Genomic DNA, 71,035 nt, shown 5'->3' with positions numbered 1-71,035 from the left:
CCCCCCCCCCCCCCCCCCCCCCCCCCGTGTCACCTCTGCCTGACGCCAGCCAGCTCCGGCTGAGCCTGGAGAGCACGCCAGGAGAGTCGGACACTGGGGCTTATTCAGGCGCATGAACGCACACCAGGGGGCCCCATCCCCGGATTCGGTAGGTTGGAAGTGGTTCCCAGAATGTGCATTCCCAACAAGTTCCCAGTGAAGCCCATGTGGCTGGTCAAGGACCAGACCTGGAAAAGTACCGTAGCACAAGTTGCTAGCGCATCCCTTGGGAATGAGGATTCCAAGGTGAGGGCACGCGAAGGGGAAATAGGTTAGGAAGGAGACACAGTAAAAGTAATGCTAACACTAGCTGACACTGTTTACTCTAGTCCAGGCAGTATGTTAAGGGTTTAACCTTTATTTTCCCATTTAATCCCCAAATAATTAAACGAAGGAGGGATTAGCATCATTGCCATTTCACAGATGGAGACACTCACAGGGAGATGGAGAGCAGCTCGAGCAGGCGGTGGCTGGGGACGCTGCTTGCCTACAGGGCGCCCGCTGCTTGCCGGCACTCCCCAGCTCCCGTATCTGGGCTGGAAATCCCAGATTCTCAGTTTCCCAGTTGTGCCACATATCCTCCTGTGGGCCCTTTCAGATCCACTTTCCTTCTTTCTCTGCCTTGCCCTGGAAGGGCAGAGAAGCCCTACCTGTGTTCTTCCTGCTGGGGTCTGCTGAGGATGGGCCGTGCTGGAGACCCCAGCATAAGCGTGAGGCCAGAGCATCTGCTGACCCTTTTCCTTGGAGATCAGCCTGGTCGGGCTGTGCCTCTGCTCCTTGCTAGGTGGTCTCTCCTACATGATGCCCTCCTTTTGAGGTCCAGTTACTGCTCTGTCCCCTCATCCCTTTGGCCAAGTATGCTGATGCTCCAAAAGTACCAGCTGTGGGGTACTGCCCTAGCCTTTGTGGGTCCCCACTCCCACACCTCAGAAACTAGCTCTCTGTAAATAAACCGTTCTGAGATTATCCTAATTTGAGTGTGCCTCCTTCCTGTAAGGACCCTGACGGTTGCACAAGGCTCTCTTGCAGTTAGAGTTTGAGCATCTACCTGACTCTGTTCTATGAGATCTGATGGGAAGTCTGAAGACAGCTCCTGGGAAAGTCCTCCCTGATAAAAGCAAGGAATAACACAAAATGCCTCTCTTCTTTGGCCAATTACCATGAAAGAACAAATCTAAATATCAAGTCAAAATACAAGGATGGCAGAACCGGGGAAGGAGCTTGGATACCTGATGACACTGGTCACCTCTGGAACTGCCTACCTCCGGGCTTATTGACTTCTATGGCTAAGGACAGAGAGAGGGTCTTTCTTTTGAATCACTGGCCCACATCAAGCTCTTTTGTCTGTGAAAGGCACAGTGCTGAACTTCATGGTGATACCTGTTGTTTGATTTCCAGTAGAAGGTTAAGGACATAGATTCCTCTAGCGCATTGCTTTTTTTAAAGTTTTTTTTTTAATTTAAATTCCAGTGTACTTAACATAGAGTATTGTCTTAGTTTCAGATGTACAATAGACGGAGTCAACAATTCTATACATTCATGATAAGTGTGCTCTTTAGAGTGCATCACTTTTCACACCTGGGCTCTTAGCCACCCATGGCTGAACCTTAGTAGTCTTATCTGTAAAATGGGGACAAAACATGATTTTCTTGAAAGGGGCTCACCAGATGCTTTCACGAAAGTATAATCAGGAGCGCCTGGGTGGCTCAGTCAGTTGAGCGTCCAACTCTTAATTTCAGCTCAGGTCATGATCTCAGGGTCATGAGATCGAGCCGCCCATTGGGTTCCATGCTGAGCGTGGAGCCTGCTTGAGATTTTCTCTTTCTCTCCCCCTGCCCCTCCTTTCCCCCGACTCGTAAATGCTCTCTCTAAAATAAATTAATTAATCAAAAAAAAGGTCTAATCAGCTCTGAGAATAATGACAAGTTTATGTTGCTCATTCCTCCTTCAGAATCTAGCAACAATTTACAAATTGGCAGTCCCCAAAGTAAAGATTCACTCAATTAGCATTCAACAACTAAACTGGACAAAAAGACTGATTTATTATGGTAAAAACTAGCACAACCATACATACCTTATAACCCTACTCAAGCAGGCACATGCCTTAGAAAAAAAAAAAAAAACTAAGACCTTTTTTTATTACAAATAAAACAATTTCAACTTTCTTGTTTTAATTAAAGAAACAAAGTAGCACTAATAGTATACTTCTTGTATATTACTGACAGGTGAATAGATTCATGATTACTTAGAACCTTGAATCCAATTGTCTAAATTGCTCTTATCCAAATAGAAATCAATGCTTTGTATTTGGTGAATGCAACACAAGGTACCAACTGCACAGAGTTAAGATGAAAAACCCATAAAACAAGTGGGTGTGATATAAATGGATAGTCAATAAGCTATTAAAAATAGTTACTGAATATTTACTACATGCCAGAAAATACACAGAGGGGGAAAAGAAAGAGCTAATGAGTATATTTTAAGATGCTCAATCTTGTTAATAGGCAAAGAAATTAAAATATTTTTAAAAGCATGAGTAAGAATCTTAACAACTAAAAGCTCATTACTCTCTCCCACCCCCACTTTTATTTTTTTATTTGTTGTATTTAAGCCCAAGTTAGGGCAGCTACCCAGGATACACAATCTTCACAAAGAAGAGAGTGCTCCAGGAAAGGAAGATTTGGTGTAGGATTATATACATTTTTTTTTTACATTAAATAGTTACAAATCAAAACAAAGGACATTTCAGAAAGTGGCAGACCTTATCTTAAGCTTCTAGTATATGCAGGGCTGTATGACTTTAATCTTATGGAAACCAGGGAAGTTTCTTCCTTTTTCTTATCTTTTGTGTTCAGAATGCTTTTTGGTTGTTTTCTTTAACAAGCAGACCTATAATGTGTGGGCTTGGGGCAGAAATAGAGCCCATGCTTTGAGGTTTTGCCAAGTCATTCTGACCTTGGTAAACGTTAAAGAACAGCTTCCCTGGGAGCCCAGGAGCAGGGCCCACAGACATGAAAAGTTGAAAATTTCCTTTACCAACTACAAAGCTATAATCAAACAGACAAATAGACACATAGACCAATGGAAAGAATCAAGATCCCAGAAATAAACACCCTCATACACAGTCAACTAATATTTGACAAGGCAGCCAAGAAGACTCAATGGAGAAAGGATAGTCTCTTCAATAAACGATGTCAGGAAAATGGGTAACCACATGCAGATGAATGAGATTGGATCCTATCTTACAAAACTCACAAGAATGGTTTAAAGACTTAAAGAACTGATACCATAAAACTGGAAGAAAACAGGAAAAGCAACTTGACATTGGTCTTGGCAGAGATTTTTTGGATAAGACATCAAAAGCATAAGCCACAAAAGTAAAAATTAATAAGTGGGACTACATCAAACTAAGAAGTTTCTGCACAGCAAAAGAAACCATCAACACAAAGAAAGGCAACCTACTGAATGAGAGAAAATATCCATAAATCATATATCAGGTAAGGGTTGATATCCAAAACACATAAAGAACTCATTTAACTCAATAGCAAAATTACAAACAATCCAATTAAAAAATGGGCAGAGTTCTTTTTTTTATTATGTTATGTTAATCACCATACATTACATCATTAGTTTTTGATGTAGTGTTCCATGATTCATTATTTGCGTATAACACCCAGTGCTCCATGCAGAACATGCCCTCTTTAATATCCATCACCAGGGTGCCTGGGTGGCTCAGTTGGTTAAGCGACTGCCTTCGGCTCAGGTCATGATCTCAGGGTCCTGGGATGGAGCCCCGCATCGGGCTCCCTGCTCGGCGGGAAGTCTGCTTCTCCCTCTGCCAGTCCCCCTGCTTGTGTTCCCTCTCTTGCTGTCTCTCTCTCTGTCAAATAAATAAATAAAATCTTAAAAAAAAAAAAATACCCATCACCAGACTAACCCATCCTCCCACCCCCTCCCCTCCAGAACCCTCAGTTTGTTTTTCAGAGTCCATCGTCTCTCATGGTTCATCTCCCCCTCCGATTTCCCCCCCTTCATTCTTCCCCTCCTGCTATCTTCTTCTTCTTTTTTTTAACATATAATGTATTATTTCTTTCAGAGGTACAGATCTGTGATTCAACAGTCTTGCACAATTCACAGCACTCACCATAGCCCATACCCTCCCCAGTGTCTATCACCCAGCCACCCCATCCCTCCCACCCCACCCCCCACTCCAACAACCCTCAGTTTGTTTCCTGAGATTAAGAATTCCTCATATCAGTGAGGTCATATGATACATGTCTTTCTCTGATTGACTTATTTCGCTCAGCATAACACTCTCCAGTTCCATCCATGTCGTTTAAAAAATGGGCAGAGTTCTGAATGCTTCAGGAAACATATGACTGCATCCTTAATTTTGAATTAGTGTTTTTGTTTTCTACACCATATGATTTCACTCATATGTGAAATCTAAGAAACAAAGCAAGCAAACGAAAAATCAGAAACAGACTCATAAATACAGAGAACAAACTGGTGGTTGCAAGAAGGAAAGGGGGTGTGGGTGGGCAAAATAGGTGAAGGGGGTTAAGAGGCGCAAACTTTTCATTATAAAATAAATGAGTCACAGAGATGAAAAGTACAGCATAGGACATAGAGTCAATAATATTGTCATAACATTGTCTGGTGACTACACTTAACGTGGTGAGCATTGAGTAATATATAAAATTTTTCAATCACTGTTGCACACCTGAAACTAATATAACATTGTATGTCAACTATACTGCAAAAAATAAATAAATAATAAGTGTTGGCAAGGAAGTGGACAAAAGGGAACACTTATGAACTGTTGATAGGAATGTAAATTGGTACACAAAACAGTATGGAGGTTCCTCAAAAAAATGATACACTGAGGGCACTTGGCTGGCTCAGTTGGTGAAGCATGTGACTCTTGATCTTGGGATTGTGAGTTTGAGCCCCATGTTGGTTAAGAGATTATTTAAAAATTAAACCTTAAAAAATTAAACATTGAACTACCATATGATCCAGAAATTCCACTTCTAGATATAAATCCAAAGAAATTAAAATTAGTATGTCAAAGAGAAATCTGCACTCCCATGTTAATTGCAGCATTATTCAAAATAGCTAAGATATGGAAATAAACTGTCAGTCAACAAATGAATGGAATGAATGGATATATATATCACATCTTCTTATATATATTATATATATAATACATATAAAATAAATATATATATAAAATACACATTTTCTTTATATATTCCATTAATATATGTATATAATATACATATATAATATATATTTACATAATATATGATATATCATGTATAAATACATATGTAAATAAATATATTTTATGTTTCATATATATGTATCCATTTATCCCAAGTGGACTATTACTTAGCTATGAGAAAGAAGGAAATCCTGACATTTGCAACAACATGGATGGACCTTAAGGGCATTATGTTAAGTAAAACAAGTCAGGCAGAGAAAGACAAATACTTTATGATCTCACTTACATATGGAATCTAGAAAAGCTGAACCCATACAGAGAACAGAAAGATGGCTACCAGCGTGGGGGTGGGGGATGGAAAAGGGGAGATGTTGGTCAAAGGGTACAAACTTCTAGTTATGAGTAAGCTCCGGGTATAATGTACAATACGATGCTTACAGTTAACACTGTATTATATACTTGAAAGTGGCTGCAAGTAAATCTGACATGTGCTCACCACACAAGGATGGTAATCATGTGGTGTGCTAGAGGTCCTAGCTGACACTGTGGTGGTGATCGTACATCATCTACAGGTTGTACACTTTAAAGTTACACAATGTTACATGTCAAATACATCTCTCAATAAAACTGGAAGAAGAAAAGAAGTCGAGTCGGTCTGCTTAGAGACAGAGCAACAGAACGGTAAATGTCTGGGGTGCTGCATGACCCCAGAGGCCTCGGTTGGTCGCAGTGTCAATGCCAAATGAACAAACGTTTTAGAATTTCTTTTAAAAAAGGAAGAGAGGTTTATTCGAGCCCAAGTGGGGACAGCTGCCTGGGATACACAATCTTCACAAGAGGTAGAGAGCTCAGGAGAGGGAATGTGTTAACACAGGGTCCTAATGTGTTTTGTGACATCGAGACTTACAAATCATCATGAGGAAGGACATCCCAGAAAATTACAAACTTGTCTTATGCTTTTAGTATATGCAAGGTTGCAGGCTTGGGAGATATGGGAACTAAGGGAGATTTTTTACTCTTTCATTAGTTTGAAATGTTTCTTTTAGGTTATTGGCTATATGTACACAGATGTACAATGTGTGTTCAGCGCAGAAACGAGCCCATGCTTTGAAGTTTGGTGAAACCATTCTGACCTTGGTAAATGTTAAAGAACAGCTTCCCTGGAAGCCCAGGGACAAGGCCCATGGACAGTAAAGGTTGAAAATGTCCTTTATCAGTAGATGTGAGAAGACTTACATTAACTTGAGGAATGGTCAGCTGCTCAAACATGAGACCTAGAGACTGGCAGCAAAGGCAGTTCAGAAGCACCAGGAGGCAGAATTCTGGATTAGAGGGAAGAGAGGGTGTTCTTTTTTTTTTTTTAAAGATTTTATTTATTTATCTGAGACAGAGAGAATGAGAGAGAGAGCACATGAGAGGGGGGAGGGTCAGAGGGAGAAGCAGACTCCCTGCGGAGCAGGAAGCCCGATGCGGGACTCGATCCCAGGACCCTGGGATCATGACCTGAGCCGAAGGCAGACGCTTAACCGACTGAGCCACCCAGGTGTCCCAAGAGAGGGTGTTCTTGCAAACCACTCTCAAGTCAGAATCCAAAAAGCTTCTGAGTGTGTGGAGGGCAGCACAGAGACAGTGCAGCCTAGCAGGTGCAGGAAACACGGGGACATGATAGGACCACTCCTAAGCCAACACCTGGAAGAAAGAGGTTTCACGTGACCCTGCCTTTAAACTCAACCTGTTCTGTTTCTCATGGCTTCACCTCCATAGGTACCAAGAAAATCATAACTCACAGGCATAAACTCTCAGCTTCCAAATGTGTTGCCTGTAGGCTCACTTGAACCTTGGCCACCTCCAGCTGCTCTCCTGCACACACGGGCATGGGAGCCCTGTCCTCTTCTCACTCATTCCCCCTCCCTTGTTCCTGACCCTCAGGGCTCAGGGCTCTGGGTTCTAGCCCTGTTTGCCTCCTCTTCCCTCTAGAGACCCTCCTTGGTGATTTCCTTCCTCCTCCTTTTTCTACTTCCACCCGCTGCTGCTGACTCCCCAATGTCTGTCTCTTCCTAGCACCTGGTCCACAGACTCAACTCCACCCAACACTCCCTATGGATGTAATTCCCTAGAGACATTAAGCTTTGGAATATCCCAAAATGAACTAATCTTTACCCTCAAAATCTACTCCTCTTCTGTGTTCCCTATTTTACTGAATGACTGCACCATCTGAGTTGTCATCCAAGCCAGAAACCGGGGAGTCGGCCTGGACTCCTGCACCCCTTATTATCTTCATCCAGCCCCTCACACTGACTTAGACCCCCTTGCATTTGGTCCTTCTTGCCTCCTTACTGCCTCCCCTGCAGCTAAAACTCACATCGCCTCCAGCCCAGACTCCCATAGTAGTCTCCTACTTGGTATCCTTCTCTCCAGTCCTACCTCCTACAATACTTAATTTTTTTAACAATGATGTTAGAGTGATCTTTCTAAATATAAAATGTGATCCTTTATTGCTTAAAGACCTTCAATGAGCTACCTTATTTGACTCCATCCTTTCATTTTCCAGCACCACCAGCCGCCAGGGTCTGAAGACACATACATACACACACACACACACACACACACACCCCAACGCCACCTTCATCACCATCATCATCATCATCACCATCACTATCACCACCATCATCATGATCACCATCACCACCACCAACACCTCACCACCATCGCTACCATCACAATCACCACCACCACCACCACCATCATCACTGCCATGACCACCATCATCCCCATCACCATCACCATCATCACTGCCATGACCATCATCACCATCACCACCACCACCATGACCACCATCATCATCATCATGATCACCACCACCACCAATCTCTGCGCCAATGCCAGTCTACTTGCTCTTTCACTCACATGGTTCCCTCTACCTTGAATCACCACTCCCCTCATCGGAACTTAATGGTCAATAACTCACAAAGTTTATTTGGCCTTTCTGTCCCTTCTCCCCCATGGATAGTACTGAGTTCTGTGAGCTCATCTTTGTACTTTCCTTATACCATTTACAAATACTTACACCATAGCCTCATGATAAATTATTGCATTCATTACTTCTTAAAATATATTTAAATTGGAATTTAAATTTAAAATTAAAATTTAAAAATTTTAAATAAGCAATTTCCTACTCTATAAAATAATAACTGTAACCTACCATATAGGATCACATGGGAACTAAATGAATATAGGTTAAGTGTATAGAATAGTGTCTAGTATATGATAAGTGTTTAACAAGTGTTAGCATAATACTTATAGAAATTTATAGAAAATAATATAACTAATACTTACGAATCCACTATCTATATTAAACATACATTAAGATTTCAGAATATTTGCTTCATATTTTTTCAAAGAAATAAAACACTATACATACTACTAAAATATTAAAGCCACCTTGAGCATTCTCTTTTCCCCCTCCTCTTTTATTTATATTAATACTACCATGTATGTACTCTACTGAAACTTACTTTTTTCACCCAACATTGTTTTTGATATTTACTCATGTTGATGTATTTAGGTCTATTTCTTTTATCTGCTTTATAGTGTTCCATTTAAAGACGACAACCAGGACCATTACTACCCTACTCAGAAACCATGACGCTTTTTCTATTTTCTAATATCAGAGTTAATTGGTGAACATCAATAGATTAAATATTTAGATAGATAGATGGATAGATAGATAGATAAAAGACAGATAGACAGGACAAGATAGAGAACAAGAGAAAATGAGAAAGAGAAATCTCCTTAGGTACATGTACATGAGTTTCTTTAGGGTAAACAGGGTAAATCAATATAGACTAGGTTATGGTGCAATAACAAGTTAACCCTAATATCCACTGGCCTGATCTGACAAAGTTTATGTCTTACTCGTGTTCTATATCCAAAATGGTGGGCTCTGCTTAAGAACTAGGTACACAGAAGATCCAGGGTCCCAGTAGCCTCACTACCTGGAAGGAATACAAGTCTTTACAACTTCTACAGTAGGAATATCTCTTTCACAGTCCACATTCTGATTAACAAATCTCTTCGCTTACTTATTTCTTTGCATAAAACACAGTGCCATCCTCTCCAAGGGAGACAAATCCCACCCAGTCACTACATCCAGCTCAAAGTCCAAGATCCCTAAAGGATACACAGCGCTTTCTCCATCTGTTGTGAATCAGGATAATTGCAATAAATTTACAAATAGATATGCATAAAAGGGTGAGGACACACACACAGCAGTCCATGGTCTGTAGCATTTCTGAAGCCCTGCAGAGAAGACCTTGTAAGGGTCCCCTACCAAGGAGCAGGGTGAAGTCTGACTGCACTGGGACGGAGCTCTCGTTCATTGTCCTTGTCACTGGTTTGGCCCTCCTTTGTCCTCCTCGGGCACATCCAAAGTGGGCTTTGGGGAATATGTTCTCTTGGGGGATATACGGTTTCCTCAGCTTCCTTCCTGTTCCTCTTCAGGATGTTCAGGGGACTCAGGGCTGTTAAAGCTTTTGAGCAGCAATGGACTTAACTTACCTTGGGTTTCTGATTGCCTGTAATAGTCAAACTCCCTCAAAAACTCAGTGCACCTCCAATCCATTTGCTTCCATTCAGTTCCATGTGCCCATGGTTTGCTTAGTGTTGCTCTCAGATCTCTTTCCTTCCTCCTCCTCATGGCTCATCCCTAACTGTCCATTCAGACAGGAGGCTATGGGCTTTGGTAAAAAGGCCATACTTGTAATGTAATCTTTACTCTCAGACATATAATCTGGTTGTAGATTTTATTCTCATCTCTTGAATCTGTAAACTGAAATCAGTCAGCTTTTTCCACACTGAGAAGTCACATTTCTGATTCTCTGTATTCCCTTTTAATTCTTTTTACAAATAAGTTGATCTTTCCAGAGTTCACCCTTCTTGTCATGTGTTATCACAACTATCCCGCACTGGCTCAAACAAGTTCCACGGCCCTCATGGCCAGCAGGGCTGCAAGATTCTGGGAACGCACAGGTATTTGGTGAGCTTGTTGTCAAGTTACATCCCAAACAGTTTGTGTCAATTTACACTTGCTCTGGCAGTGGGTAAGAGTGTGCTTACCCACATCCTTGTATGCCTTTAGTTTTATCAGGCTTTCTTTTTTGTTGCTGGTATTCTTTTCACAAGTCTGTACAACAAGCTGTCAACTCCTTGAGGATTGGGGCCATGTCTCCATTCCATACTTCCAGCAAGTAGTGACTGTCTGAAATGTACCTGAATGTGGATCTAATGAATGTTGAATACATGAATGAGTGGTAGGATTACTTATATTGCTTTTAAATGAAAAATTTATCAGTCCAAAGAATTCACATAACAAAGTGCCTGCTACAAGAGTTTGATCTTGACAAGGTTTGGTTACAACCCATGTCATATCTCTTCAAAAACAGTGCTTTTGTGACAGCCAGAATAAAGACCAAACAACAAAAGGACCTTCCAGTCCCCAGCCCCCTCCCCAGCAAATCCACTCAGTCCTTAATGTCTAAAGTCCTCTTAAACAAAACAGCACACCCTTCTGCCTCTATATCCAGCCTCCTCTACTTTCTAATTGGATCAGCCCTGAATCTTGCCTCTTGAGTGAATGGCTGTCCCTTGCTTGGCAAGCAAGTAAATTCAGCTTTGATTGTTGGTCTGTTTCTTCTTACTTCTAATGGTCTTTATGTCACTGACGATGTATAAATGTGTTTCCCTATATCTTGACCAGTGATATATATAAATGACACAGCATAATGCAGTGGTAAAAGTTTAGGAATTGAGCAAACTAAATCTGGGATTGGATTCCTGCTCTATTTTTCACAGTGTAGTTTAAACAAATCAATTCACCCCTTCACATTTTCATTCTCTCCCCCATATAATGGGAAATAATGGTGCCTACTTAATAAGATTCTAGTGAACATAAATAACCAAGAGAAGGCAACTTGAACATTGAGAATTCAACAAACATTAATAAAGCCCAATTTATTTCTATATATGGTGAACATTTGCAGTTTCAGCTGCAACCATTTTATCTCTAAAAGCAGAATGAATCATTCCCCAGAGAGAGCTATTGAATTTAAACAGAGCTGTGATGAACACACCACCCTGACATTGGGCCCCTGGTCCATAGGAAGCAAACCCTGCTCATCTCTCTCTCTCTCTCTCCCTGACCTCAAACTGTACTCTCCCAGGTTAGGATCAAATCCCTCGTGTACTTCACCCTTACCTTTGATCCTTACCATAGCCCCGTATATGGATGTCCAAAGAAATTGGACTTGTATTTACTCTAAGTGCTCAGACCAGATTATAGGCAAAGTGGGCATTAAAAAATCCAAGTTACAATGTTGTCATGAAGATCACAATCTGTCAAGACACATGTGTTGCAAAGCACCAGGCCAGAGCTATAACGTTTCAGAGCACTGCATCACTTACAATCAGTAAAGATTATTTAGTTATGTGAATGTTAATTCTATGATTACTACATTTTATTAAATGTTTATATATAAACTTGCATTGGCAAATAAGAAACATATTTGATCTGTATTGTAGCAGTGCTGAATTTCTTATTCCTATCAAATAACTGAAAGTATTTTTCCTTGGAGAAAATTATGGAAGGAAAGCAGAAAATACCCTAAGAACTACTATTGTTATGAATATGTATACAAAAGTAAAACTAATCACATGCATACATGTATTTATTCCAATATCTTGAGTAGGATATATATACTATGTTAACTTTATTAGAGATTAAAACTGACAAAATGAGATGTATCTTCATTAATTTATACATCTGCAAACATTCGTGCTATGCACATGGTGGCTGTGAATTTTCATAGGTCATTTTCCAATCACTTGAGTTATGGTCTGTTTCCTTTAAGTTTACAAATTCTTTAATAAAATCCCAAAGGTTCCTTAAACACAACAAATGAACACAATAGATTAGACAAAAGTGTCTTAAGCATTAAGAGAAAATTTTAAAACAAGCATTTATTTTAGGACATATTTACTCAAAAACACAAAGTGAGACTTTGTAATCTTCCACTTCCATTTTAAAGGATTTTTGTAGCATTTTGGCCTTAAATGTAGCAAAGATTCTCCCTGTATATGGGCACAATCCCCTGGAGTATTTTCCAGACCAAGTATAGTGTGGCAGCAGAGGTAGATTTACTTTGAAGATAATGACGTTTAAACTTTAGGTCCATTCACTCTCATTGCCAGAACTATGGAAGGAGCCTTCCCAATTTTGTATTTGTAATTCTATATTCTTTTCTTTGAGGACACCCAACATAATATAATCCACCTGTGTGGTTCACTCAGCAACCATTCTAACACCTTTCTCCCATGACTTTCTCTACCATGTGAGCTGGGAAGTAGAGTGTGCTATTTCCTTGACTCCTTTGTGGCTAAGGACGGTCTTGGGACATGGTGCTTGGCAATGAGATATGGGTGTCCCTGGAAGCGCTTTGCCTTCTAAATAAAACAGAAAAACCTCCTGATGAGAAGCTCTTTGCCTTTTGCCCTCCCCTTCCCCCATTATTCCTCTATGGGATGCGGACCCATGCCTGAAGATAGCCATACTGAGGCCTCCAGGAGGAAAACCATACTCAAGGAAAACAGAGAAGAAAGATAGAAGAACATTGGTTCCTTGATATTATTATTGAACCACGTCTACCTACAACTAAATGTCTTTTTACTGTTGTTACAAGTTAGCACTTTTCATACTTAAACCAGCAATGGTTTTCTGTAGCTCCCAGCCTTATCAAATCCTAAAATTTGAACTGTAGTACCAATTCTAAGAAAATTAACTATATAAAGCTAAATTTATGTAATTGATAATATAAATCAGCCATTTCATTTTTAAATTAAAATTATCAGAGTAATACATGTACAGGGTTCTTCAAAAATTTAATATCACTAAAGCCATATAATTTGAGAAAAGAAAGCCACCACAGTCACCTGCCTCCCCACCTTGCTGATCTCTGCCCGTGAGAATTTACCCTCAATTCTTCAGTTCTTTCCAAAGAATTTATTTCTACATTGCTAAGTAATATATAGTGATTGAGATTTAAATCTTGGGCTCAGCATTGTTGAGCACAGGAAAGGATGTAACATGTATATTTAAAGTTAACACTCTTGTGAATATAAACATTTCAGAAGCACGGTCTTGTCTAATGCAGATTTGAGTGGACGGTTTTGAGAATAGCATGAGATTGTCCCACTTTTTTATCATGTCATCAATACTTACTGCTGCTCTTCCTCACTCATATTATTCTTCTCCATGGTCTGCTTCACCTGGTTTTCAATAACCTACCAAGAATCAAAATCCTTTGGTCATGTATAATGGCATGATACTGATCTTATATGATAATAAGATTGAGTCTAAATGGAATACTACTTCTAGAATCAGGTATAACATACTAATGTATACTGTATATAATACAGAGGCATATACATATCTAATTGAAACAGAATTACAATCTGTTAAGCAGCAAATTGTTAGTATGTATTTTGGAAGGGTATCCTGAAAGTCATTAGAGGAACCAGTTCATTATATCTCTTGTTACCAAATAAACTCATTACAACTCATTGTTACATGTGCAAGGGTTACAGAAATGGTCAATTCTGCTTGGCATATTCGACTTTAAAAAAGGATGTTTATTTTTTTCATTAATACATTAGCTTACACCTGTCCAGTTTTAAGCTAATGTCTGCATAGTGAGATATTCTCAGCATTACAGAAAGTTATCATTTAGAAAGATAATGCATATATTCTTATTTTACTTAGGACATGGTACAAGAAGCACACATCACTAAAGGAAATATTTCTATTGAAAAACATTGATTCACAAAAACTTACATGCATTTTCTTCTTTAAAATTCTATTTGCTGTTTCCAATTTTATAGCTTCAGTCTGAAGAAGAAATGGTTTTTAAAGTAAGATACTTGGTTAAGAATATTTGTTAAATGCTTTTCCCCATTTATGGAACAAAAAGAATTATGTAAATGATGCTATTCTGATTTCAAAAGTACCCAATAGCACACCATTTCAAAACACGAATAAACACAGCATGACTTGAAGGACATGTGGTAAAGATAGAAAGATCCTAGCCTTCTAGGTCAAAAACTAGAGGAGATAAGGGTTGATATTAGAAAAACCTAGAGAGAGGGCAGAAAAAATGGTGGAGGAGTAGGGGTCCCTATTCCAACCAGTCCCTGGAATTGAGCTGGATATCTACCAGACCACTCTGAACACCCATGAAATCAGCCTGAGATGTAAGAAGAAAGATCTGGATCTCTACAAACAGAATATCTCATGTGGTTTATTTTGAGGTACAAAGTGGGGAGCCGTGATTCCATGGGCAGATATCAGAGGATAAATGGAAGGGGGAGGGAGCTGAGCTGTCGGGATCCTACACCGCCAGTGAGCGACAGCCTCCCACACTAGGGACTGGGCACAGACTCGCAGACTGGTAGCGATGGGGAAAGGACTTTAGGGCAGCCCCCTGGATGGAAACCCGGAGTGGGGCCATGTGTGTGAACTGGGGGTGGCTGGTGGTTTTAGAAGCACAAAGGGCAGAGGCGAGCCCTGACCTGGAGGCGAGGACTGGGAGCGCTGCGGAGGGGCGCACAACCCAGGACGCTGCAGTTCATAGCAGCACAGACAGAAACGGAGAATAGTGTGGACTGGAGAGCTCACTGAAGAACAGACTGCAATCTCTGCTCTGAGGCAGAGGGTTGAAAATGGTCTCTTCTACTCTGACTCTCAGAAGAGACATGGAGAGCCGCCAGGGAAAGCCACCAGAGAACAAAAGCCCCCAAAGCCGATTTTCACTGAGCCCATCCCCCGCCGCAGGGGGCAGGGCAACTCTGCCCAAACAGGATTGCCTGAGTAACGGCGCAGCAGGCCCCTCCCCCAGAAGATAGGCTAGGAAAACAAGAGGCCAGCAACCCTAAGGTCCCTATAAAACAGGTGCACCTTGCTTGGGCTGTGGTCAATAATTTGGACTCTATACATTCCCTCAACCATCCCTCAACAGAATGACTAGGAGGAGGAACTCCCAAAATAGGAAAGACTCAGAGATTATGACTTATGCTGCAGATTTACAAATGGATGCAGATATAACCAAGATGCCAGAGATGGCATTCAGGCTAGCAATTGTGAAGACAATGGCTAGAATGGAGAAATCAATTAATGGCAACATAGAGTCTCTAAGGGCAGAAATAAAAGGGGAATTGGCAGAACTTAAAAATGCTATCAATGAGAACCAATCCAATCTAGATAATCTAACAGCTAGGGTAACTGAGACAGAAGAGAGAATAAGTGATCTGGAACACAGTATAATAGATAAAAAGGGAAAAGAGGAGGCCAGGGAAAAACAACTCAGAATCCATGAAAATAGAATCAGAGAAATAAGTGACACCATGAGGCGTTCCAATGTCAGAATAATTGGAATCCCGGAGGGAGTGGAGAGAGAGAGAGGGCTAGAAGATGTATTTGAGCAAATCGTAGCTGAGAACTTCCCTAATCTGGGGAATGAAACAAACATTCGAGTCCTAGAGGCAGAGAGGACCCCTCCTGAGATCAAGGAAAACAGGCCAACGCCCCGGCATGTAATAGTAAAACTTGCAAATCTTAGAGCCAAGGAAACCATCTTAAGGGCAGTTAGGGGGAAGAGATTCCTTACGTACAGAGGAAGGAACATCAGAATAACGTCAGACCTATCCACAGAGACCTGGCAAGCCAGAAAGGCCTGGCAAGACATATTCAGGGTACTAAATGAGAAGAACACGCAGCCAAGAATACTTTATCCAGCAAGGCTGTCATTTAGAATGGATGGAGAGATGCAGAGCTTCCAAGACCAGCAGAATATGAAAGAATATGTGACCACTAAGCCGGCCCTGCAAGAAATATTAAGGGGGGTTCTATAAAAGGAGAAAGACCCCAAGAGTGATATACAACAGAAATTTACAGGGACAATCTATAAAAACAAGGTCTTCACAGGCAACATGATGACAATAAATTCATATCTTTCAAAAATCACTCTCAACGTGAATGGCCTAAATGCTCCCATAAAATGGCACAGGGTTGCAGATTGGATAAAAAGACAGGATCCATCCATATGCCGTCTACAAAAGACTCATTTTGAACCTAAAGATACATCCAGACTGAAAGTGAAGGGATGGAGATCCATCTTCCATGCCAACGGACCTCAAAAGAAAGCTGGGGTAGCAATTCTTATATCAGACAAATTAGATTTTAAACTAAAGACTGTAGTTAGAGACACAGAAGGACACTATATCATTCTTACAGGGTCTATCCAACAAGAAGATCTAACAATTGTAAATATCTATGCCCCCAACATGGGAGCAGCCATCTACATAAGCCAACTGTTAACCAAAATAAAGAGGCATATTGATAACAATAAGTTAATTGTAGGAGACCTCAATACTCCACTCTCAGCAATAGACACATCATCTAAGCAGAAAATCAACAAAGAAACAAGAGCTTTGAATGACACACTGGCCAGATGGACCTCATATACATACAGAACATTCCACCCTAAAACAACAGAATATTCATTCTTCTCAAGCGCACATGGAACTTTCTCCAGAATAGACCACATACTGGGTCACAAATCAGGTCTCAACCAATACCAAAAGATTGAGATTATTTCCTGCATATTCTCAGGCCATAATGCTTTAAAACTGAACTCAATCACAAGAAAAAATTTGGAAAGGGCGCCTGGGTGGCTCAGTTGGTTAAGAGACTGCCTTCGGCTCGGGTCATGATCCTGGAGTCCCGGGATCGAGTCCCGCATCGGGCTCCCTGCTCGGCAGGGAGTCTGCTTCTCCCTCGGACCCTCCCCCCTCTCATGTGCTCTCTTTCTCATTCTCTCTGTCTCAAATAAATAAATAAAATCTTAAAAAAAAAAAAAGAAAAGAAAAAAAGAAAAAATTTGGAAGAAATTCAAACACTTGGAAGCTAAAGACCACTCTGCTCAAGAATGTTTGGGTCAACCAGGAAATCAAAGAAGAACTTAAACAACTCATGGAAACCAATGAGAATGAAAACACATCAGTCCAAAACCTATGGAATACTGCAAAGGTGGTCCTAAGGGGGAAATACATAGCCATCCAAGCCTCACTCAAAAAAACAGAAAAATCCCGAATTCACCAACTAACTCTATACCTTAAAGAACTAGAGAAAAAGCAACAAACGATGCCTAAGCTACACATTAGAAGAGAAATAATAAGATTAGAGCAGAGATCAATGAATTAGAAACCAGAAACACAGTAGATCAGATCAATGAAACTGGAAGCTGGTTCTTTGAAAGAATTAATAAGATCAATAAACCACTGGCCAGACTTATCCAAAAGAAAAGAGAAAGGACCCAAATTAATAAAATTATGAATGAAAGGGGAGAGATCCTGACTAACACCAAGGAAACAGAAACAATTATTAGAAACTATTATCAACAACTATATGCCAATAAACTGAGCAATCTGGATGAAATGGAGGCCTTCCTGGAAACCTATAAACTCCCAAGACTAAAACAGAAAGAAATTGACAACCTGAATAGGCCAATAACCAGAAACGAGATTGAACCAGTGATCAAAAACCTCCCCCAAAACAAGAGTCCAAGGCCTGATGGATTCCCTGGGGAATTCTACCAAACATTCAAAGAAGAAATAATATCTATTCTCCTGAAGTTGTTTCAAAAAATAGAAACAGAAGGAAAGCTTCCAGACTCATTCTATGAGGCCAGCATTACCTTAATCCCCAAACCAGGCAAAGACCCCATCAAAAAGGAGAATTTCAGACCGATATCCCTAATGAATATGGATTCCAAAATCCTCAACAAAATCCTAGCTAATAGGATCCAACAATACATTAAAAGGATCATCCACCACGACCAAGTGGAATTTATCCCTGGGATGCAAGGGTGCTTCAACATTCACAAATCAATCAATGTGATAGAACACATTAGTAAGAGAGAGAAGAACCATATGGTCCTCTCAATTGATGCAGAAAAAGCATTTGACAAAATACAATATCCTTTCCTGATTAAAACTCTTCAGAGTATAGGGATAGAGGGAACATTCCTCAAGCTCATAAAATCCATCTATGAAAACCCACAGCGAATATCATCCTCAATGGGGAAAAGCTGAGAGCCTTTTCCTTAAGACCAGGAACACGTCAAGGATGCCCACTCTCGCCACTATTGTTCAGCATAGTACTAGAAGTCCTAGCAACAGCAATCAGACAACAAAAAGAAATAAAAAGTATTCAAATCGGCAAAGAAGAAGTCAAACTCTCTCTTTTCACAGATGACATGATACTTTATGTGGAAAACCCAAAAGACTCCACCCCCAAATTACTAGAACTCATACAGCAATTCAGTAATGTGGCAGGATACAAAATCAATACACAGAATTCAGTTGCTTTCTTAAACACTAACAATGCAACTGTAGAAAGAGAAATTAGAGAAACAATTCCATTTACAATAGCACCAAAAACCATAAGATACCTCAGAATAAACCTAACCAAAGAGATAAAGGATCTATACTCTAGGAACTATAGAACACTCATGAAAGAAACTGAAGAAGACACAAAAAGATGGAAAAACATTCCGTGCTCATGGATTGGAAGAATAAACATTGTTAAAATGTCTATGCTACCCAGAGCAATCTATATCTTCAATGCCATCCCGATCAAAATTCCAATGACGTTTTCAAAGTGCTGGAACAAACAATCCTAAAGTTTGTATGGAATCAGAAAAGACCCTGAATCAAGCCAAGGAAATGTTGAAAAAGAAAAACAAAGTTGGGGGCATCACGTTGCCTGATTTCAAGCTGTATTACAAACCTGTGATCACCAAGACAGCACGGTACTGGCACAAAAACAGACATACAGACCAATGGAACAGAATAGAGAACCCAGATATGGACCCTCAACTCTATGGTCAAATAATCTTTGACAAAGCAGGAAAAAATATGCAATGGAAAAAAGTCTCTTCAATAAATGGTGCTGGGAAAACTGGACAGCCACATGCAGAAGAATGAAACTCGACCATTCTCTAATACCATACACAAAGATAAACTCAAAATGGATGAGAGACCTCAAAGTGAGACAGGAATCCATCAAAATCCTAGAGGAGAACATAAGCAGTAATCTCTTTGACATCGGCCACAGCAACTTCTTTCAAGATACATCTCCAAAGGCTAGCGAAACAAAAGCAAAAATAACTTGGGACTTCATCAAGATAAAAAGGTTCTGCATAGCAAAGGAAACAGTCAACAAAACAAAGAGGCAACCCACAGAATGGGAGAAGATATTTGCAAATGACACTACAGATAAAGGGCTGGTATCCAAAATTTATAAAGAACTTCTCAAACTCAACACCCAAAAAACAAATAATCAAGTCAAAAAGTGGGCAGAAGAGATGAACAGACACTTCTCTGAAGAAGACATACAAATGGCTAATAGACACATGAAAAAATGTTCATCGTCATTAGCCATCAGGGAAATCCAAATCAAAACCACACTGAGATACCACCTTACACCAGTTAGAATGGCAAAAATGGACAGGGAAAGAAACAACAAATGTTGGAGAGGTTGTGGAGAAAGGGGAACCCTCTTACACTGTTGGTGGGAATGCAAGTTGGTACAGCCACTTTGGAAAACAGTGTGGAGGTTCCTCAAAAATTTAAAAATAGAGCTACCTTATGACCCAGCAATTGCACTACTGGGTATTTACCCCAAAGACACAGATGTAGTGAAAAGAAGGGCCATATGCACCCCAGTGTTCATAGCAGCAATGTCCGCAGTAGCCAAACTGTGGAAAGAGCTGAGATGCCCTTCAACAGATGAATGGATAAAGATGTGGTCCATATATACAATGGGATATTACTCAGCCATCAGAAAGGATGAATACCCAACTTTTACATCAACATGGATGGGACTGGAGGAGATTATGCTAAGTGAAATAAGTCAAGCAGAGAAAGTCAATTAGCATATGGTTTCACTTATTTGTGGAACATAAGGAATAGCATGGAGGACATTAGGAGAAGGAAGGGAAAAATGAAGGGGGGGGAAATCAGAGGGAGAGATGAACCATGAAAGACTATGTACTCTGAGAAACAAACTGAGGTTTTTAGAGGGGAGGGGAGTAGGAGGATGGGTAGCCCAGTGATGGGTATTAAGGAGGGCACGTACTGCATGGAGCACTGGGTATTAAATGAAAACAATGAATTGTGGATCACCACATCAAAAACTAATGATGTATTGTATGGTGACTAACATAACATAATAAAATTTAAAAAAAAAAAAGAAAAGCCTAGAGAATTTTAGGGAAATTCTAGAGCAGTTCCTCAATTTTCATAATTGATAACAGAATTTGTTAAGGTGGCTGGATACAATATAAAATACAAATTTGGGGGGCACCTAGGTGGCTCAGTCAATTAAGTGTCCGTCTCTTGATTTTGGTTCAGGTCATGATATCACAGTCATGGGATGGAGCCCCACGTCAGGCCCCCTGCTCAGCATGGAGTCTGCTTCTCCCTCTCCCTCTGCCACTCACCCCTGCTTGTACACTCTCACTCTCTCTCTCTCGTGCTCTCTTTCAAATAAATAAATAAAATCTTAAAATTTTAAGTTAATAAATAAGAACAGACTGTAAACAAAAAACACAGAAGGAAATCTTACATAATATTTTAAAAGAGAGAGAGAAGTCAAAACAAGCTTATACCTCCACCACCTTCCTGTACACTGTATACTTCTGCTTTAAAAAAAAAAAAAGATTTAAAAAAGATAGTGCTGGGAAAATACATGTAACTATATAACCATGAGAAAAAGAATAATCACACATCACTTACAAACTCTGTAACTAAATGGTAACACTGAGTCAGATTCTACACAAATAAAAAATTATGTTACAATATATAAAAAGTAGGGCAGCATAACATTTCAAAACATGGATTACAATCTATATTATACTGTTCATCAAAAAATTGGTTAGTAATAATTGTTAAAGACTACTTTTAATGTAGCAAACTCTCCTTTCAATGGTAGTAACTAATTTCTATCTTCTAACATAATTGTACAACTCACTGAAAATCTAACTATGGAGTTTCAATGTGACACAATGAAAATAATAAGGTCTTTGGAGCCCCAAAAGAATTAAGCTTGAATCCTGTAAACTATGTCATATAGGTCAGGTTACTTAAATCCTCTGAGCTTCAGTTCAAGCTAATTAGTACATATTGGATACTAAACGTTGGCTGTCATTACTTTTATGACAAGCATTTTCTATACAAAATTGTTAAACTGTAAGAGACATCAACTGACCTGAAAGAGATCCAATTTGAACCTTAACAGAACTCTACAGGATTTTTATCACCTTTATTTTTGTTGTTTTAGCTAGATCTCTTAATTATTCTAACCATTTGCCACAAATGTTTTATAATGAAAATATATTTGGACCAATTTTTCCATTATTGTTTACCCATTTGCAAAATGAAATTGCTTCATGTGTTTGCCAACATCTTCAAGCAAAAGAACAATGTAAACATTCAAATAAATAAATTACATACCTCTATGCTTTTAATCCTATTTTCAGTGATATGCAAAATTCCAGTATGAATCAAAGTTGTTTTAATTTCTCTTTCAAGAGCTTGAATTTCATCCCATTTATTAAGTATTTCACACCTCTTCTTTTCAACCTTCTCAATAAGAGTAAGGTGATCTTCATTCATTACATCTTTCTTAGATAATTCTGCAAATATTTTTAAAAGCAAAGTATTACTGTTAAATATGTCATCTCTTATTAATAGTATTATGCATTACTAACTGTATTATGTATGTTATATATAGCTATAAAATATAATGTAACTCAAGCTCCAAGCACATCAATAAAAATTATCTGATCCAAGAATTGGAATATTCTTCCCCTAATTTACCGAGTGCCCAATTTGAGCACCTAACATAGTGTGGGGAAGGTGCAAGGATGACTTTGCAAGAGAAGTGTGATGAACTTGAGACCCAAAGGATGAAAAGGAGTTAGACAAGAGAAAGGGGGTAAAGAAGGGGCAGAAGAGCAGAACTTGGCACATTTTGGTAAAAAGAAAGTTATATGGTAGGGTGGGAACATTGAGGGCCAGGGAGTGACATCAATGAATACTAGAAAGGAAGCAGGGGGGAGAACTGAAAAGGTCTTATAACATATGTTAGGAAATCAGTCAATGCTGTTGAAGGCTTTTAAGCTGGGATCAACACACACAATGGTCACTCTGTCTGCAGTACCAAAAGTGGATGAGAAAGGGCGAAGCCGGAACAGGATGACCAGTCAGAAAGCTACTACACTCATTCAAACAAGATCAGATCAAGATAGTACCTGTGGCATAAAAAGAAGTGAAGAGATACAAAAATGATTTAGGGAATGGAAACAAGGAGGGCTTGGTAACTGACTGGATCTGGATGGAGAGGACAGGTAGGTATCAAAATAATCCCTAGGTTTCAGCTTTGCTACAGCTAGGAACAGATGCAGTAGGAAGGAAGGGAGTTCAATGCAGCAGAGAGGTAAGACAGCTGGGTTCGAATCCCACCTGGGCCACTAACTACAAGCTGTGTTAAAGTGATTGATAGGGCGGAGAGGGAATGATTTCTTCTGCAGGCTTTCTGACTTGACTTCCATGTGTTTGGTGATGCCATTCATTGAAACAGAGAGTTTAATTTTGGGCGTGTTGAGCTGAGGCACCTATGGGATACTCAAGTGGTCTTATCCAGTAGGCAATTGGATATAGGGATCTCAAGCCTAAAAAAGACATTTGAGCAGGAAAGAGATTTGGAATTAAATATGTGTGCACTGAACCAAAGACATGCTGGGCTCCAACAAACATCATTATTTAAGGATTCAGAAAGGAGACGGAGATATTGAGAGTAACTCACTGCTGAAGGAACTTGATCATCAAACAGCACAGGTAGGTTCTGACTACAGTGGTAATTTTTTGAGAAAGAAAAACTAATCCTTTTTGATAGGAAAGAAAGCAACTCAAAAGAGTGATAATACTTACCCGTCCATAGTAAACAACACAGAAACAATTGCCATCATTCAAACTTGCCAAATTTGGAAGAAGGGAAAACTTTGAAGATGAGTTTTGAAATTTGGGGGAACTAGCTAAGTAGATACACAGTGAACTAGCCAAGGAGGCAGAAGCCAGAGTTAAGCTTCTGCACAAACAGGAACTATGATCTGAAGTCTGATCCCCACCTTAACCTAAGCTGAAGGTTTTAACCTACAACAATTAACTGGGGGCACAGAAGCCAAAAGGAGTATAAGGACACTCCAATGACCCCACTGTTGTTACCCCTTTTCTACCTAAAGGAAGACTGAGGGGCACCTGGATGGCTCAGTCAGTTAAGTGTCTGCCTTTGGCTCAGGTCATGATCCCAGGGTCCTAGGATTGAGCCCCATATCGGGCTCCCTGCTCAGTGGGGAGTCTGCTTCTCCTTCTCCCTCTCCTCCCACTCATGCTAACACTCTCTCTCTCTCAAATAAATAAATAAATAAATAAAATCTTTAAAAAAGAGAGAGAGAGAAAGATTGAGGTACCAAAAGGTGGAAATCCCACAGTAAAGACATACATTTGGAGGAGAGGCTCCTGAACGAGAAAGCTTTAGGAAAAGAATAGAGGATGAACACAAGCCATCAGATTTCTTCAGTAGCACAGGAAAAGTGTCAGAAACAGCTAGAATCAACTACTAAGAAATGTTTACTACAGTTCTAGAAATTAGTAATGTCCTCTTATTTATTATCTTATAAATCCTGATGTTTTATCCTGTTAGCAGTTAGCAATGAAGCCCTTAAATCTAAAAGAAAAGTGGGACAAATACCATATGATTCCACTCATAAATGGAATCTTAAAAAAAAAAAAAGAACAAACAAAAAGCAGAATCAGACCTATAACTACAGAGAACAAAGTGATGGTTGCCAGAGGGAAGGGGGTGGAGGGATGGGGCAAAATAAGTGAATGCGAGAGGAAGACTCAGGCCTCCAGTTACAGAATGAGTAGGTCACAGGAATAAAGAGCAGAGCATAAGGAATACGGTCAATGATACTGTAACAGCGATTTACTGGGACAGGTGGTAGCTACACTTGTGGTGAGCATCACATAAAGCATCAAATGTGTCAAATCAACACGTTGTACACCTGAAATTAATGTAACATTGTGTGTCAATTATACTCAAATTAAAAAAATAGAAAAGGAAAAAAATGGTTGGCCTGTCTTAGGATACAGCAAGGAAACAGTGAGCTTGAGTCCCATGCATGACTTTTCTATAAGAGGAACCCAAGAATACGCAATGTGGGTGCAGGAGAAAGATGGACCCAACCTCTCTGTAAGTCCTGGCACGTGATCAGAAGACAAGCACTGGGCTAGCCTAGGACAAAAAAGAGGCCGGGACTCAGGCCACAAGAAACCCTTGGAACATGGCCAGCAGGTAAATCACACAGGTGTTGCTCACAGAGAGGAAATAATGGCAGAAGGAAGCAAAAGACCCCAGTAAGAACCTTTGAGGCCAAGTTCTGCTGAGAACTTAAAACAGGTTAGATCTGTGAGTATATCCTAAAAGCTGCTGAGGGGCGGGGGGCGGCGGGGAGTGATTCCAGTATGAGTTAGTATTTAACAAACTTGTAGGAAAAATGGCATTTGGCTGAATCATTGCATTAACAGTATGGAACTTATTTTGGTTACTTAATCATATTCTAAATTGTGTATCTAATTTTAAAATAATTTTAGTATTGGGCGCCTGGGTGGCTCAGTTGGTTAAGTGACTGCCTTCAGCTCAGGTCATGATCCTGGAGTCCAGGGATCGAGTCCCGCATCGGGCTCCCTGCTCAGCAGGGGGTCCGCTTCTCCGTCTGACCCTCTTCCTTCTGGTGCTCTCTGTCTCTCATTCTCTCTCTCAAATAAATAAATAAAATCTTTAAAATAATAATAATAATAATTTTAGTATTTATTTAATGCATAAGTATTCATAAATGTAATCAGATTCCCATAAACTGTGTATTCTTCCTCACAACAGCCATGAGGAGGAGGAGGAATGGGCAAGGCCACTCCCCTGGCCCAGGCGTCCTGCTCCTACTCCCCTGGGCCAGGCGCCCTGCTCCTACTTCCTGTGGATTCTTACATTTAATCCTCACAGCACACCTAAGAGGGAAGTACCATCATTATCCCCACTTAACACGCAGGCAGCTGAGACTAACAGAGTTGAAATAACAAAGCTGGTAGTCTGGGTGAACCACCAGCCCCGTGGCCTGCAAGGGAGACTGGTCCAGCCCTGGCAGCCCTCTACCACCTGCACACCATGGGAGTGAGGCTGAACCCGACAGAGAACGTGTCTGTAAGACAGAGGACATCACAAACTCAGAGAGCCTGGGAAACGTGTTGTTTGTAAACGCTGACTTCTTCAAGCTGGGAAAAGAGATGCAAAGGTTCTGGAATCCAGAATAGACTGTCTTCATTGCTGTTACCCTGGAAACCACAAGAGGCTACAGCTAAAACTTGACATAATTCTTTCTACATGAGGTCTTGACTTAATTCACTATTCTGCTAAAAACCACAAAGATCTTAGAGAAGAATGACGTGGTATACATGTTGTATCTGGTTCCAGAGAAACTAAAAAACCAAAGGTGCCCAAAGCAACAGAAACTGGAGTAATAATCTCCACCCTGACAGGATCTATTAAAGAGATGAACTGTTTCCCACACCTTTAAAGTATTTCATTTAAACCACTTCTGATTAAATGAAAACTTGCTGTATTTCTAAAGAACTTGATGGAAAAAATATAAATGAATACAATTTAATAAGCTATCTGGAAAAAAAGAACCCTTTCAAACAAATAATAGCAGGAGGCCATAAATCATAGATTATCATAGACGAGGACATGAAGATTCTTCACCCAGAGGTCAGAAGAACAACATCATCATACAATTACTCGCCTGACTTTTCCTTAGCAGATTGCAGCAATGTGTTTTCCATCTCTAGTTCACTTCTGAGTCTACAGGTTTGGTAAAAAACAGCAAAATATCAGAACTCCATTCATACCTTTCTTCTTTTGTCTATTTTATGCCACAAGTCTTTCTTTAAAATTGAGAAATAAAAAGTCATCTCAGTTTCTATCAAAAAAGGTAATTTGAAACTCTATATAAAACGAAAGCCTAAGTCAGTCAAATTAAATAAACAAAAGAATACTTTCTTACCAAGATTGCATAAACCACTAGTTGAAGAACCTGGTTAATATAAAGTAAATTATTTCCTGTAGTGTTATGAACATTATTTTGTTACTTTAAATTCTACAAAGCAGGGAGACAAAGAAATCAGCATTTACACTCCGGCATGAACAACAGATGAGGGGCAGTGGAGGCAGGTCCCTGCAGCTAGAATGCACACTGCATGTTCCCTGGGCCTCATGATTTCCTCCCACAGACACAATTCACAAATCCCACTATGTTTGTACTAAAAATAAAATACAAGACATTTTAAAAGGAAATGAAGACATCTGTAATCTCTTTGTATCCTCTCCCTGGTTTAAAAAAAAAACAAATTAAATCAACTGTCTTATTTCTAATACATGGGGGTTGGGGAGGAGTCTAATATGTATGGTGTGTGTTGACTTGTACAGAATATGGGGAGGAGTCTAATATGTTTGGGTGTGTTGGCTTGTACAGAATCCTATGATTTGGTTAAAAACATCAGTGCCACAAATGAGTCAATGCTGCCTGTCTACAGGGGCCTAATGGTTAAGTAGCTTCACATACATTAGCTCATTTTATCAGAGATGAAAAGAAACAGAGAAGTATTATGACCACCAATTTTAAGAAACTGAGATTAAATGAATTAATAATAATGGTAACAGCCTTATCAGTATGCAGAGTCAGGGCATTTAGTTTCCAGAAATGTTAAATGTGTTATAGTTTTAAATATTATGTTCTATTCCATTGCTTTTTCTTCTTCTTCTGAGACTTTAATTATATGTAAATTGGATCTTCTTTGCCTGTCTTCCACTTCAACCAGTTTTTCTCTGTCTTTTTATTTCTTTTGTTATCTCATCTTCATTGTCTGGCTTGTTTTTTGTTTTTCCCTAATGCTCCTTATTGTGTCCACTCAAAATATCCCTCCTTGGGTGTGTCATAATTTCGTCTGGATCTATGACATAATTTTGACTTTTTCAACTATCTTTCCTGAGTGGTCAAATCTTGCTTCACATCTTCCTTTTTATTGCTGTTGATTGCTGTGCTTTCTTAGTGTTTACATTTCTAACTCAAGGTCATTTTCATAGCTAGAAATGCTCTTTTGAGAATATTTAAGTTTGGAATGCTGTGGTACAGTTTTCTTCAACTTTTTGTTGTTGTTGGATGGCAGGGATTTTCATCAGCCAAATTGTTTGGGTCCTCATTTTATCAAGAGAGATAGTTGCTTGTGCAGACAGAGATCATTTGCACCTCTGCATTTTTGTAGGTAGGGATAACAGTTTGGGTAGTGTGTGAGGTTCCTAATTCAAGAGGACACATTTTTGTCAGAATAGCAAAGTATGCTTTTGTTGTTGTTTTAGGGTGTTTTATTTTGATTTTTTACTGGATAACTTTTTTTTTTTTTGGAGGAAGGAAAGAACAATAGTGAAAGGGTCATGTGCCCTTCAATTTTCTTCTTTTATGGGATTCTAAACTCCCCTCCCTTGCTTCTTTTTCTCTTCAATGCACAGTTCTAAAAGATGCTGATCGCTTCTTTTAAAGCTCTTCCCACCATATCATTATCACTTCAGCACTGGTTCCTTGCTTCCATGCTCACTTCAAAGTCCTTTCCTTCTAAGTCAGGGCTCTGATAGACAGACCAGTAAACTCTGTGGCATTATTTAGGAAAACTACTCTCTTTTCCTCCCTCCCTCCCCTGTCCCCCTTCCACCCTTCCTTCCTTTCTCTCGCTCCCTGTTCCCTCCCTCCCCTTCCACATCTCCTTCCCCTTCTCCCCCACTCCTCCTCTCTCCCTCCCTCCCTCTCACGACCTCCCCCCTTCCCTCTCTCTCTCCTTCCCTCCTCTCTCTCTTTCCCTTCCCCACTCTTCCTTTCTCTCTCTTCCCCTCCCTCCCTTCTCTCTCTCTCTCTCTCTCTCTGGAACTGGTTTTAGAACATGATAGGCCTTCTACCAGCTCCATTCTTCTCTCTTCCCCCACTGCCCTTGCTCTCACCAAGGTTTGAAGAAAGAAAGCTGATAATGATTCACTGGCATTTGATGTGTATTTTTCTAATTTCAAGTATTTTGAAGTTTGAATGCTTTTTGTCCTCTACTTATACTGAAGACATGGTTTTGTTTTTTGGGGTTTTTTTTCTTGTTTTGTTTTCTTGATAATATTTTGGGTGTGTTGGCTTTGCTTCAGTCTTCTTTAAATCCTCTATAAAACATATGCCCTATCCAATTGTGATTTCATCTGAAAGACTACACAGAAAAGTGAAAAGATTTTTTTTAAGTTAAAAACATAAAAACAAGATCATTCATGAAAGGTGTCTTGACTTTGCAGCAGTGTCACCTATCAGTAGGTCCCCAGGGGACCACTAAAGAAGATGAGATGCTTTCAGAAATCATCCCAAACCACCCTCCCCCCCCCGCCATACAAACACCAGATTTGGCTGAATTTCCCAGTCACAGATGTGATGGCTTATGAAAGAGGCCAAATGGCAGGGTATTAGTAAAGGCAGCATGCCTCCCCCATTAGTGCAGAAAAAAATGTAAATATATATGCTTGTCACATGGTTTTAAAATATTGTAAAATAGTATAATCCCAACATAAATAAAATCAGACTGTTAACCCTCACTTGTCATTATGCTCCAGGGCTGCTTTGGTGGCCATCACCATCACCCTCAGCTCCTCCTTGGCCTGGTTGACATCTGCAGTCTTCACTGATCTCTTCTCCAGTCCCTTGGCATTAGCCAGCAGAGTCTAGGAAGGACAAGGTCATAATGGGTAAGACAGACACAGGATGGGTGAACATTTTCCTTTTTTGTTATTACAGTGTATTCAAGATATCCTGAGTCAAAATAGAAATTCTAGGTAAAATAGGTAAATAGGATGAAAGGGGGGAGAAAATATTGGAGAAGGAATAACTAGTCATGCAAAGATCTGGGTAAAATATTGTTTTTAAAATTTTACGGTTTTATTTTCTTAAGAAAGTTAAAAAGTGGCAGGGGTTCACTGTGGGTTTGTGTGGGGAAAAGAAATGTTGAATAAAGTGCTCCAAGTATATTATCATGAGCACAAGAATTATTTCTGAATTGGTGAGAAACTATTTAATTTGATTATTCTACATGGATATAAAGCAATGCTGAACTCAAATGTGGAGACACAGAGTCTCTGCTTCATTAGGTGAAAGGCTGCCACATTTCCAGAAACAGAAAGAAGGATAGGATGCCCTGTTGGCCAGGGAAATTTTCATGCTGATATTTGATTGGGATAAAGGCATGTATGTTCCTTTTGGACTCAACCTCAAAAACTAAGGAATAGGGTAGATCCCCAACTGGAGGTTTGTTTATTCCTGTCAAACAAAAGCTTATTTTTCTGCAGCACGAAAAGCTCAAAACAAGGAAAACTTTGCACACATGCAAGTTTGAATTAAGGAGTAAATCAGATATGGAGAAGATGGCAATGGAGTAGGAGGACACCAGGCTCACTTTGTCCCTCAAATACAACTAGCTAACTATCAAATCCCTAACTACCCCCCAGAAATCGACCTGAAGACTGGCAGAACAAACTCCACAACTAAAGGCAGACAAGAGCCCACAATGAAGAAGGTAGGAAGTGTGGAGACATGGTTTGGGAGAGAAACGGATGATGGCCAATGTGGTGCGGAGAGAGCTGCAGTCGCAAAGAAGGGTGAGAGACAGACTAGCACAGAGGGAAGCCCACATGGGGAACACGAAAACAAGAAAACAAGAGGGGCTGAATTTCATGAGTTCTTGCAACTAGTGGGGCTTAAAGCCTAGAGATTTAAAGGTCAGTGTGCCTGGCTCAGGGAGAGCCCCGAGGGCATTGGGGCTACTCCAGGAGAGAAGGTAGGGCAAGCAGCCTGCAGACATACAGCATGAAAACAACAATCTGAAGAGCACCTGGCGCACATAGTGGGGAAGTTATTTGCTCGTCTTGGAGTATGTCCCAGAGAGGAAGGGTTCACAGAGAGACCCCTTTGGGAACAAAGGAACTGGCAGGTACCATTTCCTTTGCCAACCCTCAGCACAAGCACAGGACCACCTGCAGGAACCAGTGCCACTTGGACACTGTCTACCTAACATGCTTACACCAAGCCATGCCCCAACCCCCCATGCTTCAGTGGGACCTACTCTCCCAACCACGTCTGCCTCGGTCCCAGCACAGTGGGTCCCCTACCCCAGAAGCGTGGCCCAAACCCCTGCCAACACCACATCTCCCAATCTGGGAGTTTTTCCGGGCATTGGTTCCAGCGGTGGTGGTGACTGGTCTCATTTCAAAAGTAGAACACACCTAGTTAAAGTTCACCACATTCAGGCAAGGGAACAAACACTGCCCACAACAGGCAAAGAGAGCCTCTGCAGACAACTGGCCTGAAGGATAAAGTGGCCAGGACAAAATAGCAGAGTGCATGCAGCACACATTGGAGACACTCTCTGAAGTGCCAGGCTCTGCAGAACAGGGGACACTATACTGCAAGGTGCTGCAGGACCTCTTCTTCATAAGGCCATTAACCTCAAGAACAGGAGACATAGCTGACCTTCTTAACACACAGAAACAGGCACAGCGACTTAGACAAAATGAGAAGACAGATGAATTTGTCCCAAATTGAAAGAACAGGACAAGGCCACAGCCAGAGATCTAAGTGAACCAGATAAAGTAACATGCCTGATGGAGTATTTAAAGTAATGATCATAAAGATACTCACTGGACTTGAGAAAAGAGTAGAAGACATAAGGGAAACCCTTAACACAGAGATAAGGAATAACATAGCAGAGATAAAGGGTTTAATGAACGAAATGAGAAACACACTCAATGGAATGAGCAGCAGGCTAGAAGAAGCAGAGGAATGAATTACTGACCTAGAAGACAGAGTGAGGGAAAGTAATCAAGCTGAACAAAAGAGAGTAAAAGGAATTATGCAAAACAAGAATACACTTGGGAACTCAGTGACTCCATCAAACATAATAACATTCATATTGTAGGGATCCCAGAAGAAAGAGAGCGAAAATGGGGTAGAAAAAAAAATTTTTTTTTAAGATTTTATTTATTTATTTGACAGAGAGAGACACAGTGAGAGAGGGAATACAAGCAATGGGAGTGGGAGAGGGAGAAGCAGGCTTCCCGCCGAGCAGGGAGCCCGATGCAGGGCTCGATCCCAGGACCTGGAATCATGACCTGAGCAGAAGGCAGACGCCCAACAACTGAGCCACCAGGCGCCCCTGGGGTAGAAAATTTATTTGAAGAAATAATAGCTGATAGGGAACTGAAAAGTTCCCTAATCTGGGGAAGGAAACAGATATCCAGATCCAGTAGGTACAGAGAAACGCCAACAAAATAAAAAAAAGCAGATCCATACCACAACATATTGTAATTAAAATGGGCAAAATGTCGTGATAAAGAAAAAAATTTTAAAGCAGCAAGACAAAAGTAGACAGTTACATATAGGGGGAACCCCAAAAGGCTATCAGCGGATTTTTCAGTAGAAATTTCGTGCCAGAAAGTGCTGAATGGGGAAAATGTGTAGCCAAGAATATTCTATCCAGCAACACTATTATTCAGAATAGAAGGAGAGATAAAGAGTTTCCCAGACAAACAAAAACTAAAGAAGTTCATGACCACTAAACCAGCCCTACAAGACATATTAAAGGGGACACTTTGAGTGGAAAGAAAAGACCAAAAGTGATAGTATGAAGGTAGGAAACACAAAAGCAGTAAAAATGAATATTTCTGTAAAAAGTCAGTCAAGGAATTCACAAAATAAAAGGATGTGAATTATGACACCATATACCTAAAATGTGGGGAGGAGAAGACTAAAGAACGTGTTCAAACTTAAACGATCATCAACTTAATATAGACTGCTATATGTAGATATTATATACAAACCTAATGGTAACCACAAATCGAAAATCAGTAATAGATATACAAAGAATAACAAAACCCAAATATATCACTAAGAAAACCAACAAACCATGAAAGAAGAAAGGATCAGAAAAAAACTTCAGAAACAAAGACAAAATAAGTAACGAAATGGCAATAAATACCTATCTATCAATAATTACTTTGAATGTAAGTGGACCAAATGCTCCAATCAAAAGACATAGGATGATAGAATGGATAAAAAACAAGACCCATCTATATGCTGCCTATAGGAGACTCATTTCAGACCTAAAGACACCTGCAGATTGAAAGTCAGGGGATGGAGGAACATTTATCATGCAAATGAGTGTCAAAATAAAGCTGAAATAGCAATACTACATCAGAATAAATAGATTTTAAAACAAAGAGTGGAACAAGAGACAAAGAAGGATAATACATAGTAACAAAGGGGACAATCCAATAAGGAGATATAACAATTTTAAATATTTATGTACCCAACATGGGAGCATGCAAATACATAAAACAGTTAATAAAAAACATAAAGGAACTAATTGATAGCAATACAATAACAGTAGGGGACTTTAACACCCCACTTACATCAATGGACAGATCATCCAATCAGACAATCAACAAGGAAACAATGGCATTGAATGACACATTGGTCCAGGTGGATTTAACAGATATATTTAGAACATTCTATCCTAAAACATAAGAATACACATTCTTCTCAGGTGTACATGGAACATTCTCCAGAATAGATCACATATTGGGCCACAAAACAAGTATCAACAATTCAAAGAGATCAAAGTCATACTATGCAGCTTTTCTGACCACACTGCTATGAAACTAGAAATCAACTACAAGAAAAAATCCGGAAAGACCACAAATACATGGAGGTTAAATAACATGCCACTAAACAATGAATAGGTTAACCAAGAAATCAAGGAAGAAATCCAAAAGTACATGGGAACAAATGAAAATGAAAACACACGATCCAAAACCTCTGGGATGCAGCAAAAGCTATTCTAAGAGGGAAGTTTATAGCAATACAGGCCTACCTCAAAAGGCAAAAAGAAATCTCAAATAAACAACCTAACCTTACACCTAAAGGAGCTAGAAAAAATAACAACAAACAAAACCAAAAACCAGTAGAAGGAAGGAAATAATAAAGATTAGAGCAGAAATAAATGCTATAGAAACTTAAAAAAAAAAAAGTAGAACAAATAAATGAAATCAGGAGCTGGTTCTTTGAAAAACAGCACAAGAAAAATTAATAAAATAAAATTACAGAGGATGCCTGGGTGGCTCAGTTGGTTAAGCCTCCAATTCTTTTTTTTTTTTAAGATTTTACCCATTTATTTGAGAAAGAGTGAGAGAGCAAGAGAGCGATTAAGAGAACAAGTGGGGGGTAGGGGAAGAGGGAGAAGCAGACTCCCCGAAGAGTAGGGAGCCTGACGTGGGATTCAATCCCAGGACCCTGGAATTATGACCTGAGCCAAACACACACGCTTAACCGACTGAGTCACCCAGGCGCCCTCTTTTTCTTCTTCGTTTTTTTCTTGTTTTTTTTTTTTAAAGCCTCCAACTCTTGATTTTGGCTCAGGTCATGATCTCAGGGGCGTAAAATTGAGCCCCACGTCAGGCTCTGTGCTCAGTGGGGAGTCTGTTCGAGATTATTGCTCTTCCTCTCTCTCTCAAAACAAATAAATAAATCTGAAATAAATAAATAAATAAATAAATAAATTTACAAATGAAAGAGGAGGAAGAACCACCAACATCACAGAAATACAAACAATTATAAGAGAATATTATGAAAAACTATATGCCAACAAATTGGACAAACTAAAAGAAATGGATAAATTCCTAGAAACATATAACCTACCAAAACTGAAGCAGGAAGAAATAGAAAATTTGAATAGACTAAGTACCAAAAAGGAGATTGAATCAGTAATCAAAAAACTCTCAACAAACAAAAGTTCATGATCGTTTGGCTTCACAGCTGAATTCTACCAAAATATTAAAGAATAGTATTATTTTCTCAAACTATTCCAAAACATGGAAGAGGAGGGAAAACTTCCAAATTCATTGTATGAGGCCAGCATTACCCTGATACCCAAAGCAGATAAAGACATCACCACCAAACAACAACAACAAAAAAGAACTACAGGCCAGTATCTTTGATGAACATAGATGTAAAAATACCCAAAATGAGGGGCGCCTGGGTGGCTCAGTCGGTTAAGCGTCTGCCTTCAGCTCAGGTCATGATCCCAGGGTCCTGGGATCGAGCCCTGCATCGGGCTCCTGCTCCATGGGAAGCCTGCTTCTCCCTCTTCTACACCCCCTGCTTGTGTTCCCTCTCTCGCTGTGTCTCTGTCAAATAAATAAATAAATCTTTAAAAAAAAATACTCAACATGATGCCTGGATGGCTCAGTTGGTTAAGCGTCTGCTTCAGCTTGGGTCATGATCCCAGAGTCCCAGGATCGAACCCCGCATCAGGCTCCCTGCTCAGCAGGGAGTCTGCTTCTCCCTCTGCCCCTCACTTGCCCGTGCTTGCTTGTGCTCTCTCTCTCTCTCAAATAAATAAAATCTTAAAAAAAAAAAACAAAAACTCAGCAGGGACACCTGGGTGACTCAGTTGGTTAAGCATCTGCCTTCAGCTCAGGTCATGATCCCAGGATCCTGAGATCAAGTCCCACATGGGACTCCTTGCTCAGCGGGGAGCCTGCTTCTTGCTCTGCTCCTCCCCCACCACCACTCATTCTCTCCCCTTCTCTTTGACAAGTAAATAAATAAAATCTTTAAAAAAAAAATCCTTGGGGCGCCTGGGTGGCTCAGTCATTAAGCGTCTGCCTTTGGCTCAGGTCATGATCCCAGGGTCCTGGGATCGATCCCCACATTGGGCTCCCTGCTCCACGGGAAGCCTGCTTCTCCCTCTCCCACTCCCCAGCTTGTGTTCCCTCTCTCACTATGTCTCTCTCTGTCAAATAAATAAATAAAACCTTTAAAAAAAAATCCTCAACAAAATGCTAACAAACCAAATCCAACAATACATTTAAAAAATCATTCACCACAATCAAGAGGGATTTATTCCCAGCATGCAAGAGTGGTTCAATATTTGCAAATCAGTCAATGTGATACATCACATCAATAAAAGAAAGGATAAAAACCATAAGATTATTTCATTAGATGCAGAAAAAGCATTTCACAAAGTATAACATTCATTCATGATAAAAGCCCTCAGGTAGGTTTATAGGGAACATACCTCAACATAATAAAGGCCACATATAAAAAAATATATACTGAACATCATACGCAATGGGGAAAAACTGAGAGCTTCCCCTCTAATGTCAGGAACAAGACAAGGATGTCCACTCTCACCACTTTTATTCAAAACAGTACTAGAATTCCTAGCCACAGCAATGAGACAACAAAAAAATAAAAGGCATCCAAACTGCAGATGTAAAACTCTCACTATTTGTAGATGCCATGCTACTATATATAGAAAACCTTAAAGATCACCAAAAAACTATTAGAACAGATAAAGGAATTCAATAAAGTTGCAAGATACAAAATCAATGTGCAGAAATCTGTTGCATTTCTATATACTAATAATGAAGCAGCAGAAAAAGAAATTAAGAAGATAATCCCATTTACAATTGCACCAAAAATAATAAGATACCTAGAATAAACCTAACCAAAGAGGTAAAACACCTGTACTCTGAAAACTAAAATATTGATGAAAGAAATTGAAGAGGACACAAAGAAATGGAAAGACATTCCATGCTCATGGATTAGAAGAAAAAATATTGTGGGGCGCCTGGGTGGCTCAGTTGTTAAGCGTCTGCCTTCGGCTCAGGTCATGATCCCAGGGTCCTGGGTTCGAGCCCCGCATCGGGCTCCCCGCTCGGCGGGAAGCCTGCTTCTCCCTCTCCCACTCCCCCTGCTTGTGTTTCCTCTCTCGCTGTGTCTCTCTCTGTCAAATAAATAAATAAAATCTTTTAAAAAAAAAAAAAGAAGAAAAAATATTGTTAAAATGTCTATACTACCCAAAGCAATCTACAGATTTAATGCAATCCCTACCAAAATACCAATAGCATTTTCCACAGAACTAGAATTTTTAAAATCCTAAAATTTATATGGAACTACAAAAAATCCAAATTGCCAAGTCAATCTTGAAAAAGAAAAGCAAAGCTGGAAGTATCACAATTCCAGACTTCAAGTTATATTACAGAGCTGTAGTAATCTAAACAGTCTGGTACTGGCACAAAAATAGACACATAGATCAATGGAACAAAATAGAAAGCCCAGAAACAAACCCACAATTATATGGTCAATTAATCTTTGACAAAGCAGGAAAGAATAGTCAATGGGAAAAGGATAGTCTCTTCAACAAATGGTGTTGGGAAAACTGGACAGCTACGTTGGAAAAAAGGAAACTGGACCACTTTCTTATACCATATACAAAAATAAATTCAAAATGGATTAAAGACCTAAATGTGAGACCTGAAGTCATAAAAGTCCTAGAAGAGAGCACAGGCAGTAAGGTCTCTGACATCGGCCCTAGCAACGTTTTTCTAGATGTTTCCTGAGGCAAGGGAAATAAAAGCAAAAATAAAATATTGGCACTATATCAAAATAAAGCTTCTGTACAGTGAAGGAAATAATCAACAAAAATAAAGACAACCTACGGAATGGGAGAAGATATTTGCAAATGACATATCCAACAAGCGGTTAGTATCCAAGATATATAAAGAACTTACAACTCAATACTCAAAAAAGCCAAATAATCCAATTAAAAATGGGCAGAAGGGGAGTGCCTGGGTGGGGCAGTCACTTAGGCATCTGACTCTTGGTTTCAGCTCAGGTCGTGATCTCAGGGTCATGGGATTGGGGCCCACATCGGGCTCCACGCTCAGCGTGGAGACTCCTTCAGAGTCTCTCTCTCTCTACCTCTCCTGCTCGTGCACTCTCTCTCTCTCTCTAAAATTAATAAATAAATAAATCTTTTATAAGAATGGCCAGAAGAAATGAATGACATTTCTCCAAAGAAGACATCCAGATGGCCAACAGACATGAAAAGATGCTCAACACTACTCACCATCAGGGAAATGCAAAATCAAAATTACAATGAGATATCACCTCACACCTATCAGAAGGGCTAAAATCAACAACACAAGAAACAAGATATTGGTGGGGTTGTGGAGAAAGGGGAATGCTGTTAAACTGTTGGTGGGAATGCCAACTGGTGTAGCCACTCTGGAAAACAGTACGGATATTCCTCAAAAAGTTAAAAAATAGAACTACCAGAACTACACCAGTCAGCCCAACGACCTCATCCTCACTTGATTGTATTTGCACAGACCCTATTTCCCAGTAAGGTCACACTCACAGCTTCCAAGTGGACATAATGTTTTGGAGGACACTATTCAGCCGAGCACAGGTGACTCATGGGGAAAATGCAGGGAAGATGTGGAATCCAGGCCACCGGGAGGCACCAGAGAGATGAGCATCACAAGCACACCCTACAATAGCTAAAGTTCGATAAAGGACAGCTTAAAAACAGTGTTGGAAACTCTATTTTGAGATATTTACGGGGTATTTTCTGAGTTTTATACAGTCATCACAAATTTTGTGGCTTAACACAAACTTGTCATCGCCATTCTGGAGGGCAGGAGTCTGGTTTGCTCTGCTGGGCCCTGCTAGGGTCTCCCTGGGCTGAAATCAGGGTGCCGGCTGGCTACGTTCCTTTCTCAAGGCTCTGGGACACAATTTCCTCCAGGATCACTCAGGCGGTTGGCAGGACCCACTTCCTTGCGGTTGTAGGACTGAGCTCCTGTTCTTGCTGGCTGTCAGCTCCTGGACGCCTCTCTCTAGTGTCTGTGCATGGACCCTCCACCCCAGAGCCCCCAACGGCCATGGAATCCTCCTCTCCCTCCAAATCTCTCCGACTCCCCTTCTGCCACTTCTCCCTTCTGAGCCCAGCCAGAGAAGGTTCTCTGCTGTGAGGGACCCATGGGATCAGATTGGGCCCACCCAGGTAATTCTGGATAATCTCCCTATTTTTAGGTCTGTAATCTGCCTGCTTTGGACACCTAAGTGTCAACGTCCAGCAAGAAGCTGGAAACAGGTATAATCTGGAACTCCCAGGAAATATCTGAGTGACATATACAGAGCTAGGGGTCATCAGTGTAAGGGTATGCAAATGTATCTCATAACCAGGGTGAGAGGGAGAAAAGAGAGGATCAATGCTGAGGAAAACAGTCAGGTGAGGACTGGGTTACAGAGGAATCAGCCAGAGAGATCACTGACAGTGGGTGGCCAGAGACATTGGCAAAACACAGGAAATGTGTATGCCCCCCCCACCCCACCGCTCTCTCTCACTGTGGGCAGGAGGTAAATTCTTTACCCACGGTGTCCTTCAGCTGTAGAGGCACAAATGGGGCTCCTTGGATTCAGAATGCTTTCTCCTACTCATGAAATATGAAGCAATGAAGAAATAGGCTTTATTTAGACACCTGGAGGACCAGCTGTTACCTTACACTGTGATGGGGGGTGGGACTGCAGAAGTATTGCCATGTAGAGTTCATATTCATCCTGTACAAAAAAAAAAAAAAATCCACTGAAAATGTGTTATATCACAAGGTAAGTTTCTTTGCAGGGATAAATAATATGGAAGTTAAGGATGTCGGTTTAGATCATTTCAAAAATTATAAAATGTTCCTTCAGTATAAAACCAATAATACATACAATAAAGTGTATAAAATCTCACCAGCTTTGAAGCACATTTGAGGGTTAACTGTTGATCACCTCAGAATAGCATCCTAAAATACCTTGACACACATACAACACATGATCTCCTGCCATACAGATGCTCTGTGGGTCCTGCTCACCTGCCAGGGATTACTCCCTAGGTCTGGGGATGTTCTCTGGAGAACAGGCCACTGTGTGGCTGCTCTTATTTAGGCCTTAGGCAATAGAAAAGATATGGAAGCAACCTCATTTCAACTCAGCTTTGATATCATGAAATCACAGCAAACTTATAATTCCATAGGAATGTATATGAAATAATTATGCATAATTATAAAAGTTTATATGTTACATATGTACAATTTAGAAAAGCCTATAAATAATTGGGAAGCTTTAGTGGGGGGAAAATGGGCTTAAGGAGTGAGCTAGCTGGTTGTTTATTCACATGGGCCCACTTGGATTTATGTGGCTATATGCACGTTACTTTGAGTCTGCAAGTGATTTTCGTCATCTGTAGAATGGAGGCCATGATACTTGGCAGAATTTCTGTGAGAAATGCGATCCCGTGTGCAAAACATCATGTGTGGCTCTCAGTGGTTATGTGGGAAATAAACATTTTTTATTACCTTAACTTCTTTCAAGATATCACCAAATATCAAAGAACTATTGCAAATATCTTCAAAGACTTCTCTGAAGACGTGCAGTCTGTTGAACTGCTGAGGGTCACACACGCACACTTTCTGGAGCTCCTGGTGGATAAAGAGAACCAGCCATTTTAAGATGTCTTCATTTTCCTTTCCAAATAGCTTCTCGGTAGAGGAATAAGAATTTCCATGGGGCTTTCTATCAGAGGGTCCATCTCCCACCACTCCAGAACTGGGTCTGGACAGAGCCAGGCAGCAAACCAAGGTGCATCTCATTCCCTCTGAGCAGTGCTAAGAAGGTCTGATTGCACTGTTTTCAAAGGCGTTGGTCTATGTTTTTTTTATTCACTCCATTACACCCTGTACTTGTCCACAATGTCCCCAGGGTCTTCCTCTTTCCATTAGCCCTCTCAGCCAAAACCCTCATCAGGTTTGGTTATTTCTCAGGTATGCTGCTATTTCTTCCATTCTGGCATTCTCACCCTTGCATCACATCTGCGGTCACTGTGCATGACTCACAGCCCCTGGGAGTTCACCAAAGCTCCTCCCATCATGCTAACCACCTTCCACAGACATGGGTGACCTACGTTACCTAACCGTCTACTCCCACCTCACTCTCCCCTCACATGCTTCCATAGTGAGTTAGGCAAACCTTTCGTCAGATATGTCTGCTATCCATGAACATTGTATGTACCACAGCTGCCAGGCAGCATCTGATGCTTTGCCTATGAAGTCACCTCCAACTGACCTGTTTCCAGACTTAGCCTTCCTTTACTTCTCCCTGTTATCATCTACATCATGTCAGAACTGGTAGGTACACTATTTTCTAGCTGGAAATGTAAAGGAGGTGCCTGAATGTGGGTCTCCACCCACAACATTTAGACACCTAGGACTACAGCAGTTTCCCTACAGCACTGCAAAATCACCCTCCTTACCTGTTCCAACTTCTTTTCATGGCATATTGCTGCCTTGATCCCAGTGAAATCGTGCTTCGTGAGATCTTGCTTTGCAAGAACTTCTTTTTGGAAACACAGGAACTTCTTATACTTGTCTGCCTTTGTTATGCCAGCTAAGTAGGAGCTGATGTACCGGTACTCATCCTTGGGTCGGGGAGACATCACACACTGACGGCTGGACTCCACTGTTCTGTACTTGAGAACCTTCATCTCTGGCAGTCTCAGCTCTTCTCTTCTCCGCAGTTCTGGAGAAGCCTCTCTTCCTGGAGCCTTCCCTGGAAAGAAGTCCTCTTCTGAAGTGTGGGAAATATGCTCCAGAGGGTTCAAATACCTGAACAGTGGTGTGGTCTGGGCATCTTTTGGACTCAGAGCTGTATTGATGGCAAAATAAGCCAAAGCATCTTTCATCTTTGCAATCTTCTTATCCGATGGCTTTTCTATTTTGAAGATTTTTTCCCCTTTTGGTCTATTGGCATTGGGCCAGTGATATAGGATTGTCTCAGGTGGCCTGTAGAGCTTATTGGAATTCAAGTGCCCAGAGGTGTAGAGATAGATGTCATCTCTGTGATCTTTCTGAAGTTTGTTCAGTAGTTTCGTTAGATTGCATAAAGTCCTATCACCTTGCACCTCACAGTGCTTCCACCTCATGTAAACTGGTCAGAAAAGATAATAAGATTATTAAATATCAGTTCCATAATAAGACAGTAAGACAGCTGTGTGCATTTGCTGAGCTGGCATATCTCATTCCCAGAGGAGGAGCCGACAGACACAGACAGAAAACAGCACACAGGCCAGGCCTGGCTGCAAACAGAGGACTGCTAGATACACATGATGTGCAGTTCTGATCAGAAAGCCCAGGGCCCTGCAGGGACACCTGGCCTGCTCAGTCCATAGAGCATGCAACTCTTGATCTTGGGGTTGTAGGTTTGAACCCCATGTTGGGTGTGAAGATTACTTAAAAATAAAACCAGGAAGGAAGAAAGGAAGGAAGGGATGGAGGGAGGGAGGGAGAGACGGAAGGAGTCCCTCCAGGGCCCTTCAAAGCCAGGAAGAAGGGGGGAGGGACTTTTGATGGTTTCTTACCATATTAGCAAAAGTTCTGAAAGGAAAGTTTTAACAGTGTAATTACGATTCATAATGATGGCACTTAGAGACATTCACCCCTACAAAATGTTTTTCTTTCTCTCTTAATATTGAAAGGTCTCAGAGTCCCTGATCAAACCCCTCAGTGACTGCTGAGCCAGTCACCCCTTCCGCTCCCAACCCCACTTGTAGGAAGATAAGGATCCACAGAGTAAAACCTGTGGGTAACTTGATGGGGGCCCCAGCTCCTTCCACAAAGGTCCCTGCTTCTCACATATCCCAGTGGTAGGGCTCCACTTGGGCACATGGTCCAGAACATAAAACTGTAAAAACATGGCTTTTTGAGTCAGTTTCCTAACCATGTGATCTCATAGAGCTTACATAATCTCTCTGAATCACAGTTTCTTCCTCTGCAAGATCAGGATAATCATCCTACTCAAAAGGATTGATTGACAGCTAAATGAAACTGCATTTGGCAGAGAAGCCCATGGCCTGGAACAGATACTCCATAAATGGTATCTATTTTAAGAAAGGACTCTAGGACAAGGAACACCTTATGAAATTTTTCTGGTAGAACATGAGTTGGCCCAGACTTCAACATGAGATTTCTTTTTGGCCATGCGCTGTGAGGGCCACGGAGCAGCTAGCCCACAGCTTCACCTTCCCAGAGAACCCTGGAGGAAAGAATAAGCAGATCTGTCCCACCATGTCACCCGAGTGGGGATGGACACTGGCAGCAGAGTGGTAAAGCAGGCCCATTGGAGCCCTCAAGGGCCCGTTCTGAACTCCCACAGACTGGGCATTGCCCAGGCCCATAACCCTGTCACACCCGCTGGTCCTCACAAGGATTCCATCTATAACTGGTTTTGTCCCTATTTTGTAAAAGGGAAGCTGAGAAGGAGTTCTGGGACCCACTCAGGTCCAGACACCTAACAAGTGGCAGAACTGATTCCTGAATACAACATTTTTACCCAAACTGCTGGATCATCTCTCTCATTCCACTAGCACCTGAGTAATGCAGGGGAGGACTTTCTGGGAACTATGCCACATTCAAACCCTTTTCCCTGACCAATGCATGTAATGACAATAAATCAGGACACATGATTTCCTCTGTTTTCACCTAAGAAAAGAAAGGCCCAGAGAATATGAAGAAGTAGAATCACTTCTATCACTGTGTAACAAATTATCATAAACTAAGTAGCTTCAAACCCATGTATTAGATCATGGTTCTATGGGACCAAACTCCAGCATGAAGGAGTTAGGTTCTCTGCTCAGGATATTACAACACAGATAACAAAATGTGGGCCTGGTTGAGGTCTGGGAAGCTTTGGGAGAAAACCTGCTTCCAGGCTTATTCCTGTTGTTGACAGAATCCAACTCCTTATGGTTGTAGGACTGAGGTCCCCACTTCCTGGTTGGCTGTTGGTGGGGGTCACTCCAAGCTCCCAGTGACTACCCTCATCCCTGAACACATGCACCCCTCATCCCTGAGTCCCCTTCACATACTTCTCATGCCCCTAACCTCTGACCCTCCTCTAGGACCAGCTTCATGTGATTAGGTCAGGCCCACCCAACACACTACCTGTCTTGAGGTCACTAGTGCTATGGGACATAGCACAATCACAGAGCACTCTCTCCTCATGTTCAAAGTCTTGAGGACTATGCCAAGTACGCACCAGAGGTCAGGGAAACTTGAGCCGTCCCAGAGTTCTCCCCATCTCAGGGATGTTGCCAAACCCAGAGCACAGTCTCCCTTTGCCTTGTCCCATGAAGAGACAAATCAACCTTTCCCATCTGTGTGGTCAGATATTAGAGCAAATACTTCCAGCAGTGGGATTCTTGAGAATTTCTCCCTATTGATCTGCTTATTACTTCAAAGAAACCACTTATAAAATGTTAAAATATTAATAGAACCATCTTTCAAGACAGTCAATCATAATTCATCAAAGGCAGAAACACTTAAAGAAGATACTAAACACACATTGTATTTGTTGGGCTTCTCCAGAGGACAGAACCAATACGATAGAGAGAGAGAGAATATGTAAAGAGATTTGTTATAAGGAATTGGCTCACATGGTTATGCCCTCTGGCAAGTCCAAAATCTGCACGATGGTCAGCATGCTGGATACCCACTTCATGCCCAAGGCTTTCTGCTAAAGAATTCCCTCTTGCTCTGGGGAGGTCAGTCTTTATTCTATAAGGTCTTCAACAGATTAGATGAGGCCCACTCACATTTCAGAGAGCAATCTGCTTTACTCAAAGTCTACTGATATAAATGTTAATTTCATCCAACAAACAGCCTCAACAGAAATATCCAGAATGAAATGTGACCAAATATTTGGGCACTGTGGCCTAGCTAAGGCGACACCTAAAATCCACCATCACATGCATTATTCCAATTCTCTTTGGAAAGTGGGAGAAGGAGGCAGCTCAGTTGTGTTTATTTTATTTCCGGAAAGGATTTGAAACCACCAGAAAATTAGCAAAATCATTTTCCTACTTAGAATATTTTTCTTTAGATTGCAACAAGACTTGCTTCACTAGATTTAGAGAATCTGGATTCCATTTCTCTCTGCCAAGTTCTTACAATATGTACCAGGGATCCCATACTGGCAATAAATATCTTAATTTCTTTTCTACCTGGAAACATTGTTTATTTGCATATTCTGCCATCTCAAACTGACCGAAAAAGAACAGAAAAGGTTGAAATAATTCATTGGAAAATGTCATTCTTTACCAAATAATTGGGAAACAAATTCGTTTTAAGTAAAACCAAACCAATGTTGAATAGATATTGATAAGACATAGTAATAGGTTTTTTGGACTAGGTTTAAATTAATAAATATTTCAAACATCAGCATTTGACATTTTTAAATACAGGATGTTGTTTTTGGTGGTTCGTCTTTTCCAAGACAGAAGCAGTAGGTCTTTAATGTCAAAATTATTACAAGTCACTTTCCTGTGTTATGCGATCTCAGGGAACCTTGGAATCCCATAGACATCTTCTTGTGCTGTCTCCCTCACCTCCAGACTTAAGTCAGCAAACATCCTTGTGGTATGTGTTAGAGGCAAAAATTCAGGGAAAAGAGCAGGCCAATCCCCAGCCCCACAGACTCCTTGCCCTGTGGGGCAGGTATGGCCAGAGGAGAGCCCCAGAGCCTTGGGGAACAGGGCAGGCCAGGCTGGGTGCTTGAACTCCTAAAAGAATCCATGTGGGGCCCCTCTGTGCAGATCCTCTCCCTGTGGCTGTTTGGTCCTCCCCCATGTTAATCACCTGTAGGATGTTTACAACTCTTCTCAAGATTTTAAGCTCTCTTCCCTGAATTCTGAGGATGGTTTTGTACTGGCCACCAACTATAATGCTCTTCTCCTGTGATTTCTACTTTTCCTCAAGGGAAGAAACTGTTTTATTAACATCGGCATCTTCAGAAAAAGACCAAGAGTATCTGTTTTGTTTCATGAATAAATGTGGAAAAGAAGTCATATTTTTAGAATTTTAAATAATAAGGTAAAATTTTACTCTGTACCACACTGCTGTCTCCCTCGGATTCCCCAGCAGCAATCTGAAAGTCCAGTAGGGAATGAGCTACGCGATAGGGAGAAGGTAGGAGCTGTGGGAGAAGCACCCATCTACTGTGCTGGAGCGAGGAAGGGAAAACTACACCGTACGTACGTTAATTATCTTAAACTGGTTGGACATGGAAAGCAGATTAATGGGTCCGCCTAATTCTATGCTCTTGGCAAAGGGACTTTGCAGATTTCATTAAAGTTATGACCTTAGAATAAAGAGATTATCCAGAATTACCCGGGTGGGCCCAGTCTGATCCCATGGGTCCCTCACAGCAGAGAACCTTCTCTGGCTGGGCTCAGAAGGGAGAAGTGGCAGAAGGAGAGTCAGAGAGATTTGGAGGGAGAGGAGGATTCCATGGCCGTTGGGGGCTCTGGGGTGCAGGGCCCACGCACAGGCACTAGAGAGAGGCGTCCAGGAGCTGACAGCCAGCAAGAACAGGAGCTCAGTCCTACAACCGCAAGGATGTGGGTCCTGCCAACCGCCTGAGTGATCCTGGAGGAAATTGTGTCCCAGAGCCTTGAGAAAGGAAGGTAGCCGGCCGGCACCCTGATTTCAGCCCAGGGAGACCCTAGCAGGGCCCAGCAGAGCAAACCCAGACTCCTGCCCTCCAGAACGATGACAAGTTTGGTTTGCTTTAAGTCACTAAATCTGTGGTCATCTGTTATAGCAGCAGAAGAAACCAAATACGGCGCGTGGTTCGGCCGGAGGGTGATGACAGTGAGGGGAGGGCTAGTGGCCAGCAGAAGAGGCAGGAAAATCACTAAGTAGTCTTGACAATTCAGGGAGAGCCAGCCCCGGGGGGGGGGGGGGGGGGGGGGGGGGCTCACCCACAGCACACCACTGCCCTGTGCCCAGGGATCCCAAATGGAAGAATGCAGTCATACGGCCCAACATTACAGAGGAGAGCCTCCAGTTTCTTTACGTCCATATTAAAGAAAAAATAACCTCCAAAGGCTGGAAGGCTGTAAAAGTATTCGCGCGGCCCGCTGCGTAGCCGGGGTGCGGGTGCCTGGGCCCCACGGCTGTTGGGTGCTTTCCTTTGCACTGCACCCGATTTACTTGTAAGGGATTTATTTGGCGACTATTTTTTCCTCCTACTTTTTATAGAATATGTACTTATTAAGAATTACCAAAATAAGACGAGAGCCTTCTCTGTTTCCAGCCACCATGTTGCAGGTTTTGCCGAGGGCACGCAGTCACCTCGCAATTTAAATCTTACGGGGCAGTTCTTGAAAGTTGAGTACCACGAACCCCGATGTTGCGAGGCAAAAATGGGCCCGGATGTTCTGTGTACACAGGGCCGCGTCTGTGGGCACCCACCAGCTCGCCCTCCCGCTACCCGAACACCGCTCGGCACAGACAGAGACAAGTGCTCTGCGCAGAACTGCGGAATCACGCGCGGCGCGAGGAAGACCTCTCTGTGCAGGGGAAGCCAGCCGAAGCCGAGAGGAACTTCGAAAGCGCTCAAACAGCAGGACTGGAAAATCCATTAGACCACGTGCCCAGAGACCGGACAGACGTGAGCAGTGAAAGGCTTTAGAAAAAAAGGGGTTTTCGGGCGCCTGGGTGGCTCAGTCGGTTAAGCGGCTGCCTTCGGCTCAGGTCATGGTCCCAGGGTCCTGGGACCGAGCCCCGCATCGGGCTCCCCGCTCTGCGGGGAGCCTGCTTCTCCCTCTCCCTCTGCCTACTTGTGTTCTCTATCTCTCTGTCAAATAAATAAATAAAATCTTAAAAAAAAAGGGGGGGGGGGATTTCGTGCACACAGCCAGTACGTGGAGCGATTGCAGGGGGAACAGAAACCGCATGGTCGAGAGCTCACGGGAGAGGAGTGCCCTCAGCACCCTCACTTCACGGGGGGCGGGGGGAGACTGAGCCACAGGTGGCTGAAACCAGGGCTCCGCGGTCAGTCTGGGCTGCCTGCGGCCCGGGCTCTCGCCTGCCCACTAAGCAACGCGCGCAGGAGTGCGCCATGCACTTGCCCGTAATGGAATGTCTTTCAAAATACGTTACAGTTCGGGGCGCCTGGGTGGCTCAGTTGGTTGAGCAACTGCCTTCGGCTCGGGTCATGGTCCTGGAGTCCCGGGATCGAGTCCCGGGATCGAGTCCCACATCGGGCTCCCTGCTCAGCAGGGAGTCTGCTTCTCCCTCTGACCCTCCCCCCTCTCATGTGCTCTCTCTCTCTCTCTCAAATAAATAAATAAAATCTTTAAAAAAAAAAAAATACGTTACAGTTCGGACTGTATTGCTCCACCCAGTAAGCTTTCTCTCAACTCAAAATTCCTCTGCAGGCCACGGTGTGGTGGGAAAGCGATGGCTGCGGGGTCAAAAGAGCCGGGTGACGTCCCCCTGCCTCCGGGTCCTAAAATCACACCAGTAACCCTCGCCTTCGGGAGCCGGAAGCCAAATAAACGCGACGGCTGTCCTGTGGTTGGCGGCGGCCCCGGGAGGACTGCAGGGTGGCGGCGGCCAGGGAGCGTGCCCTCCAGCGGGTGGCTCTCTAGAAAGCACACTCGGAACAGCGTCTGGAAATCGCCCCCTCATCCCTCCTCCTCCCAGGGGACACGCACGCATGCGCAAGCGCACACACACACGCACGCGCGCGCACACGACCTGGTTCCTTTGAGTGTGACTAGTAGGCTTTCCGAGGAGGCACGGCGTCCCCAGACGCAGCCCTACACCCTGGTGACCCGGGGCTGACGTGCAGCCACCAGAAAGGTTTTCATTTCCCTCCGGGTTCGGAGCCGCTGGGGTTCTGGGCGAGCGCACAGCCAACGGACCTCAGACGGCAAACACAGCGCGCTCAGCGCACACTTACACTCGGGCCCCGAACCCCCGGCCATCGCTCCCGCACCGCAGCTCCGGACTGCGGCCGCAGTTACCGCGGAGACGGACAAACATTCGAAGGCCCTACCCCGCTGGGGGGTGGGGGGACGTTCCTCTGCTGCTGGGCCACCCCCACCCAGCCCCGCCCTCCGCCCCGCCCTCCCCGGCACGCCTTCCTGAACAGGGAGTACCAGGTTTCCGGGCTTACTTTACTTTTTAGATTAAAACACTTTCTGTCATTTGAGAAGCACCATACCCTTGTACTCTAATACTTTACCAAAGCCTGGGGAACAAAAAAGGCAACTGGTCTTTGGCTGGGCATCTTTATAGAGGCATTCAGGTTGCACGATGCACACCTCATGCAACTGTACCTGGCGTTCTAGCACATCGTAGGTGTCAGTCACTAAATTATCATTTAGTTATTTTCCTAGTAGGGAGACTCAGGGGCTCATCCCAGCGAATTCACTCATTTAGTTATTTTCCTAGTAGGGAGATGAGATCACGTGAGGTAAAATAACTTGGCCACGATCAGTTAGCAGAGTAGAAGAATGTAAACACACATCTCTTTGCAGTCTGTGCTCTTTCCTCAGGCTCTGCTATGGAAAGAAGAAAAGCGAAGGGAAGGGAAGAAAAGCTAAAAAATCTCTACGTTTCCTATCTTTGAAAACTGTAGTTCTATTTAAATTTCTTCCAGCCAGGGAGGATTCGAGTGTCCTGGCATGGTGGCTGCGACTCTCAGACGTGACTTTGGGCAGCCCCTCACTGCTGCCCAGCTCAGGGAGGAAGTGATGATAAGGCTAGACGGTGTGTGTGAGAAATTTGGGCACACAATCTTTCACCTCCACTGATGCTGGTCAGACACTTTGTAGGCGAACGTTTTGGAAATCATGAAGTTGCCCTGACTCTACCATTGCTCAGGTGGCTCCATAAATAGGAGCATTTGGATTTGACCTGGAAATAAAATAACAGAAGTGTTTCCCAGTTTTCTCTCTCCAACAATTAGTCTTTAGCCATCTGACCATAACTAGAAATGCTGACATGAAAATGCCCACATTGCATAAGGATATCTAAGCATTGGCCCAGGACGGGAAAAGTGTTCCCCACATTCTGTTAATTACAAATTAGGGTCAGATTGTGGCAATCCAGGTTTTTGTATTACCAACTATTAGAGATGAAACAATGAGCCTTTCTGCTCTAAATTGTTTAGTGATTGGGTGGCAGGCACACAGGTGACAGAGGTTTTCTCCTCTCTCCTTCCACAGATGGGCTCAGAGGACAGAGTTCCTGGCCCTGGGAGAGACGGCCATGGAAGTGTGTGCCTCAGGACCAGTGGGGCACCTCCAAGAGTTCAGCTTGTGTGGTACTCAACACTGCTCATTGGCACGAGAATGGATTTGGCTCATTCTGCATGGAATTACAGATCAGAAAGAAAATAGTGTATTTCTCCCAAGTCATCCCTATGATAGGACCCATATACAGTTAAATTCAACCGTCTCTCACAGACTAAAGTTCAGGAAGTCAATGGTCAAATCACCACCAAACATTAAAACCCACTACAGCTCTCCGACTGCTAAATATGTCAACAAAGTGTTTGAGGCATAAAGATATTATTATCAGTGAAATGAACTGATCTGCCAAAACCAGGAGATCTTCCTTGAGGCCAGATTTCTATGTAGGAATCCCCAAGAACTGATCACCACGCAAATTGCGCGAGCAGGTATTTGAATTCGTATTATGCTATTTTGTTTTTCAGCTCTAGGTGGCGCTGGAATACACCTTAAAACACTCGTCAGAGTTCCTGAAAGCTGCCTAAGGATGAGACTCAGGCGCTCATCCCAGCGAATTCACTCGTCCACACACATCCTTTCATCCTGCTAGGATTCAAAGAGAAAACAAGAAGTATTGTCTGCTCTTGCAACTTTGCTAAGAATGCAGAAGCGCACGATTTATTCCCTGTTCTAAAGATGCTCAGGGGAGAGGAGACAAACCACTTTAGCGCAATACGCGGGGGAGAGGGCCGGTGGAGACAGGTGCAAACTGGCGCAGAGGAGGGGATGGCTAGGGGCGGGGAGGGGGGTGCTCCGGGAGGACCCCACGTTCACGGTCCCACGACGGGCCAGCAGCAGGAGGGGAGAGCCTCCCGTGCGCTCCTAACAACCAACGCATTGGAAATTTAACTGGTCAAAAATAAACATTTAGTTACCGCCTTTCCAGCTGTTAGAATTTATTGTGTAAAAACAGACAAAGTGAAGACAACTTTTTAAGCACCTTTGTGCTTTCTAAGCTCTGGAGTGACACAGAGTGACACGTTTAAGGAAGTCCAGGTAGACTGTGGACTGAAATTCTACACCATCCCGACAGGGAGACGCGGGATGTGACGGGGAGTCTGGAAGCTGCAAGTGTGCCCGAGTCAGGAGGGAATGTCAGGTCGGTCCTGCAGACTGCAAGGGGTTTGTGAAGAATTCTGAACACACACAGAGAGACCACAAGTTTCCATTTTAGAAAGATAACTCTGTGGTTCACACTGTAGACGGAGAATGCCGGCGGCGGTGAGAGCCAAGAATTGCATTTCCAGTTCTACACGCAGTGACACCCCAAATTCTCCTCCCTGCGTCCTGGCGCAGTGGAAGCAAAGTCTCCATCCACAGAAGGCCTAGAGTGCTGGGGGACCCCTTGCCCTCCTGCTTTCCAAGGCCCGTACCCACTGGGAAGCGTCTGCCCCGGGCTCCCTCTTCCCTCCCCTCTTCTTTCCCTCTCCATCTGATGGCACATTTCCCTGAAAACAAACGAGCTCTTGTTTTTCCAATCTTAAAAACATATAACAACAAAACCTTTGCTTTGACTCTGCATCTCTCTAAGGCAAAGGCGCCCTCACATTTACCTGACACCACAGATCCTAGTCGGAGACCCGCACAGGGAGGGCAAGTGGCGGGTCTGCGCAGGTGGGTAACTTACCGCAGCTCTGCGGGCGCCCCCAGAGGCTGGAGGACGGGTCCCCGCCACGCCTGTGTCTGCCGCAAGGGGCGCTGTCTCCGCTGATCTCCCACCTTGTGGCGGGTGGCCTCCATTTTGCCCTAAAGGGACTTTTCTGCATTATAACTTTATTTTTAAGTGGCATTTGAGGACAAAATAATTACGAGACCCAAGAAGGTTGAAAATGGGATGAAGGAATGGTGTAGAAAGAACACAACTTCCCCAGAAGGGCCCCCACGTCTCTTCCAACCCGTGTCCTCCACGAGCCTCCTCTTCCTCCTCCAGAAAGTAAAATAAACCTTCATCTCCTCACAGTGGTACATAAAACCGCATTTCTTTACTTCCAAACTGCCGTTTACTACTTGTCTAAAACATCTCAATATTTCACTGAAAGGTTTTCTCAACTGTGAAAATTGCTATCTTGGGTCAGGATGTTTCATTAAAAACAATGAAAATACCTTTGATGTAATGACTTCTGGAAAACCAGAATTTAAGCCATTAAGTGAGGGATGAGTAATGAAAACTCCCCCCGACCCCAGCCTTTAGTTTCTCTCCCCCAAAACAAATCACATCTGGTCTCTTACTTAGCAGGCCACCCACAGACAGGGGCCCCCCCCACCCCATGCTTTCACTTCTGCAGAGGATGGCCCACCACTCACCAGTTCCTGCACCTGGATTCTTTCTCTAATAAATAAATAAATAAATAAATAAATAAATAAATAAAAGTCTTGGAAATCATTCCACACCAGTACCTAAAGAGCCTGGCTTTTTTTTTTTTAGATTTTTATTTATTTATTTGAGAGAGAGAGTGTGTGCATGAGCAGGATGAAGGACAGAGGGAGAAGCAGACTCCCCGCTGAGTAGGGGACTCACCTCTCTCCAACGCTGGACTCCATCCTGGGATTCCCAGGAACAAGACCTGAGCCAAAGGCAGATGCTTAACCACTGAGCCACCCAGCACCCCAATCCTGACTTTTTAAATAGCTGTATTGTATTTCATTTTTATGTATAATCAACAGGCAACTGACCGACATTTATTGTTTCCACTCTTTTGTATTAAACTCCTGTGCTCACCTTCAGGTGCCTTCTTCGGTGTGAGAATATTCGGGTAAACCTGAGGAGCCAGGTGAGCTCAGTCAAAGGGTTTGTGACCAGAGGCTGTGCCGATTCACCCAGTACCCGCCACAGTGAAGGTGATGTGGGGCTGGCAGTGGACGGTCCAAAAGATTTCTTGAGATGTTTTTGGTGCAAAAAAGGTGTTTTTATTAAAACACAGGGACGGGACCCACAGGCAGGTAGAGGTGCACTGGGACTGGGAGGAGTGACTGATTGTACACTTGAGTTTATAAACTATAGAATTTATACTTATATAAACATATAAGTAAATATATAAATTTAAATATATCATTAAAAAATCTAAAAAGGAGGGCACACTTGAGTGGCTCAGTCTGTTAAGCGTCTGCCTTCAGCTCAGGTCATGATCCTGGGGTCTTGGGATGGAGCCCCAGTTTGGTCATGATCCTGGAGTCCCGGGATCGAGTCCCACATCGGGCTTCCTGCTCAGTGGGGACCTGCTTCTCCCTCTCTCTCTGCCCCTGCTTGTGTGCTCTCTCTCACTCTCTCTCTCTCACAAATAAAATAAATTTTGGGCGCCTGGGTGGCTCAGTCGGTTAAGCGACTGCCTTCGGCTCAGGTCATGATCCTGGAGACCCGGGATCGAGTCCCGCATCGGGCTCCCTGCTCAGCGGGGGGTCTGCTTCTCCCTCTGACCCTCTTCCCTCTCGTGCTCTCTGTCTCTCATTCTCACTCTCTCAAATAAATAAATAAATCTTAAATAAAATAAAATAAAATAAATTTTAAAAATCTTTTAAAAATTTTTAATAAACTTATTTATATATGTATATATTTATATTTATAATTTAGTGGGGGTTAGGGAGAGCATAAGCCTCGAAGGAATTTAGAAGCAAGGCTTCCAGGACCTTGAGGGGCTGACTGCTGTGCAGATAAGGTTATTTACTTCTGTCTAGTAAAACATTAGTCTTGAGAGCCTCAGATGTATGGGCCATAGGTTTGAAAGATAATCGCTAACAGGTATCTTGGGGGTGGGGTGGTGTTTACAGTGATCAGAGGGAAGCAACACTATGAGGAGCAAAGCTCTAGTGGTAAAACATTAAAGAAGTCCTTTAAGGGAGCGGTAGGAGTGTGACCATCTGCAAGCCTCAAGAATCCTGCCTGGAGATTGTGAGCCACAGGGAAGCCCGGCCTGTGGTCCTTTCTCGCCCATCAAGGGTGCCTGTCCCCACTTCCTCACCACCGAATGTGGGGCATGCATCAGTATGTTACCACACCCCTGATTTTTGCAAATACCAAGTGGCAAACTAGTTGGTGAGAGAGGGAAAATCCACAATTAAACTGTGTAGGAAATAAATAAGATGCAATAATTTTTCAAAGCAGTGGCAGGTTTGCTATTTTAGGTGGCTGATCAGAGCGGCTTCTCCCTGTTTCCTGTTGCCACCGTAACAACCACAGATTTGGCAGCTTGAAACATTACAGATGTACTCTCCCAGAGTTCCATAGTTCAGAAGTTCCAAACAGATCTCACTGGATAAAATCCAGGTGTCCGAAGGACTGCGTTCCTTCTGGAGGCTCTGGGGACAATCTGCTCCCTTGCTTTTCCCAGGCCCAGAGACGCCTGCCTACCGGGGCTCCTGGCCCTTCTTCCACCTTCAAAGCGAGTGATGAGCCACGGCTGGTTGAGTCTTTCCCCCTCACAGATGCTCTTGAGCCTCCCTCTCCCACGTACGAGGACCCTGGGGACTGCGCTGGGCCCTGCCTGGACAATGCAGACCGCTCTCTTGATCCTAAGATCTTAAAGTCAGCTGAGCAGCACCAAGGGCGAGACACTTAGGCTGCAGTCTGATGTGCTGTGCTCAGAGCCAGGGAGGAGACTGCTGGCTTCAGGGGAGGCCCCGAGCTGGAGCTGGAGCTGACTAGGGACCCACTGCCCCCAAACTTGTCTCTGACAGGACAGGAGAGGTCAGGCCTCTCTCCAGCAGGGGACCAGGGATTGTCGCAGACTTGGGCTTTGTTGAGTTTTGAGTTTTTATGATTGGAGCGATCTGAGCTTGTTGAAGGAACCCAGCCAGGGGAGTAGGGAGGGCTGACGATCCACAAAACCACAAAAGGGGGGGCACTGGATTCTAGACTGGTGGTACACCTCTAAAAGGCCCAGGCAACCTGCCACAGGGAGGTGGGGCGGAAATTCCCTGTCCCTGCAGAGAACAGAACTAAAACCAGACTTGTACTCCATCTAGTTTGCCAGACATTTCCCAGCCATTCTGATGGCAGTTCTTGGGAAAAGTACAAATAAAAGTGAGCTGCGGGCTCCCATGTGGGATTACGTGGAAGCAGCGCCTTTAAGGCACAAAACCCTTTCCAGGGTCTTTTTTCAGAAACTGGAGACCCTGGTATTAGGGCCTTTTAATTTCCCCAGGGTAAGTCACTGCGCAAGCGCAAAGGCCGGCCAAGGTCACTAAGATCACAGCGGATCACAGCATGAACCCTGAACCAGCCCAGCCCCCCACAGCAAATGAAGGGGGAGGGGCGCGCCAGAGGACGTGTGATTTTCCATCGCTCTTTTAAAACCTACTTGGCGTTGCTGATCACTTCCTGTTTCATAACCTTACTTTGCATTGCTTGTATTTTAATTGGAAACCGAGTTGCTCCCATTAATAATAATGATGATGATGATGATGGCCTATTCGTCCCTGAATGCAACGATAGGCAGGCGTGGTGACCCCAGCTCGCTAGAGGTGTAGGTGTGATCGTCCCACTCTGCAAGCCGACCAAGTAAGGCCGTTTTCTCCACGTTTCCGAGAGCAGATGCTTTCCTTCGAAGGCAGATGTGGCCGCCGCGGGGGTGTGAGTGTGAAGAGAAGGGGAGTTAGTTCTTCGTGTTGTGTTTCCAAGGGGTATTTTCCCGGCAATGTGGCAGCGAAAGGATTATTCTCCCGAGGAGGGGGCAACACTGTTACTGCAATAGAAAACCAAGCCAGGGTTTAAGTCACTGTAAGAAGACAAGTGTGTAAGCGAGGCGGAGGGAAGCCAGGCCCGCGGTGCGGCGCGTGCAGCCGAGGCCTCCCTGCAGCGGAGCCCGGGGTGAGAGCCCCCACCCCCCGCACTGGGCCCGCCCTGCCCCCCTCTACCTCCCCCACCGTGGCACATACCTGCCCCCCCTCCGCTGGGCCCCTCCGCCCGCCGCACCCCCGCCGCCCCGCCCACAGAGACGCACGCTGTCCTCCCTTCACTGGCCGCACGAGTCCTTGGAACACACCGAGAAGGTTCACACTCAACACCGGGAGGGTGTTGAGAATCTTAGTAATTCTTTCTAGCGGCCCCACACTTCTATGATGGCAGGACCTTCTTGTCCTGTTTTTCAAGGTACAACTCTGATGAGGCCTGTTGCTTTAAGCAAAGCTGAATTCGTTTGATTCCCTTTCTAAAGCTCTTTGTCTTTTAAATGACACCAGCAAAGCTGCTTTGGGGAGGATTCCCGGGTAAGGTAGAGCGAGGTGCTGTTTGCTTTGTCCTGGGGGGACTTCCCTTGTCCACTCCCACTTCCGGGGAGGGTCGTGACGCAGGCAGGGGCACGCTTTGCAATGACTCTGCTTTCTGGAGCTTGGCGCTTGTTCCGGAAAACGATGGCTTGCGAGGAAGTATGCTGGGGCGAAGAGAGCCTCGGCAGGGGAGAAGCAGAACCGAAGGAGAGGAAGCCCGAAGCTTGAGACCCGATGGGGGACCGGGGCTCTCCCTGACCCCCCAGCTCTGGACGCCCCCGGAGCCGAGCAGGAGACCCGAGCGGACCCCGAATATCCAGGGGAGCCCCTGAGAGTGCCCCGCCTGGTCCCGCTCCCGGGCTGCCCTGGACGCGCGGCACATCGTGCGCAAGCAGCGCGGAGCGGAGCAGAGAGGTCTGCCCTGCTCGCAGACCCGGGGACTCTCACACCAACCTGAGGAGTCCCTGCTGATGCATGAGAGGAAGTCCTCCCACCCACCCCAGCCAGCGGGAAGGGGCTTAGGAGTCAGATCTGAGTGGGTTTCCCGGAGGCAGGTGACCCCATGCGCCCCCCAGCCACATAGCATGTGTTGCCAACCATCCGCAGCTAAACAACGTTTACTATTGTTATATTCCTGTATTATAGAGTAAACCTCACACACAGTACCTGTGTGGTGTACTGTTCTTTCCAACGAGAACAGTAGAATGGACAACCCCATACCCAACCGCCCAGATCCAAAACTTCACGTTCGGACTTATTTGCATTATCGCTCTGTCCATCCTTTTGCGGAAACTTTTAAGTCAGTAGCAGACATCATGAGTCTTTATCCCTAACTACTTGAGCACACATCTGAAATAAAGTCCTTCTCCAGAACCACAGGCCATTATTACATCTAAAATCAAGTCCTTACCTATTGTATTCAAATTTCCCAAATCATCCTCAAAATATTGACTATAGCTCTATTTGAAAACAAAAATCCATGCATTTCGCTGTTATGTCTTTATTTAAACAGCTTTAATGATATATAATTTACATACCATACAACTCACCCATCTAATTGTACAGCTTAGTGGTTCTTAGTAGCCTCACAGAGTTGTTGTGCTCCTTTGATCTAAAACAGTCCCACTTTTTCATTTTTTTAAGGACACTAACATTTGGAGACCAGACCATTTGTCTTGCCAACCACCTACCTGAGGGGTCTGTCTGGCTATTTCCTTTTGCGCTGTGGTTGAACTTGCCCACTGGCCTGGGTGGTCTATAAAGTGGAGGTTGGGTGTAAGGCTTGCTTATGTTTAGTGTGGGCAGTAAGAACAGTTCATGGATGGTGATCTGTACCTTCCCTTATCAGGAATTGGATCCCTTCATTGTGGGAGAAGGGGTTACCACATGTCTTGTTGCCATGAGAGTAGGTCTTTTCTTTTGTGATTGGGGACTCTGCTGTGAGGTGACGCTTGATTCCCCAGGAAACTTCTCCTCTAGGGGCACTCCCTGCATGAGTCTGCCTCATGCCTTTCACAGCGATGAGATATCATTCTGTAAAAAAAGAGCTTTCCCTCATCAACTTGGGACTTGCCCTTTCATCACCTTCCAAGAAAGGAGTTGGTGTGGGACTCGCCTCCAAAACCACCTAATGAATTCAGTCCTTTTAATTTGAGTCTCATTATGGACATAAAGAATTATATCTATCCAATGTAATCAATGACACTCATTGTGCTTTTATTGAGATATAACCAGTTAACATCCATGAAACACCCTTTTAAAGTGTATATTCAGTGGTTTGTGGCACAATCACAATTGAATGGCTTGTGGTACGCTCACAGTTGTGCGTCCACCACCACTCTCTGCCTGGGGGACAATTTGTCCTTCTGCAACAAAGCCCCACACCTGAGCAGTGACTCCCCATCTCCCCCCAGCCCCTGGCAACCACTAACCTATTTTTCCGTCTATGATTTTGCCGGCTCCAAACGTTTCATTTAAGGGAATCATACAATATATCATCTCTTGTGATGTGTTGGTGCTTCATTCCTTTTTGTGACTGAGTGATATTGGACAGAACACTCTGGGGTATCCCTTCATCATGTGATGGGTACTTGGGTTGCGTCTGCTTTCTGGATATTATGAGTAATGCTGCTATGAACATTTGTGCACAACTTTTTTGTAAATCTAGGTTTTCGTTTCTCTTGGATATATAACTAGGGGAGAATGCTGGGTTACATGCAAACTTTATGTTTAACACTTGGAGGAACTTCCACACTTTTCCCAAGTGGCTGCACGGTCTCACAATCCCACAAGAAACACGTGATGGTTGCGGGTTTCTCCACATCTTCACCAACACTTGTTATGGTCTGTCTCTTTTGTTTTAGTCATTCCCGTGGGTGCGAATGTGGTATGGCATTATGGTTTTGGTTTGCATTTCCTTAATAACTAATGGTGTTGAATGCCTTTTCCTGTGCTTATTGGCCTATATATATACACTTTGGAGAAATGTCTATTCAATCCTTTGTCTATTTTTTAATTGGGTTATTTGTCTTTTTATTGTTGAGGACTTTTTAAAAAAGATTTTATTAATTTATTTGAGAGAGAGCACACAGGAGCAGGGGTAGGGGCAGACAGAGAGGGAGAAGCAGGCTCCCCATGAGCAGGGACCCTGACTGGGTGGGGGGCGCTGGATCCCAGGACCCCAGGATCATGACCTAAGCCGAAGGCAGATGCTTAACCAACTGAGCCACACAGGGGCCCCTCCCTCAGGTTTTAAATCAGTGTGGCTGAAAACCTTTCTCCTGCGCTGTTGCCCTCCTGAGGACTAGGTGTGGCCACAGAAAGGTTCGGTCAGCTAACGTTAGCTGAGGAGCAGGGAGTGACGTGGGACCCTCATGGCACTGCCCTGCCCAGACGGGCGACTGTTGCAATGTCCTCACTGGTTCTTGACCTTGGCCACCTGACCTCAGTGATGTTCCGGAGCCAGCCTGCACTTTGGTGAGTTGGTTTCCCGGAGGCAGTGTGACCCCATGTGCCCCCCAGCCACATAGCATGTGTTGCCAACCATCAGCAGAGCAGGGAGGTGTGGGCTTAGCCCACCTGGTCACCTCAGGCAGCCCTTGTTCATTTTTGTCCCCTTGTCACACCAGATGCGATTTGAGACTTCCCACTCTCTCCAAGCTCTAGGAAAAAGCAGGCATGAGGATCCTCTTGATCAGATTCCCAAAACTGATCAGGGGGCTTCCTCCCCTGCCCACCTCCCGCCCACCATGGTTCTCCCCCTTGTGGACAGCACCCTGGCCCTCCTGGTGGCTGCACATTCACACCTCAACTGCTTTCTTTTCTACATTCCTTCCTTCCCCAGGCCAGGCGACCCTTAGTGCTGGGCACAGAAAACCTGAAAACATCTTGTTTCAGTAGACTGTCAGCTTATAAATAGCCTTGAAAGCTTTTTTTCCTCAAGATTTCATCTGCTATGAGTTTCTGAATCTCATTTTGAAACTGCGTACCTGTGTTGGTCAAGATGCACCCTTTGGGAACAGATCCTGAAGAAGGCACATTTCAGGACAGCATGGTGCTTATGCGGGAGTCTCTGAACGCTGGCTGGCCTGCTTTCTTAGGTTCTAGCTACTTCACCTGTTTTTCACAGTCCTCATCTTAAAGTGGGGGTGATAACATGCGTCATTTATTTGAGAGAGCGCACACAGGAGCACTGAATTGGTAGGAGGGCTTGGCGAACATAAAGGCTCAACTCAGTTTGGGCGACTGGGCTTTGCAGCCTGGTTCCCACGGCAGGGGATCAGAGGGAACGCGTTCAGGAGGGAGCAGATTACTGACCGAGAGGAACAGATTCTCAAACATAGGAGGTAACATTTGAGTTTCCAAGGATGAGCCAATGAAGCAGAGAACAGAGTACGAGGTTAGGGACATGGGATGCTCAAAGGACAGATGTGCATTCATGTGACTGAGCCACAGGAAGGGGGGCCGGGGCTGTAGGAAATGTGCCCAGAGTGCCAACTGATGGACCTTAACAATTCATTCTGTACTAAGTAAGGGCCCAGCAGAAGGTCATTGGCAGATTTCTAGGGGGAGAATTGTCAAAAATAACTAGGCTCCAAAGCCAATTTACATTTTTAGAAACTTAAAAAAAGAATCGGTTGGGCATAAGGAGGCAAGATAGCTTTCTTCAAATAATTGAAAGTTTGTCAGATAAAAAAGGGAGTGGACTTATCCATGTGCTGTAAGCCAGTATCTTGGAATAGAAATTATAAAGCTATAGATTTCGGGACAACTTCAGATAGAACCTTCTGGCAACCAGAGCTGTCAAACAGTGGTCTGGTTTGCATTACAGTGGTCTGTCCTCCACCCCTGGAGTATGAAGTCAGATGACCGTCTATCAGACATGGCAAGTAAAAGATCTTGCGTTGCTGGTAGGAGGCGGAACCAATGCCCAACAGTCATGATTTCACGTGGACAAAACTCAGTAACTCAGAAGGCTTAGGAAATGGGGTGTTTTGATGCATGCTTTTTTTAGTTAATGCAAGGGTAAGCAGGTAAATACTATTTTCTTTAAAAAAAAAAAAAAGATTTTATTTATTTGAGACAGAGAGAGAACGTGAGAGAGAGAGAACACAAGCAGGGGCAGAGGCAGAGGGAGAAGCAGGGTCCCGGCCAAGCAAGGAGCCCGATGCGGGGCTCGATCCCAGGACCCTGGGACCATGACCTGAGCCGAAGGCAGACGCTTAACCCACTGAGCCCCCCAAGGACCCCCAGGCTTTGGTATTCTTATGAGAACAGCAGTAAGTCTGCACTACTGGGAACATATTTAAGAATCGTCTTGTTAAATGTGTGAGATTTTCAGCTGTACCGATGTGTGGCTCCATCTCTCTGGAACTATGACGGTGCAGACAGTAATCGCAGAGCTGGTGCACAGGAAGTGACGGCGAAGCTGTGAAGGCTTCCAGGAGATGAAGCAGTCGATTCCAAACCCACGGAAATGTCGTGTCCTGCCTTCTGCTCCTAATTCCCTCCTTCCACCTTCCACACATCAGGTGCCCAGTGGGCATACTGAACGCATGTTGGCTTGATACGTATTGCTTTTCAGGGTTCCTTTTGCTTCAGGACGTAGATACGATGGGGAAATGTCCCTCTCCTCAAAGCTCTCGAGTTACAGAGGGTTGATGGAAAAATCAGACATGTACATAATTAAGGATTCAAATTAAGATCGTCTCTACAGAGTACCAATCTGCAACATGAGTTGCCAAATAAGTTTATGGATATATTAATTCATGAAATTCGTTTTAGCACAGTCAACATTTTATTCGGTTTCACAGGAAATGAATACTTTAACAAAAATCCTGTCTACAACACATACAGTGCTATGCACTCTGAGGGCTTTCCATTAGTGAGGGTTGGTGCTGCAGGAGAATTCCATTTTAGGGGCTGTCTATGCTTCTGTCTAATTAACAAGACTGTGGACTCTCTTATTTAACAATGTGACAGGTCTTTATTCCAGGAAACTTTTACTTTGTTTACTCCCAAATTTAGTTCTAATACGTTTATGGTGAGGGAGGGTCTGTGGATACAAATGAACTTCTGACTTTTTGGTCTTAAATATTTACCACCTGATGGTAAGCAGGGATAGCCACATAAACACAATTTCTTTAAGCTGAGTTGTCCAGATAAAGCCATGAGTATACTTATCGTGGAACACAGGTGATGTGAGGTTTAACCCAGAACGTTTTCTTTACTGTAACAGAGAGAATCCCAAGGCTTACACACATAAGCATGCATACAACCGGAGTCCTTCCTGCTCTTGGCCAAGTGAATCTGGATGGTTCCGGGGGCCCCTGGAGGCCAGGGGAGCTATTTCAGGAGTCCCAGAGTCAGCACTCCAAGCCACTAGCTTTGGAATCTGAAGCACTCGTTCTAAAAGACCAGCTTCTCCCACATAGTCTCCAAACCTTTAAAATTATACAGTGGAGTTAATAAATCATGATACACAATTTAACATCGTAGGTCGTCTCGTCCTCTCTGCTTGGAAATGGCTGAAGCAGACCCACCACATCAAGCCACCGTGAACTTGGGCGCTTCCACGCGGACAGGGCCCAGCGTGCGTGCAGACAGTTTGACTGCGTCGCTGCACCTCCTCCTCAACAGACAAAACATCTCTTACCTTCCCCGCAAATGAGAGCAAATGATAAACGTGAAAAATGATATTTTAAAAACTCTGTATTCAATTATTCACACCAAAGGATATCCATTAAAATTATGAACATCTCTACATATATTTCATGTATCATACATATATATACTTTGTATGTATAGTTACATATCAACAAAAAATTCCTTGCTGCCCGAAGCATGTAAGTAAAACAAAGCTAGATTTTGCAGCGTAACACCCATATATGCATATCTACTGGCAGTTTGAATTATGAATTTATTTACAAGTTGCCTCGGTTATAATAAATGATTACTGTTCTATTATACAAACATAATGGTAAGGGTTTCTTTTAAATACAAAGACTGCAAATGAATACATGAAAAATTACACACATGTACAGTATTTATAATTTATAAATGCAAAGTTAAGACCTCTTTAAATTATTGCACTTGTGCATTTTACAAAGATTTTTATATGTCATACATATAAAATAATTGTTTTAAGTTTGCTAACTCATCAACTATAATAAAGTCGGATATTATTTACTTGAAATTCTTTCTCCTTCCAAAAGAGAGCCCACTAAAATTTTGGACACAGATCCATCAACTCTGCAAATCGGTCTATTAAGTGCATTGTATTTTGGACAGCTTATAACCCATCTTACACCTTGGCAGTATTGGGTCAGCACGATCACTGCCAGCAAACTTGTGGGTACCTTAACTAGGTAGGGATATAGGATCTCCTTTGTTCCTATGGACTTGTAAAGAAAGCCGCCTTTTCTTTTCAGAAAGATTCAAGATGCTGCATATCTATAAATTTTGGTAAATTTCACAGTGTTTGGGCGAGCACATTTTTTTCACAATGGTCACTGGGTTGGGTCTGGTGAATAGGTCGGGGCATTGTATAGAAATACCTTCTCCAGATCAATCTGTTGAACTTTCAGTGTGCACACCAAAGGCATGCATAGAACATACACCATACAATAGATCTATGGGAAATAATACTCCTCTATGGCATTTACACTGGGTGTTGGAGAGATGGCCCAGGACTGGGTATTATTCAAGTGGCTAAAGGAAAAACAAAAGCTGCAACACCCATGGTCTAATAGTATTCCAGGTGAGCTGGAGGATCAGATGATACACTTTGCAACCTTCATTTGCAGTAGGAATAAAAATTTTCCATTTACACTTCTGCAAATACATAGTACCTCAAAATTATCAGCTGACACCTGACATGTGTAAACTGACTTCTCTACTTGACACACTGGATTCAGATCTTAACTTGCAGGTCGGGTCCTTGGACGACACTGACCCACGCGCCCCCCCCCCCCCCCCCCGGGGGGCCCCCCCGGGGGCCCCCACCCTTGGGGTTCCCTTTTCCCTCCCCCCGCTAAAAAGGGGGGCCCAAATGTGGGGGGGGGAGGGGGGGGGGGGGGGGGGGGGGGGGGGTGGGGAACCCAGCAAGTGAATGAAGACAGTAATGTTTCTTTGAATTTGAAATATTGTTTCTTGGGAAACATTAATGTCTTTCTCTTCATCCCACCCTTTTAATTTAGAACCAGAACACCACTGAAACTTCTCTCCTTTTTGCTATTTTTACCATCACAGAAATGCATCTAATGCTTCAGACAACCAAAATATCCAGTACAAAAAGAGACAAAAAACAGACAGGGTATAGTACTGCATTGGGAATCACTAATTTAAACTTAAGATTAAGTGCCTAAAGAAATGGGCAGAATGTGTATCAGGGTAGATACTTGGGCAAAGGTAAAATAGAACAGCCATGCGCTGCTGACAAGCAGGGGAGGGGGAGGGGGGCAAGAAGCGACAGCATACTCGGTTAATTTACATTTTACAGAGATTTTAAAGTCAGGCAATAAAAGGGATACGTTAATGTGACTAAATAAGTCTTTAAAGAATTAAACCCTAAATAAAATCAGTAAAGTGTAGAAAGCAAACACATGTCTGAAATAGATAAAGGTTAGAAGTGATTTTCAAAATCTAAATCATGCATATGTACCTGAAACCCAACAAAATCATACCCACCATAACTGTGCCACAGTTCTTGGAAGTTCTTGCAAAAAAGACTGCATCTGTACAGTTCATCGGTTATAGTCATCAGGGTATGTGTGAATGACATCAAATAAAGGATAGAAGTCTGATGAGGAGAGAATGGTCCTATCCTTTCAATTTGATCCAATTAACCAGGGACATGTCCCTTTAAATGTTTTTAATTCTAGTTAAGCAAGAAAGGCAAAATAATAAATATATGAACAAGGAAGTAAAATTACAGTATTTAAAATAAAGGCACAGGCCAAGGCATGGTGATAATTTAGTCTGATTAAAGCTCAAACCTTAATTTTGAGATAAAAGACCAGAAACATAATATCCAAACTAAATCTATTTAAAAATCCAGGTGGCTAAGGATTTATGCATCTATGTGTATCATGTACAAACATATCTAGTGTGCCTGAACATACCAATAAAGCAAAGTCACTGAGGTTGTACAAAATTAAAAAAAATCTAAAGCTATCTAAAACGCATGCTAAGAAGAGGAAACCTACACTGAACAAATCCAGTTTCAAAGTAGTTCTGTCTGTGTCGCTGTGAGAACAAGTCACCTCCAGTGGTACCGTGTCAACTGCGCAGATGCCTTCCCACTGAGGAAGAGTCCAGGATGGGGACGGCTATGCTAAGTAATTCCACTTGGTCTCTCTTCCATGACCGGTTTCTGACGAGCCCCGTAGAGATAGTGAGAGCTGGGAAGTGGATCTCAATCCTGGCCCCAGGAAAAGGGCCGTTTTTGAGAATTACTTTCCACATCCATTTTATTTAAGTTTTCCTAACTAACTAAATCAAAGTCAACTATTAATTAATAAGATGCTTGCAATTTTTAGAGTTTTATTCCGCTGCCTAAATTCAATATTTCATGTTGTTGGCATGCATTTCCAAGAAAATTTCTAGTTAAAAAATATATTCACTGTCTCTGGGAAGATAATGGAATAACTGCATTTGACAATAAAACTTTGTCCATTATAAATCAGCACAACCAATAAAAACTTCCACAAATCAAACATTCTACATATACTCACAGCTGGCTACCAAATTTATACTGAACAGGGAAATTTTGGCCCAATCTAGAATACTGCCTTAATGAGAAACTTGTTAAAACTTTTGGTAATAAAAACCATCTGCCCTTTCAAGAAAAGATCTGGGAGAAAGATGAGAACAGAGCTCAAAAGTTTGTCTGCTAAGTATATCTGCCCCAATATAAAAATACTCCTAACTGCATTTTTTCCCAAAGCAGATTATTGACTAAATATCACTGCATCTTGGGCCCATTTTAGGTAAATGTATGATTCCTAAGTAGATCTTAAGAATACTAACAGTTCACATTAGAATACAGTCCTTCCTTTGTTCAAACTTTGCTTTGATTATGACAATATTTCAAGAGAAATCAACTAACCAATAAACCCAAGTATGGTTCTTTGGAAAACTGTTCAAAGTACAATGTCAATAATATAAGAAATCTGGCTCTATTGAAATAAGAGAATTTTCTGTAGTAATTTTAGAAAAGCAACCTTAAAAAGCAAAAAATAGCCATAAGATTCCCTCCCTTCAGGACTCTTTTCTATATCAAAAAGCAAAATTCATGCATCCTTTTAAGATCCTTTTAACTAAACAATCGCCAGGGGTATTTCCTCCCAACCACCTTGTGATTCAGTGGAGTTCCATTACACGACTACCAACTCTTGGGATTGAAGTTCGATTTGGTGGGTCCAGTTTCATAAATCTGAGTGCAGAAAAACATGCAACATTTTAGAATTCAATTCTATAAATGCACTAACATGAAAAAGGACATTTTCTGCTCACATTTTCCAACACACAAAAAATCAGGTTTTGAAGAATGAGGCCGATTTTTACTTTCTATAGATGTGTTTGCATCTCTATCCCTTATACATACGTACTTTTGTACTATGTATGTCTAGCCACAGTGGTATTTCTCTCTTTAGATATTTCATTTTACCTCATATTGTATAATTACAATAGCAAATGGAGTGCCAGGGAGGGAAGATGGCAACTTTCAGAAGCCCACAGGGAAATTGAACACATAGTGTTAATTTTAAAATAAGAACAATGTTTCTATATAGCTAACTCTGCTACAACTGAAATCATGTTGTAGGAACATCTGATTTCTTTTTTGCAAAAAACCATATGAATAACAATGTGTACAGTATTGAATATGTAAAAGAATATTTTAAAAATTTATTTTATCAAAAGTAATATTCCAGTTTCCTGCCAAGTGAATAGCAGATAAGCTGTCTGTTATGGATCTGCTGATCACTTCTTGAGACTCTAGTTCTCTCATTCCTTCAGGTCAGGACTAACCACAGCTCTGGAGGTGACCTCGCCATTGTGCTAAAAATCTCGACAGCTCTAATGTGCACCAGAAGTGACTGGCTTATAATCCTTGTAGGAAGGGGTCCAGACTACTACTTTTGTGTATTTTTTCGCAACACTTATATGGTAGAGTAATATTAGTCTACTAAAAATTATACAGAAGACTGTCCAAACTACAGGTTTGGATATAGATGCTTGATACTGGAGCAGAGGAGAGAGAATAGAAATGCGCCGCGATGCGTTCGCACGGTGCTCTCCTACTTCCTGTCGTGGACAGAGTGCTTAAGGAAATGTGACCGAGGAGCACAAAGCAGGGGGCAAACTGGGGGATGGGTGCAGCAGAGCAAAGTAAAAATTACACAAGACTTAAATTTTATGGTTTAATTTGATTTTAAGAGAAATGTATGGTATTTTAATTAAATAATCCGTAGAATAAACCTCTCATTTTGAATGTGAGTCTAAAATTTTGCAATGACACCAAGTGAAAATATAAAGAAATCATTATTAAAATTCACATTTGACATCCCATAAGACCTGTCTGTTAAGAAAAATTCATATGCCTTGCTTCTGTTTGTTCTTTACACAAAGTGTTTACAAATTTGCCTACAATGAAGAAAAAAATAAAAAATACTCTTTGACATTTTTTGAATTGATACTTGGAATTTTGAGATTTATTCTGATGTATATCTGCATCTCTTCTCAAGAGGATACAAGGTCTACCTCCTTTAGTGTTAGATCTAGTCACCCAAGCCCTTTAGTATAAACTTAGAGAATACACTTTTCGTCCACCTAACTTTTAATTCACGAGGCTCTGAGACAAGAATCTATTCTCCATCACTGATTGCAGGAAGACACCTCTTACCGTCACCTCGATGACACTCGTCCTGAGGCTGTGCCACAGTTCACGCTAATGACGAGCAGGTCACACACGAACATTCACAATAGTAATGTGTAAAAATTCCTATTTATAACCAACAACATCAAAGCAACATTGGTGTTAAAGCCAAAGCACAATATCATAATAGTACCATTTTAACCCCTCACTAGAAAGATACAATGGAAAAGTACCCCCTTCTGAATAATTCTTGTCCATGCCCACTAAGGCCTCAGCAACGTGAGCCTGTTAAAAAAGGCCAGTTCGCAAGACAACTGGAGTCCCTCGGACGGCTGATTTCTGGCCACGGGGTGGTCCTGGTTGATCACTGTCTCTGACGCGTCACAGAGGAGACTGGTGGGGAGTCGTCGGCTTGACGTGTTTCCTTGATGCTACCTTCTTCGAGAGGCTTGTGTCCTAGTTACCAGGTGTAGGTTTCCCCCCGTGAAAATAAAAGGAAGAAAAGTCAAAGAAGCAGGACGAGCATGTCTAGGTGGGACAGCTCATCGAGTGGCCGTCAGTCATCGATCTTCACAGGCAGCTTCTCCGAGGGCCCGTGGGCCCCTGGCTGGGATGAGATCCACACCGCACTCTCCTCCCCTCGGATCACCTTCTCCCACTGGCTGAGGTTATTCCTAAGGATAAAAGATGTGGGGACAAGGGTGTTTAAGAAGGATTTCTGGGCTCAGTCTCAAACATTAAGCACCCTCTGCCCCCCCGCCCCCGAGGTATAGCCGAGCACGATGGCCTTCTGGTGCCCTTCTGAGGCCGACAAGGACCAGCCTGCTGTGGCTGGGCAGGGTCCCAGCACGTCTCCCTGACGTGGTCCGGCAGCACATTCTGTGGCCAGCAAGGCTGGCCTTGTCCTGGACAAGGCCACCTTGTCCAGGAGCTCCAAACGACAGGGGCAACAGGAGAGCTCAGATCAGGACACACCATCTCGTAATCAGTGAGAAAGGACGACCTGGAAAGGGGCACAAGCCACAGGGTGCACCAGCCAAGAGCATGGAGGTAAATGGGGAGGAAGGGAGGCCTGGGCAGCAAGAACGTTCGGCCACAGCACCGCCAGCCAGGAGCTCCCGCTCTGCGGGCAGAGACAGGGTGCCAGCTTGGGGTCCCTGCCACCTCATACTGGGAACTGGGGACTAGCCTTATTTTGAACACTGTCCTATATAAAAAGTCACTGTAAGTTACACGTAGGACCAATGTTAGAAATTTCTTTGTTGCAGTAAAGCCATCTTCGCGTTCTGGCAACTTGTGGTCTCAGACGCAGGCTGCTCGCCCCCCTCTCCACGGGTCTTTCTCTTTCCAAATCTGCTGTTCAAATGCTGTGGGAATCCTAATCTCCTTGAACAGTGTGACCACCACCACCTCGCCCCACGTGGCTGACCGGGCAGAGATCTTATCAACACTTCCCACCTTGCACCTTGCTTTCTTATATACAAAGCCAAAATCAGAAGGGAACCTTGCACTAGCAAACACAAAAGTCATACAAAGCACACATAATGCAAAGACACCTCTGGACAAAAGAAATCTCTAAAATATAACCTGAAAAATGGAACACTTTTAGCTTTTGTGCCATATTACCACATATTATTTGCCCAGAACTTAAAGAGATTTTTGATCTACTGGAAAAAAGACCTACACTAATGTTGCCACGTTTCCTTGGACACCAATGACACATGAATTTTTTTTAAGTGTTAATAAGATTAAAATGGCCTTTAAGAGATTATATGGTTCAGCCAAGTCAATGAAGCAAGAATGCATCAAAGCTGCTGAGACAGAGGAATCCCTATCCTCGTGCTTGATAATGACAGCAAGCACTCATTCTGCTGGTTCTGGATATTTAACAGAAAATACAGATAATTTTTGGATAGGAAAGGACTTTTGACTGTTACCTAGGATTTTTTTTTTTTAATTACATGGATTTTGATTGATATTGCCATTTCTCTTTGGTGGGGCACTGACTTTTCCAACCCGATTCCATCAGGAATGAGTCCCAGCTCACATTCCATATTATCCACATGGCTTAGCCCTTATGTAATAAGATAATATTTTAATGAACTAACCGCTGATTAAGGTCAGTGATGGCTCAACAAAATCAGCTGGGAAGTTATGTTCACCTCCCCAAGAGCAGAGAAGAGAAACCATCACTTACATAGGAAAAAACATCTCCCTCCTTGTTGGTTTTCTTTGTTTGTTTTCCTCACAATAATTCGTTCATGAAATGAGTTTCAACAGCAGAGGGTGGGAATATCCAAAGGCTCTGGTTTTGTTCAAAATCCTGCCTCTGTCCTCTGTCCCCCACTGTGCCCACCCAACCCCCAAGGGTGCTCCATGGCTAAACAGTTGGAAAAATCAGCAGGACACCAGTTCTCTTGCAGAAAATCAATACACAGGGCTGCTCTGCTCACTGCCCTTTGACCTCCCCAGATGGAACTTCTTTTCAAAGTAACATGAAAATCCTAAAAAAATTCCAATGTTCTTAGCCGAGCGCATCCCTCAAAAGCAATGAGAAAAGGATGCAGAGGATTTAGAAGCTGGGACGGATGACAGAGGGCTCATTATCTCTTTTGGGAAGAAAGTAAAACTCACAGAGAAAGAAGATCCCAGTCAAGGCTCCCCCCTCCTCATTTACACAATAAACTGTGGGATTAAGCTGAGCCTCTTTCCAAGGAGCAGTCCCAAACACACATTATGGTTCTGTCTTTTTAAAAACGCATTGGGCATGGATCCCTGGGTCCTAACAAAACCCAAACCCAAACCAGATACCTTCTTGCTCCTTTTTGGTGAATGAAGGACTTTATGAATACTCTTAACATATACTTGTTACCTAGGCAAACACACAGCCCATAAAATGACATTTACTGTAATAAGACACAGCACACACATTGATGGAGAGGAAAATTCCATACGGAGTCTTCAATCTTTTGTTACATCACACCCCAGCCTGAGCAGTGGTACATACCTGCACGCTTTGAGGAGAGGCTCGGTGGGCGGGAAGATCTGGGTGAGGGTGGTGTAGCAGGGGATGGCCACAGCGTTGTAGAACCCCAGCTGCCTCGTGCAGGGCCACGCACAACAAGACACAAAAGTGCAGGTTAGCAACAACCTCCCAGCTGAGGCTTCTATTTCTCAAACCTAGCTATAAAATTAAATGTTCTAGCTTTGCTGCCTGATATTTGGGCTCAATGAATACTGCTGCAGAGTGCATTTAAAAATGCCTTAAAATACGTCTGCGAAGTAACACACATAAAAAGAGGCTCATCCCAAACCCAAGTTCAACATTCAATGAGATTCCATTTATAGATCAGTCAAGTTATAATTCAAGCACTGTTCTTGTCTCTAAGTCAAAGTTAGTTTTCTACCATAGACATTTCAAAGTCAACCCTGCTATTCTTCTACAGGTGGCCTCTTCTCCAACTTAGTATTTGGGAATCTGTGCAGGTGTTTCGTGGGCTTGCTATCCTTGGCTGTTGGTGCCTTGCTTGGTCTCCAGAGACTTTCTTTCTCCCCCTCCCTTTTTTTTTTTTTTATATAATCACACAATGAGACAGGACCTTTACAAAAGGACATGAAAAGAAGATGCCGGACAGGAAAGACAGATCTCTGTGAGCAAATATATGGGAAAGTTCCATAAACAATATTAAAAAGAAATTAAACTGCAAGAACCACATGCAATAGGCACGTGGGGCTGGGCATGTCGGTGTGTGTTCAGCAGGGAAGAACAGTGAGCACCCTGTTGGATGCAGCGGCTAAGCACACGAACACACTGCGAACCGAGGACCACGAGGGTGAGAAAACCACGCGGCCCTTCTCTATGCTGACGTCTCTGA

General features: G+C 42.9%; 2 protein-coding genes across 2 annotated transcripts in view; both read right to left on the bottom strand.

The window, feature by feature from the left end:
• Positions 1-13,534: 13,534 nt before the first annotated feature.
• On the bottom strand, positions 13,535-41,425 carry C8H6orf118 (chromosome 8 C6orf118 homolog). Its single transcript, XM_021693210.1, has 8 exons — positions 40,757-41,425; positions 39,804-39,926; positions 38,965-39,024; positions 29,164-29,288; positions 26,293-26,351; positions 21,887-22,068; positions 14,151-14,204; positions 13,535-13,600 (listed from the first exon to the last, which is right to left on the bottom strand). Exons 1-8 carry the CDS (start codon positions 41,423-41,425, stop codon positions 13,535-13,537), a joined length of 1,338 nt encoding a protein of 445 aa, XP_021548885.1.
• A 26,020-nt stretch (positions 41,426-67,445) lies between these two features.
• The window catches only part of PDE10A (phosphodiesterase 10A), a 175,705-nt gene continuing 172,115 nt past the window's right edge, over positions 67,446-71,035 (bottom strand). Inside the window, exons 22-23 of the mRNA XM_021693209.1 lie at positions 70,168-70,256; positions 67,446-67,834 (exon numbers count right to left, since the gene is read on the bottom strand). Of these exons, the coding sequence (XP_021548884.1) occupies positions 67,717-67,834; positions 70,168-70,256 (207 nt within the window). The 3' untranslated portion in view covers positions 67,446-67,716. The remainder of the gene's footprint in view (positions 67,835-70,167; positions 70,257-71,035) is intronic.

The sequence above is a fragment of the Neomonachus schauinslandi genome, chromosome 8, assembly GCF_002201575.2.
Source record: "Neomonachus schauinslandi chromosome 8, ASM220157v2, whole genome shotgun sequence".
Lineage (NCBI taxonomy): Eukaryota > Metazoa > Chordata > Mammalia > Carnivora > Phocidae > Neomonachus > Neomonachus schauinslandi.
This window is presented reverse-complemented; position numbering and strand designations above follow the sequence as displayed.

Excerpts from the sequence above, each read along its gene's own strand:
- C8H6orf118 (XM_021693210.1), bottom strand. The coding sequence starts at position 41,425 with ATGAGGTGGAAGCACTGTGAGGTGCAAGGTGATAGGACTTTATGCAAT. Across the intron at positions 26,352-29,163 it reads GCCCTGGAGCATAATGACAA|ACTCAGAAGTGAACTAGAGA; the intron begins GTGAGGGTTAAC and ends CCAAACCTGTAG. Across the intron at positions 13,601-14,150 it reads TTTTAAAGAAGAAAATGCAT|GTTATTGAAAACCAGGTGAA; the intron begins GTAAGTTTTTGT and ends GATTCTTGGTAG.